This window comes from Sceloporus occidentalis, unplaced genomic scaffold (assembly GCF_023333645.1).
Source record: "Sceloporus occidentalis isolate IW3139 unplaced genomic scaffold, rSceOcc1.0.p SCAF_1, whole genome shotgun sequence".
Classification (NCBI taxonomy): Eukaryota; Metazoa; Chordata; class Lepidosauria; order Squamata; family Phrynosomatidae; genus Sceloporus; species Sceloporus occidentalis.
Genome location: NW_028316981.1, coordinates 20,613,993 through 20,686,081, shown reverse-complemented (window position 1 = coordinate 20,686,081; position 72,089 = coordinate 20,613,993). Strand labels below are relative to the sequence as shown.

Sequence of the window (72,089 nt, the reverse complement as noted above, 5' to 3'; positions counted from 1 at the left end):
GATGGCCCTGGAGGATGTGACCCACCAAGGGTTCTCTTGGCATAAAAAGTAGTTTTGCCATGGGCTGCCCCTGAAGCTGAGACAGCGTGACCTTCACAAAAGAGAAGGGGGTGGATGGGTGGGGTTGCCAATGCTCTTCTGCCAAGCAGGAATTCTGCCATGGAGGAATCTTAGCATTGGAAGGGATTCCCAAGGGTCATCTCATCTAACCCCCCTTTTTGGATACATCACTCTCTCTCATTCATAGTATTCTGAACTCTCCTTGCCAAAAATAAAATAATAAAATGTATGATTGGTTTGCTTTAGCATCACTCATGGATATTCTGAACTCTCCTTTTCAAATTAATTAATTAATTAATTAAAATGCAAAACAAAAGTAGGTTTGCCTTAACATCACCTTGAGAGTGCTGCAAAGAGAGGTTTGTCATGCCCTGCCTCTGAGGCTGAGAGAGTGTGACTCTCACAAAAGAGAAGAAGACGTGGGGTGGAATGAGGTGCAATGGGAGGGATTCCTAGCATTGGAAGGGATTCCCAAGGGTCATCTTGGCCTTCTACCATGAAGGAGTACCTAAGAGTTTAGGGATGGACTTGAGGCTGAGAGCATGTGACTTGCCCAAGGTCACCCAGTGAATTTCTATGGTGAAGTGAGAGGCTAGAGTTCTAATCCCAGCTCAGCCATGTAAATCCACAGGGTAGAAGGCCAAGATGACTTTCAACCTCACTGCTCTCCCAAAACAAATTAATACAGATGAAATCCTTAATATGGACCAAGATCCAAACAACACCACAGTCAATTATCTATGGCCAAAAGGGTTTTAAGCATGTGGGTGTTGTGGTGTGTGCTCATCCTCCCTGTCCTGTAACAATGCAAACCACTTTTGTTCATTAGGAAATTCCAAAATCTAGTTAGTGGGGTGTTTTTTTATATGACTTCATTTTTAGTCCCTGGAAGTGAGGAGACTTTTTTTATGCTTGCCCAGCCTCTTTCCATCTTGTCCTCTGTCTAGCTGGAAGGGTTTTTAGTAGCATGAGCACTGGGGAAAGTAGGGAGGAGAACTTCAGAAGCACAGACTTTCAGTAGCATGTCTGAATTAAAATGCAATAATGCCTGATCTGAGAAAGATTTCCCAGGATTCCCTAGCACTGAGCCAGGGCAGTTAAAGTGGTCTTAAACTGGATGGTTGCTGCAGTCTGTTTGGCAAAGCCTCTCTCTCATTTGGGTGAGTCCAGATGATTCAGGATCACAAACGTCAGCTTGACAGTCGTACATGTGTAGCAACCCCTCAGACAAACTCACATGCTCTGCCAATAGGAAGTGGTTGTATTCTGTCGGGGATGCTTTGATTGAGATTTCCTGCATGGCAGGGGGTTAGACGGGATGGCCCTTGTGGTCTCTTTCAACTCTACGATTCTATGATTCTATGATTCCTCCTCCTGGGCTCAGAGCCAGTGCCTTTTTTTCCGGTGAACTCTTGAATTCTGAAAGATGTGTGCAGAGGGATCTTGCAGCACTGTGATGGAGTAAAAAAGGAGCAGCACACACACTTTCTGAGATTCCATCTACTTCCTCATTTGTTTTCTCTTTGACAGATGAGTCAATTTCCCTGACTTTCTGTATCCAGTCCAAACATATTGGAATTTTATTAGTTTTCCACTTTCTGGGCAGTTGCAGTACTGATTCCCTCTGCAAGCCGCCTTTAATCTGATTTTGGGAGAAAGGTGGGATATAAATCCCTTAAATAGACAAATAATCCCAACATTTGTTACTTTCTTAGGCTGGTACTGAGCATTTTTCGGTTTGAAATCCTACTCAGCCCGACATTTTCGTAAACCCCACTGATCTTGAGATGACGTTTCAAGGCAGAGGATGTTCTGGAGGACCGTCTGGCCTAGTGGTTGAAGCATCCAACAACGACTTTGGAGGCCAGGGCTAGATTCCATGCACGGCCATGGAAACCCACTGGGTGACACCTTGGATGAATCACACTCTCTCAGCCCCAGGAAACCCCCTGATAGGTGAGCCTTAGAGTCGCCAAGGATGAGAAAGGATCTGAAGGCAAACATGACCAGGAGCCATTGAAAGTATTCGATTCTTCTCTGTGGCCCCATAGAACACACACTCGGTTTTATAAATTCTGCCACTCCATCATGCCTCTTTTCCAGTCGATCATCAACAACACCAACCTCTTTGGAGGTCTTTAAGCAGAGTCTGGATTGCCAACTGTCAGGGATGCTTTGATTGTGAATTCCTGCATGGCACAATGGGGTTGGACTGGATGGTCCTTGGGGTCTCTTCCAACTCTTTGAATCTATGTTGCTGTTTCTTGTTGTGTGCCTTCAAGTCATTTCCAAGTTATGGCAACCCTAAGGTGAGCCTATCATGGGGCATGTTTCTTCAACCCAGGGGGTTGCCATTGCTGTCCCCTGAGGTTGAGAGAGTGTGACTTGCTCAAAGTCACCATCCTGATGCTTACTTTGTTTTTTATTGTATACTATTTAGTATTGTTTTAGAGATATTTTAATCATGTAATGATTGTACGCTGCTTGGCAGGCTTTTATTCTCCCCCCCCCCCATATTTTATTTGACCGTTGCTATGTAAAGGGCCATGCAAACTTTACAGTGCTCTATAAACAAATGTTAATAAACCCAGTGGGCTTCCATGGCCGAGGCGGGCTTTGATCCTTGGTCTCCCAGAGTCCTAGTCCAATGTTCAAACCATTGCAGCCCTACTGTCTGAAATGGTTTAAACTGGTTTTGTGTGGGTGTGTTTGTGTGTGCCCTTGAGATCTTTGGCTGCAGAGCCAAGGAAGTCATATTTTAAATAACTAAAGATAAAAGAAGTGGCCTCTACCGTGACAGAAGCAACACACTTGTTGCAATCTTGCTGCATTTATATAAAGGGCAAGCTTGTCCTTAATTTGCATAATGCGCGGGCTTTCTTTTCCCTTCTGAAACTGCAATTGATGATGCCTCCTCCCAGCCAGAGGTTTTCGTTTCTATTTCGTAAAACGTGCGAGGGGCAGGAAAGGCTGCCTGGGGGGATTCTAATGGAAGATCATGTCCCTGGATGGATCCCTTTCTCCAAGGTAAGAAAGGAGTTCTCTTGATGCATTGTTTCTCACAAATACAGTAATTCATGTCTGCTTTGGACTGAATCCTATAGTACTCATTGCCTTGGAGGGAAGGATAACTGGAGGTTCATCCATGTTCCAATTTACAGTCCTAAAAAGAACTGTAAAGGAGTAAATATCATTGAAAGGATGGGGGCACAGAATTTGAGACACACAGCTGGGTGTTGTGGGGTCACTTTCTTTGGATGTTTTCATAAAGAGTCAGGACAGTTACCTGTTGGGGATGTTTGCGGTGCAGATCCTGCAAAGTGAAGGCTTTTGTGGTCAGACCTCTATGGAGCTCCTCTAACATTCCTCCATCGTGGGTGCTTCACTCTGTTTCCAATTTTTTCCCTGCTGTTGTTGTCATATACCAAAGATATAATCCATATTTGCTGTCTATTTGGTGATCCATGCCAACTAGATTTCTGGTAACATTGTAAAACTGTACATTTAGAACTTTTTGGGCTGACATATCTTAAGCTGGAGAGCCAACCTCCAGCCTAAGGTGCAGTGGTTTGAGTGTTGGACTATGACTCTGGAGACCAGAGTTTTATTCCCCGCTTGTCCCTGACACCCACTGGGTGACTTGGGTAAGTCACACTCTCTCAGCCTCAGGGGAAGGCAAGGACAAACCTCCTCTGAACCAATCTTGCTAAGAAAACCCCAGGAGAGGTTTGCCTTGGAGGTTGCCATAAGTCAGAAAGGGCATGAAGGCACACAACAACGACAAGTGTTGTACAATTCAACACTAAGCAATGGGGGGAAAGTTGAAGGCTTTAATGGTCGGCATCCATAGTTTTTTGTTGGTTTTTCGGGCTATGTGGCCATGTTCTAGAAAAGTTTATTCCTGACATTTTGCCAGCATCTGTGGCTGGCATCTTCAGAAAACCTCCTCTAGAACATGGCCACCTAGGCCAACCCCCCCCCCCCCACACACAAAAAACAAAGCTTTACTCTAGTGCCTCAACAAGCTCCCATGTCAAGGATTCCATAGCATTGAGCCATGGCAGGTAAAGTGGAGTCCAGCCAGATGTTTTCTGCAGTGCAAGTGTTGCAGTTTATATGAGAAAATTTGGTAGTCATATAGTAAGCATAGCAGCATATCTGAGCTTCTGGTAAATAAACAGGATACGTAAGTAAGGCGCGGTACACACCGCCCCAAAGGGATGGCCTGCACCTGCCCCCTTTCTGTGGCCTGGAAAAGGGTTGTCCATGGGACACCTTGGGAGCCATGAGGAGAAAGGGGCGGCCGTGACTAGTGTGGTTGCCATGGGAACAATCCGCTCCCCAAAAGGAGCTCCGTTTCAGAGCTCCTTTCCATGCTGCAGCCAGACCACTGTAAGCGGCCTTGGGGGCGCAGAAACATCCCTGTGCTGTTTGGGTGCAGCACCTGCGTGATGTCATCACTGCGTGGAGTCCGTGAAGACAGGACGCCTCCATGATGCTGCCACCGGCACATGTTAGGGTTAGGGACAGTGCGGTTGGTGGGCAGTACTGTATTGCAATGAGAGCAGCAATGCTGGTCCAGGACTACAGCTCCCAGTGGGCACTGGGGCCAGAAGTGTCACGTGATTGGTCGGCAACCAGGCAGGCTAGGGCCCGTGATTGGTCGGGGAGCTGGGGTGGGGGTGGCACTTCTGCCCCTCCCGGCCATGTGCCCAGATAATAGGGGCAAAATAAAAGCAGAGCGACCAGCCTGGCTGTCAGTCCGGAATGGAGATGATGATGATGGGAGCCTTATTGAAGGTGACGCTGGTGGAGATCTTTGCCCTAGGCGTTTCTCCCCATAGCAGTGTCTCAGGTAAGGCAGGTTCCCTGTCTCTCGATTTCAAAGGAGGCCAGGGAGACCCCGATCTCCTCCGAGCAGAAAGGATGCCTCAACTAGACTCCTCCTGAAGCCCATAGTACCCTCCTGTCCTCCTCCTCCTCCAGAGAGAAGGCTTCCCTTCAGAGGCATGTCCTGCAGTTGTTCTTCTGCGATTTACAAGCAACGCCCCTCAAATGTTTGCAACGACAGTGGGAGATCCAGAAATGAGCATCCCTAGCCGGGACTGGAACGGGAGGCTTTATTTATTTATTTATTTATTTATTTATTTGCATTCCCAGCCCATTGCTCTGAAATGCCAGGACTGCTCCACTCCTATAGACATTCCCTTGGAAAGGAGTCCCACTGAATATAGTGGGGATTGCTTTCTCTTGAGACCACAAGGGCCATCCAGTCCAACCCCATTCTGCCATGCAGGAACTCTCAGTCAAAGCATCCCCATTGACAGATGGCCATCCAGCCTCTGCCTAAAGACCTCCAAAGAAGGAGACCCCACTACACTCCGAGGAAGGAGTGTGCTCCACTGTCGGACAGCCCTTACTGTCAGAATGTTCCTCCTAATGTTGAGGTGGAATCTCTTTTCCTGGAGCTTGCATCCATTGCTTGGGTCCTAGTCTCTGAAGCAGCAGAAAACAAGCTTGTTCCCTCCTCAATATGACATCCCTTCAAATACTTAAACAGGGCTATCATATCACCTCTTAACTATCTCTTTTCCAGGTTGAACATAACGCAGCTCCTTCAGTCTTTCCCTAAGTCAGGGTGGTGTTGTGGTAAAAGAAGCTGAAGGCTCCAGTGGGGTTTAGGGGACCTTGGAGGCCATGATGACACCAGACTTGATTTGCTCCCCCCCCAGCTGCCCCTCTCCTCCTCCTCACCTGGAGACAAAACAACATTTCCCCTAAATTGGGGGAGCTGAGGCAGGATCAAAAATGACCCTGCAGGCTGCACTTTCCTCAGGTGCAGGTCAGCACAGCCCTTTCCAACCTTTCAACCCTGGAGAAACCCTCGAAACAATTTTCATATCTAATTCAAGTCAAATAATTTTTGAATAATTTCCAGGTTTTCAGGAAGCTCTGCATCACAATTGTTATATCTACAGCTTAAAAAAGGGTTTTTTTTAAAAATCGAATTCCAATTATTTGCAGACAGTAATGTCACTAGGCTTGGTGTCACCTGGTGTGGTAACTCATGGTGTCACCCCCTCTGGCATTGACCTCATTCCATATCATACCGTTTGTTGTTGTTGTTGTGTGCCTTCAAATTGTTTCAATCTATTGTAACCCAAAGTCAAACCTATGATGGAGTTTTCCTGGCAAGTTCCTTCAGAGGAGGCTTGCCTTTGTCATCTTCTGAGGATGAGAAAGTGTGAATTGCCCAACCTGATCCAGTGGGTTTACATGCCTAAGCCATGATTCAAACCCTGCCCTTCAGAATGCACACCTATCTTCCAGCCAAGCCTGGGGTTGGGAGACCTCTCTACTCTGACACTTTCTACTCACCTCCCTCAGCCTCACATACACACTGACCTTCCAGTCAGGCTGGGGATGGGGGAGACCTCCTTGCTTTCTGCTCTGACTGGGAGGGAGGGAGGTCTCTCTCTACACACACCCCTCAGCCATGTTCACACAGACACACACTCATACACACATCCCTACCTTCCAGTCATGCTGGGTGGGGATAGACATCCTTGCTCCCTGCTCTGACTGGGAGGGAGGAAGCTCACTTTTTCTCTCTCTCCTCCCCTCAGTAATGCACACACACAAAACCACAAACTCTCTTACTTTCCAACCAGACTGAGATGGTGGGGGACCTCCTTGCTCTCTGCTCTGACTGGGAGTGGGAATCATGGCTCTCCCCATCCCCTCAGCCATGCACACACACACAGCTTACTTCCAGCTAAGCTCAGGGAATGGAGCTCTCTGCTAGTGACTAGGAAGGAAGAGGGTATATCTCCATCCCCTGAGCCCCTTTCCATGCACACCCACACCATCCACCCAGATTCAGCAGGCAGAGAGAGGCTTTCCTTGCTCGCAGTAACTCTGCTGATCACTTTTGGGGAGCAGTGGTGTCACCCTCCCCCCTTAGGGTATCACCTGTTGCGGTCTGCACCCCTTAGTGATGCCACTGTTTGCAAACTCCTTGTAACCTGTCACAGAACCCTAGCTGAGAAATCCTGGGTTAGCATGTTGGTATTGGACTTGGTCATGAAACTCTCTGGGTGACCTGCCAGTCACACAGTCAGCCTGATCTACCTGAAAGGGTTGTTGTCATTGAATCATAGAATAATAGAAGAGACCCCAACGGCCATCCAGTCCATTTCTATTCTGATGTACAGGAACACATTCCCAGCAGATGGCCATTCAACCTCTATTTAAAAACCTCTAGGGAAGGAGACCCCACTTCACTTCAAGGCAGCATATTCCACTGTGGAATTGCTCTTACCATCAGTCACGCTCGGCCATGGACACCAGATTTTTATTTTAAACAGTGATTCAGACTGCTCTGATTTAAAGTAATCCACATGCTATAATGGCAATTTTTAGGAACTTTCTTGTACTTCTTTACAGCAAGCTTAATCATCACTTCTGTTTGATCTGTAAATATTACAAAAGGGATCTTTTTCAGCACTGTTTATTTTTTATATATAAATATTTATTTTACAACATTTTTGTATTGGCAATTAACAAAAAAAATGTGGGCAGTGTATAACATATTTAAAAGCCCTCATAAAACATAAACATACAAAAAAACACACCAAACACTGTCATGCTAAAGAGAGAATAAAACAAATAAGTAACAGGTTAAAGAATGTGTAATGTGATGAATATAAATGCAATTAATAAAAAACATGAACAAAATTATGTGGAATATGACAGTGGTGAAGGGGTTTGAGTGTTGGTTTACCGTATGGTCACCGTAAGTCAGAAACAACTTGGAAATAATAAAATAACAACACATGTGGAACAAACACACCCTGGTCAGATGTGTTTGGGCCTTCTGGCTCACAGTTGTGGAGCTCTCTCAGTGTAACCTGTAGACAATGTTACAAATCTTACACTGCATTTCATGTTCTTTAATTAATATCAGAGTTGCTACTTCAGTGATCAGAAGCATCATTACAAAGTGTGTATGAGAGTCTCGACTCTCTGATAAAGGGAGGTAGACAATTAAGACAGTTCAGATCCCATCTATTCTTGGAAGCTAAGGAGGTTCAGCTCTGGTTTTTACTTGGATGGGAGACTGCCAATGAATACCAGGTATTGTAGGCTATATTTCAGAGGACAGACCTGTCAAAACCACTTCTGAGTATTCTTTGCCTAAGAAACCCTGTGAAATTCATGAGGTTGCCATAGTTGACAGGGGACCTGAAGGCAAACTCATTCTCACACTGAAGACTGATGGAATCCCTTCAGTTTTCAGGCTATAATCAGATAATTTGAGAGAACTCGCATAGAAGGATGCAGAGAACTTTTAGATTTTATTTGCACTTTTCAGATGTTTTTTCTTTCTTTCTAGATACCACATTTTGTCCTTCTGCTAACATCTCCTCACCAGAAGGTTCATCCAAGGTGATTGTTGCTAATGTATCAACCTATCCCAACATGCTTGTTCTATGTAAAAATAATTGTTCTTTAGATGCGCAGGTGAAATCTGACTGTACAGACGTTCTGATCTTAAAAAAGGGAGATGCAAAGTATATGCACTTTGCATACATAGACCATTTCTATATATCAGGCAATGCTCTTGCTATCAAGAATGCTAGCAAAATGCTCACTGGATGTTACCAACTTGCCAACGACATTGATCGATCTTGTGTGCAGCAATTTTACCTTAGAATTCTGGGTAAGTGTCTGTTTATTTATTTGCCCTGTCCTCCAACCAAAACAGCTCCCAAACTGGCTTAGAAATCATTTTTTTTTTTTCACTTTCCTGCCTTCGGGTTTACAATCTAAATAAGACATGACACATTTAAAAAAAGGAATGACAGTGGGGAAGGGGATTAAGTCCAACAGGTGCTGGTTTTTCTGCTCTCCCTCAGGAGAGAGAGCAGTGGCAGTAGTGGCCAGAACCTGATGGAGCTGTGCCTGACTGCTCTTCTCTCCTTCCAAGGCCAGAGCCATGGCACTGGAGGAAGGACTTCTGATCAACTGCTAAACTGAGTTTCCCCTTCATGACTGTGGGATCAGGCCTTTGGAGTATACAAATATGATTGATGTTACCACCAGCCTAAGGGTGATCAGTTATTGAAATAGAAAGGAAGGATGGAAAAGGAGGAATAAGACCTGTTAGTAAACCACCTAGCAAGAGAGACCCACGGGAGGAAAATAATAGTGGGTGGGATGAATCACCATATGGCATATGTCTTGGCGACATCTCATCCACAGGCCACCATGAGTTGAGTTCTCTTAAGGCTGAGAGCGTGTGACTTGCCCAAGAGTTTTCTTGGAACATTTGTTCAGAGGGGATTTACCTTCACCTTCCCTAGTGCAGAGTTGTTTAAACAGGTGCTAACACATTCCGCTCTCTGTCTTTTTCAGAAGGTGGGACACAGTTTAATAAATATGGTTGTACAAAGACGGGATATCATGTCTTCCAACAATTTTGAGGTATTTTGCCATAATTTGAATTAATATGCCCTGTTTCCTGCTCCCAGATCCATGGCACTGTTCTTCAGCTAACTTTTCCTTATCAGAAGATTCTGATGAAATCATTGTTGCTAACATGTCCAGCAACTTCCATGTTTTGGATTTATATAAGAAGGATAATTTCTCCTCTGGCTGGCAACACATCCTGAGCATAACCAACAGACAACCAAACTATGTTAGAAAGGATTACAAATGCCATTTTTTGATATCAGAGGGTAGTCTTCATATTAAGAATGCAACTGAAGGGCTCACTGGAGAGTACCAACTTGTTGAGAGAGGTAATGAGTCCTGTGTGCAACAATTCTTCCTTGACGTGTCAGGTAAGATTCCTGAAATTGTTGTGTTCTGGTGTCTCAGCTATTGCAGGAGAGGGGAAGAGATGTGCTTTATCTTCTGAGATAACCTGAGCAAAATAAATGGAGCTAAAATGCTTCTCTAAAATCACTTTTAAAAACAAATAACCTTCTCAATATGTGACCCATCCCACTGAAAACAGATGAGGATCTCTATATTACTGTGTTTTGATGTTAGTGATGCCTTTTGTAGTGGTGTAAGAACCAGTATGATAAACAGTAGGGTCCTGTGTGTTTGGATACATTTCAGTTTGTGTGGCCATATGATTCTTGGAGATGTGAAAGCTAGTGCATGCTTACTTGGACCCATACTCTTTCTGTCTCTTAAAAGCAGGTTTTGGAGTGTATAAGGGGACAATGAATGATGCAGTACATCTTACCTAAAAATTATTGGGGGGAAATCGAATCATATTTTTGGGCAAGATTCAAGAGCATGTAATGGTCTTCCAGTTCCAGCAATTACTGAATGAAATGGATGATCTAGATCCATTTCAGTCTGGGTTTAGGACTGGCTATGGGAAAGACAGAGCTTTTGTCAACTTGGCAGATGACCTAGGCAGGGGGAGTGTTTCCCTGTTGGTTCTGCATGACTTCTCAATGATTTGATACAATTGACCATGGTATCCCTATCAGTCACTCTCTTCTTGGAGGGTAGACTAAGAAGGTGGGGCTGGGGGATACCTGTTTGACACCCTGGCCACTATCCTGTATTGTCCCTAGGGGCTCAGTTTTATCCCCCATGCTGATAATATTTACATAAAAGCGTTGGAAGAGGTAATCTGGAGTGTCAGCAGTATTCTGATATCACCCAACTCTATCTCTCTATCCAATTCCAAGGAAGCTGTTTCTGTACTAAACCAGTGTTTGTTGTGAGTAAAGGACTGTATGAGTGAACAAACAAAACAGAAGTGCTACTGGTCAGTCAGAAGGTAGATTAGAGAATAGGGGTTCTGTTTGGAGTCACCCTTTTCTGAAATCTCAGGTTTGCAGCTTGGGTGTGCTTTTTGACTGAGAACTGAGCCTGGATACAGGTTTCAGCTGTGGTCAGGAGTGAGTTTGCATATTTTAAAATTAGTCTGCGGTAGCTTAGTGGTTAAGATGCCAGTTCTGAGGATCAGAAGGTTGGCAGTTCGAGGCCTGAGTGCTGCATGGAGTGAGCTCCCATCACTAGTCTTAGCTGCTGCCAACCTAGCAGTATGCGAAGTATAAACACCATGTTGCCAGAGTGCCGCAACACTGCCTGCTGCCTGGGTGGGCAGGTGGCATGATGCTGGCTTGTGAGCAGCATCAGGGTATGTGTCATCTAAGCACCACACCCCATGCCATCCCCAAGCTGGCGTATTGTGCCGGTCTGCTTCACCCCAAAATCTTTTTTTAAATTACTATAATCTTGCAAGAAACACAGTGTCATAGTAAAATAAAATAAACCTGAAAGCACATAATAATAACAAAAGCAACTTTAAAAACACGTGCAAGTTGACTTTTTCTACTTCTCCATTTTAGGTTCAGAAGCTGCAGGTTATTCTACCTATTTAATAATAGTTATTTCTGCTCTGGCGCTAATACCTCTGGCATTTGGTCTGTGGTACTGTATATCTCAGATAAGGAAAAGAAGAAAAGGAAACAGATATGAATCTGCTCGTAACTCAACAAGGGTTCCAGATTCTTGAAATGAACATCTGCAAAACAAAATATGCACATGTCAAGGAAATAAAATGAATGGACACATCCAGAAGATGCAGCAGGACTCAATTCTCTAAGAATGATGAAGTAACATTTTGTCACTGTGAGGAGTGAGCTGTTTCCTTTTTCCATATGAAATCCACCAGTAGCTCAACTTTTTTCTGCCTTGACAGTTGGAAGAGACCTCAAGGGCCATCCAGCCCAACCCTTGCCATTCCTGCCATGCAGGAATTCACAATCAAAGCACCCACAACAGAAGGTCATCCAGCCTGTTTAAAAACTTCCAAAGGAGCAGACTGTACTACACTCCAAGGCATCATGTTCCATTGTCGAACAGCTGTTACCACCAGGAGTTCTTTCCTCATGCTTAGGTGGATTCTCAGTGATACTTTGGTAGGAAGGTAACAGCGTTCTGTGCAGTCATGCTGGCCACATGAGCACATCCCCCTACGGTCAGACATGACTTGACAACTTTGTCAAAGGGCAATACCTTTACCTTTTTTCAGACAGTGTTACTTCCACTGTAGCCTTAGGCTGCCCATCTTTTCCCAAAAAAGTCCTTTAAGGAAAAAAGATTATCCTTGATCTACCTCCTGGGATGCAGGGGCATCCTCCTCCTGATAACTGTGACCACTGATAAAATGTGTTTGCCTTTCTCCATGCATAATGAGAAATGCCAGTTTTTGGGGTCATTCTGGGTTCTTTGAATTTCAAATATTGCTACTATTGTTGTAATTATAACTGTACCAAAGATGTTATAAGCTTTTTTACACTAGGTCCTCAGATATGTACTACACTGTGGTATAGTGGTTACAGTGATGGAGTGAGCTTTTGGTCCCTACGTTAAGAAATTCATTAGCTCACCTTGAACCAGGGGTTCCATCTCAGGCAACTTGCTAATATTTAAGTAAAATTCAAGTTTAATAAATGATTATTTAACCAATGAAGCAATCTGTTTAGTTAAAAGCAAGTTTCTGTGTTAAATGTTGACTAAAGATGCTGTAATATAATTAAATACTAATACATGCTCTCATTAAATATTGTTGGGTTTTTTAGCTATGGATATTATATCAACCAATTGTGAGCAAGAATAAGAAAAATTGATCTGGTGGGAGTGAAGAATAGCTAACGATTAGGCTTATGTTCTGAATATTTAAGCACTTGTTCTGACTGTGAAATTCTGAATCAGGGATGGAAATCATGTGGCCCTACAGATGTGATTGGACAACTCCCAGCATCCCTCACCTTTGGCTAAGCTGGCTGGGTCTGCTGGGATTTGCAGTTCAGCCACATGTGAAGGGTTGCATGATTTCCACTCTAATATAAACCACACAGGGAAATTTGACAAAGCAGTGCGATGAAGTTGTTTGTATACAAAAAATCCCAGTTGAACCCCCAAGTTCTCTATCCAGGCATAACAGCTAATGGGAATTAAAAGGGGCTGTGGAACTGTGTCTTTAGCCCAGTTCCCTGGTTTTATGGTTCATCCAGGCACCTCACAAGGCATGTGACAGGTTTTTGCAGGATTCTGAATCATACAAGGAGCCTACATGAGTGGCTGACATTCTGTCTGCAGATTCCATTTCTGTTTATAAGGTGCTAGGAGAAGGTGCATATGATAAATGTATGGCTCCACAGTATCTTTCCAAGCAAGCTGGCTGTAATGCTTGCATAGAGTTTTATTTAAAACAGCTGTAGGCAACCTGTAGCCGTTTGGATCCTGCTGGACTGGAATTTCTATTATTTGCAGCCAGCATAGCCTATGGAGAGGGCTGATGAGAGCTGGAGTCCAATAACATGTCCAATAATATCTGGAGGGTGACAGATTGCTCACTTATGACTTAAAAGGATATGGCATGACAGGGTTGGCAAAATGTTTTGCTTGAGATCATGGAGAAGCAACCCTCATAGGAAGGGAGAGCTAAGTGAACCAAGTAGTTGGATTCTGTGTGATGAAGCACTTTCATATGTTTCTGCCAGACAAATCTGATCTCTTTCTTTGATAAAATTACCAGCTTGGTAGATGAAGGGAATGCTGTGGATATAGTATATCTTGATTTCAGTAAAGCCTTTGACAAAGTTCCCCATGATATTCTTGCAAACAAGCTTGTAAAATGTGGGCTAGACAAGGCAACTGTTACAAGGATTTGTAACTGGTTGACTGGCCGAAGCCAAAGGGTGCTCAACAATGGCTCCTTTACATGCTGGAGAGAAGTGACTAGTGGTTTCCCACAGGGCTCTTTCCTGGGCCCAGTCCTATTCAACATCTTTATCAATGACTTGGATGTCAGAATTGGGAGCATACTTATCAAATTTCCTGGTTAGGGCCAGTGTGGGAATCATGTAGACCTCTAAATATTGGACTGTATGTCCTATCAGCCCTATTCAGCATCAGAATAATGAGGGAAGCAGGAAGGTGCATTTTAGGTGTGCCCTTGAGGACCACATGCTTCCCATTCCTTGGGGAGCAACACTCACACAGTAGTGGTATTGTAGAGGTTAGATTTTGGACTAGAACTCTGGAGACCAGGGTACAATTTCCTACTCAGGCATGGAACCCTCTGGGTGACCTTGGGCAAGCCACACTCTCTCAGCCTCAGGAAAGCAAAGGCAAAACTCATCTGAATAAATCTTGCCAATAAAACCCTATGATATGTCAGAATCAATTTGAAAGTACATAACAATGAAATCTTTTCCAGGGGTAATTTCCACAAGTTTTGTCAGGAAATACATTGTTCAATCTACTTCCCATTTAGAGCAGACTCCTTAACCTGGCATTCTTTGAATGTGCAACACCCATCATTCTCCCAAAGATGGCTGTTGTAGTACAACTTGTCTAAACAATACCAGCTTGGGGAAGGATGCCTTATGTTTTTCAGTAAAATGGCTCATGTAAAATGAGGTTATTTTGAAGAGGATTAAGAATAATTTATTTTGTTTCTCAGTATTTTACTAAAAGTACTTGAGCCAGTGTGGTATAGTTTGAGCACTGGATTACAGCTATGGCTCTGGAGACCAGGGTCTGAAGCCTGCTTGGCCATGGAAACCCACTTTGCGACATTGGGCAAGTCACACGCTCTCAGCCTCAAAGGAAGGCAATGTCAAACCCTCTTGAAGAAACATGCCAGGAAAACCTCATGAGAAGGTTGCCTTAGGGTCACTATGTGTTACAAACTATTTGAAACCACATAAAAACAACTTGAAGCAGCATAGAGAACATTCATCAACATACAATTGACAATAATGAGGCAACATATAGTTTTGAAAAGTAGTTTTAAAAGTGTATGATGCTCTTTGTTTTGGATTCCACCTTACCCAGTTGCTTAAAATAAAGACTCGAGCACCTGAAGAAGGCAGAAACTGAAAGTTTTGCTTCTTAATGTAACTATAGGTTCTGTTAGTTAGCTGCTGTGATAAATAAGTACATATTTGTAGAGATTAACTGAATCCAATCAGAATCCAGAACAAACTTGTAAGTACCCCTGCCAGACATACACACATAATCTCTTCCTCTCCTCCTGATCTTTGGGTTTACAGGTGCAGCTATATATGTGTGTATGTACACAGACAGACTATATATATGTACATAGGGGAAGATTAATTGTGCATGTGTGCTGCTTAAATGTCTCTTGATCACTTTTGTGCCTAGAAGAAATGGTGAGAGATCATTTCAACCTAAACCAAGCAAGAAGGGGTAGAATTGGGGGGTGGGGAGACAGCAAAAGTAACTGAGCACTCTCTGATAAAGACCCATGCCACTAACAGAGGGACTTTTGAGACAGTGAACCTTATGAGAACAAACAAGTCAAATAGTAGAGAAAAATTACATTTCTTCCTGCTCTTGTTTTGTCCCAAGAGCAATACTATGGACTTTGGGTGTAGTAAGGCCTCTGGCTCTCGGGAACACAGCCTGAACAAAAGACTTGTCCACAAATTTCTTAAGTTTTCAAAGCTTTACTGGTTATAATACAAAATCATGAAACCAATCTCTTTTTTCTCAATAGTCCTTCTTAAATATCTTGCTCTTTCTTCTTGGTGGATTTTAGCTTTCTTCTTCTGTGGACTTATCTTTGTCAAAGGAAAATACTTTCTCCAGGTCTGACGGCTGAAATCTTCCTACACAACTGAAACTAGCTAGAAGGAGACAGTATAAGACCCTGGGATTTCCCACAATCCTTGTCTTTCTTAAAGCTGTAGATCTCTATTTCCCCTCCTAAACTAATACATAGAAAAGCTAATATAATCGCAACTAAATATATGTCTCAAGAGCATCAAAGATGCTCTGGAGGCATGACACTTATATTACATGAACTTGACCTTGAGGAATTTTAATTAGCTCAATTAATTAACTCCAGGATCTTATCTCTGTTTATACGGGTTGATGGACTAGAGAATTAGCAGAGACAGAATTCTTCCAATGAATTGTATTTTTATTTAGGGGAAATCAATCAGTCATGCAAACACACACACACACATACTCACAAGGACTAGGGATTTGCTAAGAAAGTTACCATAACATGATGGAGATTCTTAGCGGCTCAGCATAGCAGCACATGGGAGAGACTTTTCTTTTCTTTAGAACTGAAGTTGCAGTGGTTTATCGGTTGGTATTATTTTGTTTAATTTATTGTTGTTCTAATTAGTTATTGTGGTTTTAATTTAGATATGCAGTTTAATAACTTTTTAAGGGGGGAGGAAAATATATTGTTTTTATGCTGTATGTTATTTTAATGTTGTAAACCACCCGGATTGGTTCGCCACAGGGCGGTATATAAATAAAAATTTATTATATAAATTTATTATAGTAGGAGGTTCAGAGACACTAAAGTCCCTCTTTATACTCCAGACTAGCTCAGAGAACAAAGCATTTTAGGCCTGGAACAGACCACCCAAAAAGGGCAACCTGCTGGTGGCCTTTTTTCCTCCAGAGGGAATCCACAGCCGCCAAACCACATGGCTTCCCACCAGAGGGAAAAAACCTCACAAAAACTGAGTTCTTTTTCCACTGTGCCAGTTACGTCCGAGTGCACCAGTGGTGCACTTATGACATAACTGGTGTGGCATGACATGTGGATGCTATGCACCCATTACGTCATAATGGCAGCACCTGTGTACACGGGGCACCGCCATTATGGTGCCGCCAGTATGTGCTAGGGTTAGGGACCATGTCGTTCCCAACCCTAGCTACGCTGTCGCCATGCCACAAAAGGGCTGTCTGTCCCGTGCCTTAGTTCCTTAATTAGAGCTCTGAAGTGAAGGCTGTTGCTAGGCTTCAAAAGCTTAAAGGTCGCTTAGATAGAGGGGCTGTACATATGGATGGGGAAACACCACCTCTCTTTGCTGCGTAGCTTTACCACAGCAACCAAATGGTGCAGGAAGACTGTGCAGCAAAAAAGGAGCCTCCTAGAGCAGCTCCTTTTTGCGCCATCATAAGGGTTGCATCACCGCCCTTATGACGCCACTTCCTCTAAGAGACATGTGGGCACTCAGACACCCATAAGCCATCTACACGCCGCCCGTGTGGGTGGTGCCGCTCAATAATGGTGCCGCCCGCACATCATAGGGCTTGGGAGCATATGCGGTTGGTGTGTGCTACCGAGCCCTAATATCGCTGCCAGGACACCACTTCTTGGTGGTGTGTACCAGCCCATAGATAGATTTAGGGTTGTTAACTGTTGTCTCTTTGAGCCCTGCCAGAAAACATACTGGGGCCATACATCTGCTGGGGATGGTGTGGCTGGTTCCTGATTGTGACTCCTATCTTGCTGCATTGATCTGTGTTTCAATGGGATGCCTACATGATCTTTTCGCCTTGAGTCTATGGCTGCCTTGAGAGGCCTCCCTTTCTACAGTTCTGCATAGGGTCATAGGGAAAGCATGCACATGCGAGGATCATGGCACAATCATGGCCATGTATCGTAACACTTCTAAGGGTTATGATAGGACACACAGGACCTGTGTGAAACATTTTTTTTAAAAAACACCATCACACCCCATTAAGCAACACAACCAGCACAAAATATGCAATTAAATGCCATGGGCTAGAAAGAGCCATCTCGCCTAGTGCTATGTGTCTTTATTTTCATTCTATTTGTTGGCATGCATGATATTTTAATAAACAGCAACAGCTGCTAGCCTGGTACAAATAACACTTAAATTGATTTTGTGGCATGAAGCAGTGGAGCGTGCCTCTTGGCAGCCCTTCATACTCCCTACAAGGCTCATCAAATCATCTTAGCTTCCATGTTCCCACTCCTTTTCTGCACTCCTTCATCAGCAAAAGTTTGCAAACTATAACTTTGAGTACTGTTTCTCCATACAACCTGTTGTAAAGTACTTATGTTCCCCATGTTGCAATGCTTTTACCTCCAGGAACCAGCAGAGGGAGACCAATGCCCAAAGAATGCTCCGTTTCAGAGCCTTTAGGGTTTTTTAAAATGTTGTTTTGTTTAACTGACATGTTGTTTCTGTCTCATCACGCTTGTATCAGCTATATATGGCTCTATCGCCAGAAATGACTTGAAGACACACACAACAATTTTAAAACAAACACACACACACAAACACACATAAAAGACTTCAAAGAAAGAGAAGATGAGGGGGCAGAGGGTAACATTAACAAAAACAAAAAATGAAAATGCTGAACTCAGTAACTGAAATTGGCCTCTTAATTGCATTATCCTGTATTTCATTATAACTGAGCATGAATGCCATGTTGTCATTTGCCATTTGAAGAATTTTCCATACACCACTGGGCAACAGAGTGAATAGAGCCAATGTGGCAAAGTAATTTGACTGTGGGACTACGACTCTAGATCAGAATTCAATTTCCTGCTCAGCCATGGAACTCCACTGAGCGATCTTGGGTGAGTCACACATTCTCAACTACAGAAAACCATGTGATAGGTTCACCTTAGGGTTACTATAAGTCAGAAAAGATTTGAAGGCACACAACAATGAAGCAGAGTGTATGCAGGGAACAGCCACAGACTTGCTTCTCCAGGCGCTTCCTGATGGTGCAAACACATGTGTGCCACCCCTACTTCCTTGCTTCCTCTCTTTTGCAAGGCTTCTGTCTCATTCGCACAGCAAACACCCACTCAGAAGCCATTGCTTGGGAACATTTTGCAAAAAGTTCAGTAGCCTTTCTCTTTTGGTATGAAGCGCTTGCTCCTTAAAACTGTGTTAAAGGGGGGCGGAGATGAAAGGTTGCTACTACTCCTCTGACCTGATTGGCTAAGACATTCTTTAACTTTTGCTAAAGCTTTAGCATTTTTTAACTTTTGAGAACAACTGTACTGTATTCAAAGCAGACAGAAGAAGGTGGGAGAGAAGGATGGATAGACAATATCACTGAATTCAGAAGAAGACACTGGCTTATGCCAACAGAGGAGCTGGAGCCCATTTCTTGAGACATGACATCTGGTTACAGTGACACATACCTTGATTACATCCCATCTGGACTACTGTAATGTACTCTATGTTGGGCTGCCTTTGGAAACTTTTGGAAACTTTAGCTGGTACACAATACCACAGCTAGAATGCTGGCCAGGGACAGTTAAAGGGAACATAGAATTCCCTTGCTGGAACAGCTTCACAGGCTACCGATTTGTTTTTGGGCACAGTACAACATCCTGCTCATAACCTAGAAAGCCCACTATGGCTTAGGTCCAGACTATTTGAAAGGCCGTATCTCCCGATATAAACCTACCAGAGCCCTAAAATCTTCAGGAGAAGGCTTTCTCTCTGTCCTGCCACCATCACAGGGTCCCTTGGTGAGGACACAAGAGAGAGCTTCCTTGGCAGCTGCTCCTACCCTCTGGAACTCCCTTCCTTGGGAAGCTAGGCTGGCCCCCTCCCTGAGTGCCTTTCATCGGCAAACAAAAATGTTTTTTGTGGGTTTTTCAGGCTATGTGGCCATGTTCTAGCAGAGTTTCTTCCTGATGTTTCGCCAGCATCTGTGGCTGGCATCTTCAGAGAATGTTTGTCTGGAAAAGACTTGGCTATATACATTGTGTGACCTGGAAAGGCAGGAATGATATGCATGTATATATTGTTGCTAATGGCAGTCCTCAGGGTGTGAGGGTCTGCACAAGAGGATTAGTGTCTGCTTGATTAGTGCTCATTGTCTGCTGGGAAACCCCTGACCCTGGGAGATTTCTCATTTGCATTTGTTGAGTCTTTATCTTGCTATCTTTCAGGACTGGTAGCCAAACCTTGTTTACTTTAAGGGATTCCTCTTTCCTGTTGAAATTGTCCAGGTGTTTGTGGATTTCAATGGCTTCCCTGTGCATCCTGACATGGTAGTGGCTGGTATGGTCCAGAATTTCAGTATTTTAAAACAGTATTTTATGCCTAGGATGGTTTGTGGCATGCTCTGCTACTGCTGATTTTTCTGGCTGGCCCAGTCTGCAGTGACTCTCGTGTCCCTTGATTCTTGTTTGCACACTGTGTTTGGTGGTCCTTATGTAGACTTGTCCGCAGCTGCATGGTATGCGGTAAACTCCTGCAGCTGTGAGAGGATCTCTCTGGTCCTTGGCTGAGCAAAGCATTTGCTGGATTTTCTGGGTTTTCCTGGGCCTGGTAGCCCTTCTGATGTCTGAGCTGGAATAACCATTAGCCTTTAGAGCCCGGTCCAAGAGGAGTGAAGACAAGCAGCCACCCAAAGGGAAGATATTTTTACCATACATCAAAGGAGTCACAGACAGAATAGGCAAACTGGTAAGGAAGCACAACCTTCAATGGTTTACAAACCGATGAATAAAATCCAGCAAATGCTTCGCTTGGGCCCATACAGACAGGCCAAAATAAAGCTGCTTTGGGTCACTTTGGAGGTATGCTGTTTAAATGACACTCGCATCTTAAGAGGCCAGAAGCTGTGCCAAAGCTGTACTCCAGTCATTAGGACTGGAGCGTGTCTTTGGCACAGCTTCTGGCTTAGGATGCATGCATAATTTAAACAGCATACCACCAAAGTGACCTGAAGCAGCATTATTTTGGCCTGTCTGTACGGGCCAAAGGCAGCATAGAAATGAAATAAATAATAATAGAGGGAAGGCACATGTTTTCCATGCAGAAAGCCCCAAGTGCAAGCTTCAGGTAGAGTTTGGAAAGAATCCTCTTTGAAATTTCACAGAAATTGTCAACACTGGCGGGTTACACACTGTCATTAAAGTACGCGCGGAGCGCGTAGTAGGGTTAGGGAAGTGCGGTGCTTTCGCACCTCCCTAACCCTAATACGTGCTCTGCCCGTAAAAAATGATGGCGGCCGTTCCAGACGGCCTCCGCCATTTTTACATAGCGGACGCTGTGCTTCCGCATGTGTCGCGGCGGCTATGAAGGACAAAATGGCGGCCGAAGCCGCCGAACTCAGCGGCGATTTTGGCGGCAGGAGGGACCGGGGGCCGGCGGAAAGGCGCCTGCGGGCTGGATCCGGCCCGCGGGCCGGAGGTTGCCGACCCCTGTTTTAAATAATTGTTTTAGAATTATTGTTGATTGCATAATTTGACTGTAATCCCGCTTCAATCCATTGGGAGAGGCGGGACAATATAAATAAAACATTATTATTATTATTATTATTATATTATTATATGGACGAATGATGTGACTCAATACAGGCGAATCTTGATTTATATCAGGGTCATGTTGCTGGACCCTGTAATTTGAGACTGACCTCAATAGGGAGAGGCAATTCCACATAGAATCATGGGACACAAGGGATGAGCTGAAGTAGTCATAAAGTTAGTGTCAAGTTCAGCATTTAAGCCAGTCCAAAAATTCAGGCTTCAGTAGCTAAAACTTAGCAGACCTTTATTCAATTCAATGCTACAATTCCATACCAGAGACATTCATTTTCTGAACTAAACAACAAGCACAAACATTCTGAACTAAACAACACAAACTACAGTTATTTTTAAATTTGTGGGTTCTCCATTCTCATGCATTGCAATTAATAAACACATCCCCACTTCCTGTTCCTACTTTTCCCCTTTTTTATTCCCCAGCACCTCTCACAAGAATGGCACTGAGGCCTCCCCCCAGAATTATCACAGTACTTGTGATGAAATCATCATGTCTCTTCAATACTGTTTTACTACTACATATTTGTTGTTGTGTGCCTTCAAGTCATTTCAGATTTATGGTAACCCTAAAGCGAACCTATCACAGGGTTTTCTTGATGACTTTCTTCAGAGGGTGTTTGCCATTGCCATCCTCTGAGGCTGAGAGCATGAGACTTGCCCAGGGTCACCCAGGATGTTTTCCAGAATTGTCATCCAATCCTCAAACCATTACACCATGCTGGCTGTCCTCCTGCTACACAAACCACCATTTAACTTTTCCAACAAGAATATGGCAGGTCAGTTGCATGTGCATGCGCAACTCCTGACAGTTAATGCTTTGTGTGAATCAGTCCAAAGCTACAGAGTTCATTAGCAGAGAATGGTCTCCCTCACCAAATAACAAATTCCAGGATTCGGTGATGGACCCATGGAAATTACAGTGGTACTGACAAACACTATATAGTGTGGATATAGTACTGGTTATACCCATGAGCATTTAGCTTCAATGAAACAGAATGTTTCAAGAAGGTAAGAAAGAAGGAGAGATATTTAAAGAGCCTAGTTGAAGGTCTGCAAAGGAAAATGTTTAGCAGGGTTTCTATTTATGTCTGTTAAAAGGTTACTTTGGAGGCCAGGAGACTAACACAGCTACTTCTTCAAAAACATCCTTTGAGCTTTAGAAAAGCATACTTTTGCAGTTGTGCATTTCAGTGGATGGCAAGTATGACTCATCTCTGAACATAGCCTGAACAGCTACTGTGTGGTCTTGATCTCACAGGAAAAGCAATGCGGCCTTTTTCCTGGTCAAAGTGAAGTTTATGTGGTTAAAAAAAGAGGTTTCATTGCAACAAGCATGCTCAAGGGCTAGGAAGAAAAAAGGACTCTACAAACACCCTCAAAGCCTGGTGTCTGGAAGGGAATTTCAAAACCTCAGAACAACCACCAAGTAGTTCTTCTCTCATGCTCCCATGAGACATGCCCGTGAGAGTGGCAGGACTAAGAGAAGAGCTCCCCTCTCATAAAGATCACAAAACCCAGTATGGGAAGATACACTGAACTCAAAAAGCTTTTGAAGTAACTTTTTTTTAACATACATCACATCAGTGGGCTAATACGTGCCAGCTATTTAAGACACTTTGTGGCACCATCATTTCTGAGCACATTATATTAGATCCCAAGTTAGGACCTCTAGCACCCCAGATACAATAGCAGAGTGGGGAGACATCTTGGCCTGATCTTTTGGAGAATTTATGCCAGTTGCAGTTCATAATAACACTGTGCCAGTTAGACTGATAATAATAAATAATAATAAAATCTGGTCTGCTGTACAGTAGTTTCATCTGCAAATGCTCAAACATCCCAATGCTTGTCATAAAAAAAGGCTCAGACTGTGGAACCGTTTCAAATGAATGCTTTCATAGGTTTGAGAGCAACAGGTTGAACACTTGCAGATAGTGATGGGTCTGCACAAAATGCCCACTTCTGTCTCTGCTACTTCTGCTCTTCCCACCTCTCCCTGCCCATGGCCCAGAAACTTCCCTTAGGTCAGGAGCATGCATAGATGTATGCACAGATAATCCAGCAACATCCCACATGCACCTCTTCATAACCCTTTGGAGTAAAAATACAGTAGTAACAATCACTAACAATTTCCTGCATTTGCATACAATACCCGAGATCTGCTATATGAGTCAGTTGCTTCTTGGTAGGGCCAGTGTTGTAGGACTGTATGACAATTTCCGCACATTTGCTGGTTATTTGACTCCCCCCCCCCTTTAATTCATTTTTTTCCAATAGGAAAATGCTGTTGGCTACCCTGACTATTCACCAGTCTTGTATCACAGGTTAAGAGATGTATTTAATCCCTAAACTTCAACTAAGCAACCTGTAGTTGGTGGCCAGTATAATAATGGGTTCATATCCAAGAGTTTACAAATTTTCTGTGCCAGTATCAACAATCCTTGCTATTCTCACTACCTCACTAGTGAAGGAGTCGAAAATGAAAGGGGAACTTTCAGAGCAGAAGTGAATCTTTTGACCTGGTACTTAGAAAGATCTAAAGCTTTTTAAAGGGGGAACAAGCCTAAACTTATATTATTAATAATAATAATACTGTTTATTTATAGCCCGCTTTTCCAAAAAATGATCAAAGCGCGGTACAGCATATTGAAATAGTGGCATCAGTAGGGGTGTGTGGTGAATGTGGGCTGCACTCAGTGTTTGTGTTAATGTGTTTGTTTGGCTGAATGTACCACAATGTCCTAATGAGTTATGGCATGCCCCTCTTTTGCTTTTACCAACTGTCTTCCTTTGGAATTTATTTGCTTTGAGATGTGGCACCATTACTGTACAAAGGATGACAGGAACTGGACACCCCTGACTTCAGAACTTCTAGGTCCTTCTTAGCATTCATTTCTTCTTTTTAAGAAGCAAAGTTTAAAGAGTTGCTATTTTATCTTGTCAGTACCTTGGGTCATCTCCAAAAACCCATGCATCCCAAGAAGAGGCTTGTTCAAGAGTGATCTATGTTGTTGTTGTTGTTGTTGTTGTTGTTGTTGTTGTTGTTGTGTGCCTTCAAGTTGTTTCCAATATATGGCAACTCTACCATGGGATTTTCTGGGGCTGAGACTCACATAAGGTCACCCACTGGGTTTCCATGGCCAAGTGGGGAATCAAACCATGATTTCCAGAGTTGCAGTCCAACATTCATAGCAGTTCCTCAAATCTGGGGATCAAATCTGCATATTATGCAAATTACTTTGATTTGCATTTAAATCAGGTATGTTAATTGTTGCAATTTCCTTCTACTATGTTTCAAACTTGATTTCATTTTTTGCAGTTGCAACTGATCTGAGAGAACCAGTGTAGAGTGATCCGTGCGAGTTCAAATGTCCAAATGCCCAAGGCAACAAGACAATGCAAATGGCAAAGAGGCCTAGATTCTGTTCCTTGACCTGCTCTTGCCAAAGGGCTGCTACCACTTGCCATACTGAGGCTTGCTGCCAAACCAATCTACTATTCTACAGCTATGGTTCATTTTTCCACAGAGGCCACCCCTACATGACTTTCAGTTCCTCACCTCCCGATTATTTCACCTTAACAAAGCTTCCATATTCCTGTTTATTCTTCACTTCTAAGTGCCAAAATTCTCTGAAATGATGCAAATAATTATTTCTGTTCTACTACTGGCTGCCCATGCTAGAGATTCAGTGTGGCAGGTATTCAGACCTTTCAGTTTCTAGACCACATCCTTTGTTCAGCATAAATAGTGTTTCAAGTGATCACATTACTCAAGTATGGACTATTTTTCTCATTTTGGGGAAATCAAACCTTTAGCTGAGCAAGTAAAAGCGAAACAGTAATGTAAAAGCCTTAAACTTCTTCTTGTGCTGAAGAAAAGAGAATGATTTTACATTGAGTGTCCGTTGAAATTGGCATTGTTCTGAAGAACAATTGTGCAACCATCAATCAGAATGATTGGTGTGATATTCTCCTGGATCCTTTTAGGTGAGTAGAAAGCAGAAGATTATATTTTGGAAGTTCCTTCTTGGGAATCAGTGTTGGTGGACAAATATGTAGGAAAAGACTATTTCATATAAGGATTTTATAGATGGATTAGTGAGTTATTTTATGTTCTATGAAGAGCTGAAGGCCATGACAAGGAGTTAGTGTCTCAATTCTCCTTCATGGTAGTCAAAATAGTGACTGTATTTGTTGTTATTGTTGTTGTGTGCCTTCAAGTCATTTCTAACTTATGGCAACCATAAGGAGAACCTATCATGGGGTTTTCTTGGCAAGATTTCTCTAGAGGAGGCTTGCCATTTGAGGCTGAGAGCATGTGAGTTGCCTAAGGTCACCCAGTGGGTTTTATGGCTGAGCTGGTAATTGAATGCTGGTCTCCTGAGTCCTGGGTCCAATGCTCAAACCACTATACCACAGCAATCATGAATATGAAACAGTTACCTTTCCATAACTGTTTTGTGTTCACTGCCACTATTTAGTCACAATTTTGACACTATTGCCATGATGATAACTACCTTCCAAACCTACTTTGCTGGGCATCAGCTACATAGGGGGAAGGAAATTCATTCTGCCAGTGACTGGAGCACGGGAGAATGATGTTCCCATCAGGTCTGGGGCTAGGAGGTTAGGGCCAGGAGAGTTAAATATAATTATAGACAGTAGCTGATACAGGATTCTGGCCATTATGAATAGAAATAATATATATAAAAACAAATATATTATATATTGTTAACTAATGTGCTCATTAGAGAGAAAAAATGCCTCTTTAAAATAATTTGATAATTAACAGAATGAAGAGAAGTTTCCCTTGCTGGATTTACTAAATAAGTATTGGTTACATTAGAAATGTATCCAACTCTTGAGTGTATTAGGGCATTCTACCAATTCAGATGTTTTGTTTTTGTCTATTTCTTTCAGATATGTCAGCAGCAATGGCCATTTCCACAACCCACCATTCAGTCATTGCTGCTGTTCATCAAACAGCTCTGCTTCCCTGCTCCTTTCAGCCTCCAAATCCTTTCTGGGACTTCATTAGCATCAAATGGGAAATTATCACCCTTAGAAGGAATATCCCAATCCTTGTGTCCATGATGGACAATTGCAGTCAACATGGAATCTCTGATCAGTGGTGGGAAAGAGAATGTAATGTTGACACAGAGGTGGCTGATGCATATCAGCACCGGGCAGATATTCTTAGGAATGGTACCCTAATGATTCACCCTGTGAGAGTAAAGGATGCTGGGATGTACCAAGCAACCATACGAACCTTGGGTGCAAAACACCATACAACTGTAAATCTTACAGTAACTGGAGGTAAGGAACAGAAGGGAGTGATATGAATGCTCAGCTACCATATATTTCAAATATTGCTTTCTGATGTGAACTCTTGGACCAGGTGCTAATAGGTGATTTCAGTACAAGTATTAGAAGAAGGAGTTTCTTCCTTCACCACCATGTACCCTGTCGAGTGTCCCGAAAACCTGCTCTAGATGGCTGGGAAACCAACTTGGAGTTCTCATTTTTCAATGTTTGGGCAGTAGAGGTGCTGAGTGGGAGGAAAAGAAGTTTCCATTGCACTAAAAGTTGAGTGTTAGTTTGATATTGTATTGAACCTAGAAGAACTGTAGAAGTCAGGCACTAGTATGATGTTGAACTATGTCCATTTGTTGTTGTGCACCTTCAAGTCATTTCCAACTTGTGGCAATTCCATAGGTTTTCTTGACATGATTTCTTCACAGGAAGTTTGCTACTGCATTCCTTCTTAGGAGTTTATCACATGAAGGCTAAGTGCCCAATTTAAATCCTGGAAAAATCCCGCAAAAGCGGGATCGTTTTCATACACATTGAAGGCATTGAGCATTAATTTGACATTAATCCCCACAGAAAGTGGACAAAATCCCCCCCTTTTACTTTTGGGAAAGTTCCAAAAGTAAAAAATAGCTGATTTTGTCCACTTTCTGTGTGATTTAATGTCAGATTGATACTCAGTGCCCCTGACATGATCTGAAAATGATCCCTCTTTTGTGGGATTTGTCCACTTTCTGTGCAGGATGCCCCCTGATATCATCTTAAAAAGAGCTTGCTTTTGCAGGATTTTACCAATTTAAATCCCGTTTCTGCATGGGATAAACTCCGTGAGATAGACTTTAGACTTTGACTTGCCCAAGGCCATCCAGTGGGTTTTCTTGTCTGAGCAGAAATTTGAGCCCTGGCCTCTCAGACCTAGTCCAACATTCAAACCATTATGCTACACTGGCCCAATACCCATTTACTTGGTAGCAACTAGCAAATGCCAGTGAATGCATTAAAACTTCCCTTTGAGTGCAGATACATAAGACTCGTCTGGGAATTCACTGATCATTTTTTTCTACCAGATGTGGGTCAATGAAACCCATCTTGTGGATATGGAGGTTGGACTGTACAATTTAGGAAGAAGGAAGGAGCATGCCCCACTTTGTCACCTTCCTTTGTAAAAGAAAAAAGGGAGGGTGGATTGAAAAAAACAAATCCCAATTTTTATCCAGAATGCTAATATCCTGTTGGGAAGAAAAGCATAATTGTCTGCTTATTATATATATCATCCTTTCCTCCATCTCTCTCAGCCCAATTTAACAGATAACAGGAAGGACAATACAATAGACAAAGGTAAGAGGAAGGAGGACTGAAGGGGGAAGAAGAGGTAGATTTTGAGAAAGAGAATTAGCTATTCAAGACAAAGGCAGAAGATAAGGCTGTCTTTGCACAGAAAGGTGTGGAACCTACATAGCTGAAGTGTCAACACTATGGGGGTGTGGATGACATCAGGTGACATCCCAGGGTGTGTGTGTCACCTGTTGGAGTGGTACACCTGAGGGGACTTGCATAGCTACTGGACAAGCTTCCCACTTGCACAGAAGCCGCACTGGGCCCTTCAAAGGCTGCAGCACTGCCTCACCTCAGGATGTGGGGGGGGGGGGGAGACGGCGGTGATGTCTTCAAGATCTAGTGCAGCAAAAGTCACAACAGATCCTGGATGCCTTTGGTGGGGGCTGTAGTGGTCTGGGTGGATGGTGGGGAGGGCAAAACAATTTGCTCCCCCTCAGACCCATTGATATCAACCTGAGGGATGCCACTGGGAGGTTGTGGTGACTGTAGCTCCCTTCATTCCTCACCACTGATTATGCTGTCTAGGACAGATAGTAGTTGCTGTCCGATGGTGTATAAAAGACTACAAATTGCCTCCTCCCATACTTTTCTGGGAGCACAGAATGGACAAAAAGAATATACATCATTCTTCATTTACTTTTTTGGCCTGCAAGTCCAGCAATCTCTCAGCCAGCATGGCCAGTGGAAGTAACTTTTCTAAGATCCGGTCAAAATATATTTATATCTTTTTGGAGTCTTTTCCAACATGTGCATGGATGGCATGGCATTGTGGCACCACAATGACGTACACAAATTATTCATTATAACATATACAGGGAATGTGTGGAAGGGACTTTAGACATATTTTTTTAACTGAGTTTTCACCTCAACAGTCTATATTTGAGGATGATCCCTGGAAACATAACAACAACAATAACAAAACCTCAACCCAAGAACAACATTCAAAGCAGTAAAATCACACTACAACCAAGTGATTAAAAACAGTACTGAAGAGTTGAAATGAACAGTCATAAATCACTCATAAATGAACACTCTAGAGCATATGTAGAATCACAATGCTGCAGTAGCTCTGAAGTCCCAGTCATTTAGCCCCATAGTACAGTGGGTCTGCTGGAATTTGGTTCCAGGACCCTCCACGGATACTAAAATCTGTGAGTGTTCAAGTTCCATTAAATACAATGGCATAATAAAATGATGTCCTTTACATAAAATGGTAAAATCAAGGCTTGCTTTTTGGAATTTATATATTTAAAAAATATTTTCTAGCTGTGGATGGTTGAAAGAAAAACAAAAACAAAAAAGAAATGGGGTGCAACAAAAATTTGTGGTATGGAGTCTCAGTTTTGGGGTTCTGGGAAGATCTTCATCCACAAGTCTACTTTCTGTTCCCCCTTCCACAGAAAGTAGATAATACTTTCTTTTTACATGCAGGTGCAGCAGCCTTGAGAAAACTCAGCTCTGAGAATGTGATTCGAATGGTTTTGGCATGTCTTACCTTGTGCTTTCTTGGGCTGGTGGTTGCAGAGGTAAGTGCTGTATTGCAGAAGGGATTAGTTCTTCACTAAATTAGTTCTTGAAGGAAGCAACAAGTTATTTTAGCAATTTTCTTTCTTTTGCAAGAAAGTCATCAAAAGCTGTGCATCTTTCAAAGACTATTTGTAGTTTGGGAGTTATTCTGTGCAGAATTCACATGTGACATGAATTTTGAAGAAATATTTGCTGAAATATTTTCTGTCCAGAGATATTTGGCAGAAAACCTGCCAAGAAAATCCCTTAGTAGGTTCACCTCACAAAACTACAGTACTCAGTAAAATAGTTGATTTTTTTTTTTTTAGAGTTTGTGCTAGCTGAACTTCTCAAAGTCAGAATGCAATATGCTGTGATGCTGAAGCAGTAGCTTGTTGGAGTGCTTTGGGAACAGCAGGAAAATTAGTCAGTCCCACATATATGACCTTTCAAAGCATGAGGTGATTATAAGATTGTATTCTTGGCCCCTGTCCTGCGTGCTACTCACATTCTGCAGAAGCCACAGCTTGGTTAGCCATGTGAAGGGGAAGTATGTCAAAGATATGTATACATACAGAACACCTTCACTTGAGTAGCAAAGTAAACACTATTAGTAGTATTATTGATATGTCTTGAAAACTCTGCAGGTAGAGGTGAGCCAATGCAACTGACAGTGTTCTCTGTTTGTATCCTAGCATTTTTATTGTTTGGTTGGTAGCAGCAGCATCCAAGGAAAAAAGACTGAGGGCCTCCGTAGGAGATTCCCTCTTGACTCAAGTTGACCAGTCAACAATGGTCCGTCTCCTCCTTTTGCAGAATGAGAAGAACAGCAGCACACAAACTGGAAGTAGGGTAATGCCCATGATGCATTTGGCTGACTTTTCTTCATCAAACCACAGTGGACTGTTGCATAACTGAGTGCAGTTACAGTGATATAGAAGTGAATCTGGGATTTCTTGGGTATCTCAACTTGAAAAACTTTACGAATGTGGATATAATGTTGATCTCACTCATACTGGATATACATTTATTGATATTTATGGTAAACCTATTACAGGGTTATCTTGGCAAGAAAAGCAAAAGCATGCACACACACACACACACACACAAAAACACACACATAAGTTCCAGGTTCTTCTAAGAACTTTCCCCTATTAAACATCTGCTCACATTCCTTTTGCAGCAAAACATGGCATGGACTTCTGTAAACATGTTTTCTTCTGCTGCGCACCTGGTATGCATACAGGTGCAAAGAGAACATACAACTTTGAGGTGGTGATTATTTCCCCCCTGTAATTATTGCAATTGTTGTGATTGATCTGTGTTTTCCTTGTACCAAAGTCCCACAGCATTTCCCACTCCGGATGTCACATTTGAGATCAATTATAATTTCTTGCATCATACTGGGAAAGAGAACTGTTATACTGTATTTGAGATACTTAGGATTGAAGCTTGAATTTATATCAATGGTAGTGTGGCCTGAACACTCAGCTGAACCCAGTAAGAAGCTTCCAAAGGAGCTGGACTTCTTAGGTTGCAAACCTCTCCTCAAACAAGATGAATATAATACGCTTAACTGAAATTAGGTGTCTGTGGATTGTTTGTGCTCCTCTCCCCTTATGATCTTGCTACTATTATTAATTAATTTGCCCTTGGGCATAATGAGGAAAGAAAATCTAGATTTGTCAGATTTAAAAATGTATCCACCATATAATTATTACAGACTAGGAGATTATCTCATTGGTGGGGTTATACCTATAAGGACAACTGTGTATCCAGCACATGTATTCATATCTGACCCTACTCATGACTTCACACCGTAAGTGTCTACTGATATTAGCTTCTTCTTCTTCTTAGTCTTTTTGATCTGGATGCATCCTTCCAGGCTAAATTATTAATGACTTCTCAGACAGCAGGAGACTTTTGAGCTCTAATGTTTGGGGTGGGGGAGATGTTTTGCAATGTAATAGGGAAAGCACTGGTTACACTTGGAGATTTTAATGCTGTCACAAATACATCTCTTATTATATAGATTCAATTTGATCTGCAAGTTTTGAAGCTGGGAGAAAGCCAGACTCAAATTGTAGTAGATAAAGAACCCTCAGTTACATTACATCTGTCATCTTCATCATTAATGGATAAACTAATTCATGGAAATGCAGGAGGAGGATTTAATGCTACTCTCCCCCCTTTTCCTGGGACTCCAAAATCAAAATGGAAACTAATAAAAGTTTGCTTTACTAAAAACATAAAAATTAACATTATAAATTAACTATCAAATAGAATTTGAAGCAATTTAAAAGCTTGTCCATCAGTTCAATATGTCCATCAATTCAACACCTACTAATCATATAATTTTAGAGTTGGTAGGGACTGCAAGGGTCATCCCCTTGCCATGCAGGAATGCACAGCTAAAGCACTTCTGAAAGATGTCCGTCCTGTTGAAAGATATCTAAAGATGGAGGGTCCACCACCCTCTGAGGCAGTCTATTCTATTCTTACAGTGAAAAAGTGCTTCCTAATGTTTAGATATAATTTCTTTTCTTGTAATTTCACTCATGAAAGTGAAAAAAAATGTATACTGGTAATAAAGCAGAAATTCAGGGGCTTTGGCCTCTTTTTTTCTTGGGGCGTCTGAGAGAGATTTTTGAACACAGGAAACTCAACCGTATTCAAATCATAAGAAAAACTCAGAAAGATCTGACCAAGGGCTGATTTAGGCCTTTGTAATACAATGGCCAACTATATACCTACAGGAAAATTGATTTTTCAGGATATCTCTTACATTCTGAATGGACATGAACATAAATGGCTATAGTGTGTTCTTCAAGCACCATCCCATCACAGATATACATCTCACTTTAGTTAAAAGAGGACTAGAGTAGAAGTGGAACTCATACAGCCTACCAGATGCTGTCAGACTAGAAATCCAAGCATTCCTCACCCTTGGCTATGCTAATCAATGCTGCTGGATTTGGAGTCCTATAATATCTGGAAGTCTTCATAAACCCTGCCCCTGGACTAGAGCATAGTGTTTTGGTTGGATAAACCTCTATTTAATTTTCATTGCAGCTTATTGGAGAGGAACTATCAGCATGTCCTGGCCATATTGACAGCTGTTAATGAGATCAATCAAAATCCACTGCTCTTACCCAACCTTACTCTTGGCTACAACATCTATGAAAATTATTTTAGCTTAAGAATAGTCTATGAAGCCACAATAGACCTGCTGTCTACTGGGCACTGGATGATCCCTAATTTCAGGTGTGGAAGGCAAGAAAAACTCCTGGCTGTTATCCAAGGAGGGGACTTTGAAACCTTTTTTCAGATGTCAACCATCTTAGAACTCTACAAAGTCCCTCAGGTAAGGACAGCACTGGCACTTGAGTATATCTCAGTCCAAACTCTTAGCTGCTAGAATTGTAGTCTTCTCAGAAATGTGAAACCGGAATATGCTTGGGATGCTGTAGTAAAATCTGTTTCTTAATTTGGGATTTTTCTGTTATCTGCTTCAAGAGAGCTATGATCAATATGTACTTTGTAAAGTCACAAAATTTGCCTTTTGTTAGCAATACTAGCAAGATTAAGGAGAGCCACTGTGGCATAATGGTTTGCACATGACTCTGGAGACCAAAATATGAATCCCCACCCAGCCACGGAAACCAATTGGGTGACCTTAGGCACATCACACTCTCTCAGTCTCATAGGGAAGGCAAAGGCAAACCCTCTCTGATAAAAATTTTGCCAAGAAAACCCTGTGAAAGGTTTGACATAAGTTGGAAACAACTTTAAGGCACACAACAACAACAAAAAGATAAAACCCATATAAAAGAATCAAAACAATTTTTCTGTTGCATCTTTTTTCTCAAGGACCACGAAGTAATGAATGAAAAGTTTGGGAGGGGGATTGGACATGGGTGTCCCCAGGATAAAAAATTACATTTTAGAGCAACATCCCTTTAAAAAAAACTTCTTTCTATCATCATCATCATCATCATCATCATCATCATCATCATCATATTTCTGGGGAAATACCTTGCACCATTCCTCCCCTTGGCCCAGTATAGAAGAAATGACAAATATGAGGGAAAATGTGGAGAAAGGATTCCAATGAAGTAGTAATAATTATTAATAATTATTAATGATATCTACTAAATGTATTACAGCAGAATGAAAAATTGTTGTTGTTGTTGTTTATTTATATAGCTCCATAAATCTACATGGTGCTTTACAGATATCATAAAATCAACACATAATCTGCCAATGGTGTACAATCTAAAAAGTCATGACAAAAATAATATACCATGATTAGACTAACTATCCCATTAAAATACAAGAATAACTAATAAACTAAAAGACAAAAAAAAAATCTCAGTACAGAACAGAAAACTTAAAACACACATACACACAGAGAGACAAAAAACAAACAAACCAGTGCCACAGCACATTGTTATATCTCAGTTGCTCAAATCCAGTCTACAAAAGTTGCATATGATCCAAGGTCTTTCCAATTATGGAAATTTTAATATGATTTGTATGGCAAATGTACTCTTTTTAAAAACTTCTTAAGCATTTACAAAAATTCTGAGAACTGCCTGTTCATTACCTTCTTGTGCAGTAGCTTTTGCTCCTAACTAATATATTTTGATTTATTGTTCCAGTTAAAAAGCAATAAATATACAGTATATTTAAATTTTAGAAATATATCAAAGGGTGAAACTTTTGGTCTTACTTTATAACATGCTTTTCCTATGCACTCCTATACATGTGTGCTCAGAATTAAACCCTAATAAATTTAATATGACATACACCCACAACAAGTGTGTAGGAGATTGATGTTCATGGTTTTGGGAGAAAATCCCAATGAATTCAACGATTGTTAGTTCTTCTGAGTAAGTGTGAACAGGAATGCACTCTTAGACAAAAACCATTTAAGCTAGTAGTGTCTGAGAATTATTTACAACACTAAATATTGATTCCTTTTCTCACCAGCTCACTTATGGCTTTATCAATCATATTCTGAGTAGAAAATCTCATTCTTTCCCCTCCTATTGGATGAGGCCTAAAGAAAGGCCACAGTTCATGGGGATTGTAAAGTTGCTCCTGTATTTCAGGTGGACCTGGGTCAGTCTTGTTGCTCCAAGAAATGATGGTGGAGATCAATTTCTGAGAACCCTGGAGGCAATGTTTGCTGAGAGTGGGATTTGTGTAGCTTTCATATGCAGATTTCCACAAATATATTCTGATGGCATTCATGTTTCAGAACAAGAATTATTTGATTTCCTGGCACACCTTAGACAAAGGAAATCCAATGTGTTCATTTATTATGGTGATTCTGACTCGATGCTTCTGCTGCCTTTTGTGCTAGTCAAAAATGAAGAAGAGGTGTATGCCCCTCCAGGAAAAGTTTGGATCTCCACAGCTTTATGGGGCTTCACCTTAAGCACTTCTTTTTCATACTGGGATATTAAATTCTTCCATGGTGCATTGTCTTTCATCATCCAAACAGACAGGAAGTCAAAATTTCAAGATCTTTTCTTGATTCAAAGTGATGATTCCCTTGATCATGCTTGGTCAGAAACACTTGAGTGCTATGATCCTGACCACAGATTATCACAGAAGACCTGGAAAAGATGCAAAGTGAAGGAAAACTTGGAAAGCCGTCCTTCAGCTTTGCTGGAAAAAGGCATGTCTCCTGAGAGCTACAATATTTACAATGCTGTCTATGTTGTGGCACATGCCTTCCATACCATGATCACAGCCTTATCTAGCCACAGGATGAAAGCAGAAGATGGACTGGACCTTACAGATATAACACAGTTATGGCAGGTAAGAAAAAGAATCATTCTAGCTGCACTGCAGAGGGAGGGAGGGAATATCAACCTGTATGTGTATGTCCCTAACATGATGCCAGCCATTGTTTTACATGCAGAAGACTCCAAGCTGAATCCTTGGTCTGTCCAGCTAAAACAATCCAAATAAATGAATAAAGGGATCTTTGTTTTGCTCTCTGAGACTCCAGACAGAAATTTGGCTGTCTCAAAAAATATATGATTTTTTTTTTTTAAATGTTTCTTAACTGTTCAGAAACCCTGATGAGAAAGATTCTGGACTAATGGGAATTGTCACATTTTAAGATTTATTCCATGAAAAAATCATATGTAGTTGTTTAGCACAGAAAACAGAATTTCCCGGACATGAAAAAGCCTTTTCTGCATGGAAAATAATATTTCTGTGCAGTAATGCTATTCTCCATGGAGAAAAATGATGTTTCCTATGCAAAGAATGCTTAGTTGGGGACTTATTCTCTATGCTAAAAAATATTATTTTCTGTGCAGAAACTGTTGTTTTTAGTGCAAAACTGCCACATGTGATTTTAAAAATTATTTTATTATTGTTATTATTTAGAATAGGTCTTGAGCTGTGAATAGTCTTTGAAAACATCCTACAGAATCCTGGGATTTGTAGTTTTGTGAGGCACCAGCATGCTCTGTCAGAGATGACTAAAGTCTAACACTTGAGCTACTGTTCAACACTGCTTCTGAACATTACTACTTCACTTACTTCAGAACAGGGCAGATTTACTACTGTGTTTGGAAAGGCAGAAGCAATGCTTCTAAGGGCCCAAACAGATGGGTGAAATGCACACACACACACCCATGTGCGCATCTGGGCATTTTTAGAGCACAGCATCTATATGCCACACACTCTGATGATGCCTGAAGCTGGCCTGAAACCACCCAGCTGCCCAGACATTGGCAGCTTCAAGACGCTCTGAAAGCTGGGTGGTGGGGCTGCTAAAGACGGCTTTTTCCTAGCCCAAAATGGAGTGGATCTGTTCTGCTCCTTTTTGAGGTGGCTTCAACATGGATTGGGGCTGTGGTGTGTGGTTGCCATGGCCCCAATCTTTCTTGGGAAGGGGCAGCTTCAAGCCACCCCTTCCTGCTTGTCTATTTTGCCCTTAAGTCATCTGTCCCTTTTGTAAACACAGATGTTTCCCCTTCTTTCCAGCTTCACCCTTTTCTGAGAAATGTCCGCTTTAACAGTACAACCTTGGAAGAGGTGTCTTTTGATGAGGATGGGGAATTGGTGGCCAACTATGAGATTGTGAATTTAGTCACATTTCCTAATGAATCTGCCAGAAGGGTAAAAGTTGGGAAGCTAGAGAGCCAGGTTTCTTCATTTGTAGAGATAACTATTCATGAAGAGACCATTGTGTGGCCCAAGTGGTTTAAACAGGTGGGAAATGTGTTCGTATTCTACAAGCTAGTGTAATGTACAGAGTAGTTGTTAAAGTAAAATATAGGCCTGGAAGCCATCTGTTAAAATTAATGGTATATTCATTAATTGTGTCCAACCACTGTATCTTAGCCTTTCAACCCCTCATTTGCAACACGGGATAACATTGCTGGAGTGCAACCAGATATTTCTGAGAGCATGTACGAGAAGTACTGTGTAGCACCTTAGAGACCAGAACAATCTGGTTCTGGCCACTAACTTATTGAAGCATGTGCCACAATAAATTTTAGCCTTTAAGTTGCAACAACAAATATAGAGAAATCCCATCTCCACCACAATGTTTTACAGTTATCTACAGACCTACCCAGCCTGGCCAGGGCCTGTGCAAGTTGTAGCACAAAACAGATCTAAGGCTCTTAGTTACAACTATATCCTTTCGTAACTTTTCCCTGAACTCTCACACAATTTTCTCCCTGTCAGTTATTCTAGAAGACCAAGACCAAGGCTAGAAAACCTAGAAAACATCCAGGTTGCTAGATTCTGTTTTTCACCATGCCCAGTTCTTCATCAACATCTGAAAGGCCAATGATACCTCATTTCCAGAACCATGTGCCTGTCATCACAGAATCGTAGAATCATAGAGCTGGAAGAGACCTCAAGGGCCATCCAGTCCAACCTTTTGCTATGCAGGAACACACAATCAAAGCAATCCCAACAGATGTTCACCCAGCCTCTGTTTAAAAACCTCAAAAGAAGGAGATTCTACCACATTCCCATGCAGTGTATTCCACTCTTACCATTCCACTCTTACCATACTTTCAAGGGGTCTTCTATGGTTGAAAAATCTTACCATCCGGAAGTTCTTCCTAATGTTTAGGCAGGATCTCTTTTCCTGTCGTTTGAATCTGTTGCTCCATATTATATTCTTTGGAGCGGCAGAAAACAAGCGTGCTCCGTCTTCAATATGACACCCTTTCAAATATTTAAATGTAACTATCTTGTTATCTCTTAACCTTTTCTTCCCCAGGATAAACATACCCAGCTCCCTATGTTTACCCTAGAGAAGAGATGGTTAAGAGTATAGTTAATTTGCTCAAATTCCATTTCAGTGGACGAAAAGGAAAAGTCTTCAACACTTCTTTTCTTCACACTTTATAGACAAGGCCCTGTTCTGTCTGTACACCAAGCTGCCAACCAGGATACAGGAAGATAGTTCCAGAAGGTCAGCCAGTTTGCTGCTATGATTGTGCTCCATGCATGGAGGGGACCATTTCTACCCGCACAGGTAGGTGTTTCTAAAGAAACAGCAGGCAAAGAGGCAGGTGGGTGGATATGATGACAGTAGAGTGTTTACTGTGCTCTAAATATTTGTCTGAACTTCTGCATGCCAAATAGTTCAGTACCTTGGATAGCACATATAACCTTCAAACTAATGTTAAAGTTGATCCTCTGCTCCAAAGATTTCAGAGCCACCAGCTTTCTCTTCACCAAGGATATAAAGACCAGATACAGTTTAAAAAATAACTGTGCTGGGGTCTGAGAACGCAGTTTTGCACAAAGCATAGTCTTCTTTGCAAAATTCTATTCCAAAATTTTTAGATGGAGATTTTTCACTGAGAGCCAATGTGGTGCAATGGTCTGAATGATGGACTAGGACACTGGCAGACTAAGGTTTGAATCCTTGCTCAGCCATGGAAACCCAGTTGGGGTAACCTTGGGCTAGTCACATCCTCCCAGCCTCAGAAGAAGGCAAGGGCAACCTCTCCTGAACAAATTCTTCCAAGAAAATATTGTGATAGGTTAGTCTTAAGGTTGCCATAAGTCAGAAATGACTTGAAGGTGTACAACAACAATAACAAGCTTTTTATCACATATTTGAAATATAATATTTAGTTCTTCTGAATCCACATTAGGAGGCCTATTGGAGCTGCCTTGCCTTTCTCTCCCTCAAGATGGTGGATAGATGTTGAGAAACTGGAGCGTTTCCAAAGAGGGAGACTAAAATGGTGAAGGGTCTGGAAACCATGCCCTATGAGGAACGACTTAGGGAGCTGGGGATGTTTAGCCTGGAGAAGAGAAGGTTAAGAGGTGATATGATAGCCCTGTTTAAATACTTGAAGGTATGTCATATTGAAGAGGGAGAAAGCTTTTTTTCTGCTGCTCCAGAGAACAGGACCCGGAGCAATGGATGCAAGCTCCAGGAAAATAGATTCCACCTCAACATTAGGAAGAACCTCCTGACAGTAAGAGCTCCCTTGGAGTGTATTTGAGTCTCCTTCCTTAGAGGTCTTTAAACAGAGGCTGGATGGCCATCTGTCGGGGATACTTTGATTGAGAGTTCCTGCATGGTAGGGGGGGTGAGACTGGATGACCATTGAAGTCTCTTCCAACACTATGATTCTATGAAAACCTGTAAATGAATCATTAAAGAGTTGACCAGCACGCACCTATTCCTAATTTCCTGCTCAGATGCACTCCAATCTACAAAACAGATCAAAAACAGGAAGTTGGTTAGTCTGGTGATATTCTTAGAATTTTCTCCAAAACAGCTTTAGTGCTATAGTTTAGTGAAGTGGACTAACTCTCTTTAGCACTTTTTCTTAAATCTCAGTATTTCAGTCAAATAACAGATCCCAAGATTCCATAGGCTGAAGCCATGGCAGCTGAAGTGGTATCAGATTCATAAAACTGTTGATGAGATATACGTCAAGTCTCTAACTTTTGTAGAAGACACAATGAAGCAGAACACAAAGTCACTATTCTCCCCAGTGTTCCTCAATGTGTGTTTAGCCAATCAAGGAAGTCACAGCTGTGATGGCCCTCCCATTTAGAGACATATTGGTTTAGAGATGTAGATTTATATAGTGGCCCATTGATCTCTGCACTACACACACACACCTGGTAAGCAGCCATACTAAAGGACATTGCTGTTGGAGGGCTTGTAGTGACAGCCCTCACTTGTGAATGAAAAAGCATCTCATGTATGCATTATGGGGAAATAGTTCATTTTGTATTTTGTACCTGTATCTTGCATTTTGGCCCAATGGGGATTAGAAAAGGAAAGGCTAAAATGTGTAAGAGAGAGCAGAGGCAGCTGGTAGTTTCATTATCCATGGGGCAATCTCAATCTCAGATCTAAGATGTTAGAACAATTCTGTGGATAGGGTTCAGGACACTGGATAGATCCTGCAAAGTTCAGATTAAATCCTGGAGTGGGGTCACTGCTATGAGAGCTACCAGACTCAAGTATGTGTGAGGAAAAGGGCAAATGGGGAGGGAATAAATATTTCCTTTCAAAGTCACTTTGTCTTTCCAGCTGCAGTCCACCTAGCCCACTGGCTCAAAAGAGTAAGCCAGAATTGAACTCAATTAGTCAGTTCCTTAAAGTGTTTTTGAACACAGGTAACAGTTTTTCTATGTGATGTTGTTGTTGTTGTTGTTGTTGTTGTTGTTGTGTGCCTTCAAGTCATTTCTGATTTATGGGGACCCAATCATCGGGTTTTCTTTGCAAGTTTCTTCAGAGGGGTTTGCCATTGCCATCCTCTGAGGCTGAGAGAACATGACTTGCCCAAGGTCATCCAGTGGGTTTCCATAGTTGAGCCAGGATTCAAACCCTGGTCTCCACAGTCATAGTCCAACACTCAAACCACTACACCATTCTGCCTTATTATGTAATGTCAGTAATCCTTATAACAATCTTAAGCCTGTGTCAAATCAGTGTACAGTTTCCTCATGTGCAGATTAAATGTGAGCATGAGACTGAGCATAAGCAAGTTAGGTAATTTTGGACATCTTCTGTCCCAGGTGAAGCAAGGTACCTTTGCTCATCATTAAGAAATTCACTATGAAAATATGGCACTTCTCTCCCTCCCCCTCCTCATTGTATGTATTCATTTATTTATTGGATTTTTATTCCAGTTCAAATACAACAATTGTAATAAACTTATCATATCCAGAGGATACTGTGTTGTTACCCAAACCTTTGGATTTCTTCCACTAATAGCTTGCACATCTTGGCAAAATGAGTCTATTAACTGTTTTCTCCAAGGAAACTATATCTGACTCTCTGTGACTTGGCTCTTTTGCATATACTCCTGAACCAGGGACATTAGGCATGTCTTTCTTTTTAAAAGAATATTCCAGGTGGGGCCTGACCAGAACAGAATAGAGAGTTTTGCATGAACAGAAGCCAAGATGGAGGGAAAAAAATCAAGAAGGAGGGAAAAGTGTGGGGGAGAGGACAGGAGTGAAACAGTGCTAGGATGAGGGGCCAAAGAGATGTCTAACCCAGAAAAAGCTGGTACAAGCCAAACGAATACTCGGGAAGACACAAAAATAACACTACCAAAGAAAAAGAGTTGGGGAAGAGAAGAGAAGAGTGCTGTGATGGGAGTGTAACTAATAGGTTTTTAACTTGAGCAGAGCTGGTTTCTTTGACTACTTAAAGATATGAAATATTGTTAGAGTTTGCACTGTGGAATATCGGTTGAGTTTTAGCTACTGAATTTCTTTCTTTCTTTCTTTTCCAGATGGAGATCATTGTCATGTATGTTCTGAAGATCAATACTCAAACAAGGACAGAGATCAATGTCTTTACAAAACTATAGTTTTTCTGTCTTACAGAGACCCTCTGGGGATTACATTGGTTTTCTTTTCCTTGTTTTTGTGCCTGGCCACAGGTTTTGTTCTAGGAATCTTCCTGAAATACCGCAACACTCCAATAGTCAAAGCCAACAACCGTAACCTCACCTGCATCCTCCTTGCCTCTCTCCTGCTTGCCTTTCTGTCCTCATTTCTATTCATTGGCCAGCCACAAAAGGTGCTTTGCCTTCTTCGCCAAACTGTCTTTAACATCATCTTTTCAGTTGCCATCTCTTCTATTCTGGCAAAAACAATCACTGTGGTACTGGCATTCATAGCCACAAAACCAGGTAACAGAATACAGAAATGGGTGGGGAAGACATTGGCAAATGTCATTGTCTTTTCTGGCTCCATTATTCAGTTTGGCATCTGCATTATCTGGATTGGCACCTCTCCTCCCTATCCAGAACTTGACATGAATCACCAGATCGGACAGATGATCCTGCAGTGCAATGAAGGGTCTGTCACTATGTTTTATAGTGCCCTTGGCTACATGGGTTTCCTGGCCATCATTTCTTTTATTGTGGCTTTCTTAGCCAGGAAGCTACCTGGAGGGTTCAATGAAGCCAAGTTTATCACCTTCAGCATGCTGGTGTTTTGCAGTGTTTGGGTGTCCTTTGTGCCCACTTACCTGAGCACTAAAGGTAAATACATGGTGGCTGTGCAGATCTTCTCCATCTTGGCTTCCAGCACTGGGTTACTGGGTTGCATTTTTCTTCCCAAATGTTACATCATTGTACTGAAGCCTCATTTAAATACAAAAGAGCAGCTGATCATGAACAGGAAAATAAAATAATTGGCTTTCTATCCATTTTTTGTCTTGTGATATCCTTTGCGATATATATGTTGATGTCATGTAGTAGTAATAGCAACATTTGTGCTGTGGACATGATTCAGAATCATGCTGATGATGATTACTCTGAGTGTTTTGGTGCCCTTTTCAAACATTGTGAGAGGCTCAAATAAGGATGGATAACTTCGTGCTGGCCCTGCTCCTAACATCTTCATTCACACAGGGTCTGATCCCCTTACTTTGTAGCATCTGCAAATATAATGCTACTTATGTTTGAGTGAAGGTAAGCTGAAACCATGACATTCCTGTTAAATGAAGGACATTTGGATATAAGGCTAACATACAGATCAAGTCAGAACAAAATAGTGAAGAATCAGGGCAAAATGTAGCAATATTACTGTAGACTACTGTAATGTGCTGTACATGAGTCTGACCTTGAAGGTGAATCAGAAACTAATTAGTGCAATATGCAGCAAGACTACAGATTGCTGTACCATATAGACAACACATAACACTGGTCTTAAAGAAACTGCACTGGCTGCCAATTCACTTCTGGACTGTTATGTGGGTGACATTCAAAGATCTAGAAACATAGAATCCTAGAGCTTGAAGAGACTCAAGGGTCATGCAGTCCAACTGCCTGCCATGCTGGAATACACAATCAAAGCATTCCCAACAGATGGCCATCCAGCCTCGGTTTAAAAACCTCCAAAGAAGGAGACTCTACCACTCTCTGAGGGAGTCTATTCCACTCTCAAACAGCTCTTATTGTCAGGATGTTCTTCCTAATGTTGAGGTGGAATCTCTTTTCCTGTAGTTTGTACTCATTCCTTTGTCGCTGGAGCAGAAAACAAGCTTGCTCCTTTTTTCATATCACATTCTTTCAAATATTTAAAGATAGCTACCATGTCAACTCTTAACCTTTTCTTCTCCAGGATAAACATGCCCACCTCTCTAAGCCATTCTGGCTTGGAATCCTGATGCTCAAAGGTATGCTTCTTCTTTTATAAACTGGTCCAAGGACTGAAAGCTGCTGAAGAGGTCATCTCCTGGATTCCAATATGATCTGAGAGAACATAGGAGAGGGCCTTTTTGGTCATGGCACTGCCCTTGTGGAATGCCCTTGAAGGCCCAGTTGGTGCGCTATCTATCTATCTATCTATCTATCTATCTATCTATCTATCTAATCTATCTTCTCTATCTATCTATCTATTGGTGCTAGGTCAGGATATAACTTTATGTTAAAACCATTGGGGTCCAGTTTATGTTTTTACAATATGCATGGTTTAAATTCTTCTAGTCTTTTAAAGATCTTTTAACTCCTTAGAATTATTTAATATGTTTTATCTTATTTAAATGTATCTTATTTTATCATATTTAAACTATTTACTGACTTTAATTTGAAAATGTTTAAATTGTTCATTACCCTGAGAGCTCAAGATAATTGGGCAGGACAAAAACATTTTAATTAAACCAACAAATAAACAATGCCAACTTAAAATTATTTATATTAAAGATGCTATGTTCTTTGTTGTTTTTGCTTCAACAGACATGGTATTCTATACAGGTTATCCAGAATAATCTAAGTTCAATTGTATTTTCCCCAAAGGTTCCTGAGATCTGAAACAGGTGCACCTAGAGGAAAGAGGCAGATTAGAGAAAGTAAGGCAGGTTACAGACCACCTATTTGAGGCGGGCTGTACCCGCCCCTTTCCCCGGTGTATCGGGGCCTCAGCTGCTAGAACAGCAGCTGCTGAGGCCCCGATCCGCCGCTTTTCAGGCTGCGGGGAAGCGGCAAAACGCCACTTCCCCGCAGCCTGAAAAGGGGTGTCCTTGGGGCTTCAAGCCCCAAGGACACCCCGCGGCAGCGGGGGGGGGGGAGAAAGGGGCCACTTGGCCCCTTTCTCCCTTGCTTCACTGGGCGCAGCCGTCTGAAGGCTGCGCCCAGTGATGCAAAGCGGCACCGCAAACCAGGCGCCGTGACGTCCTCATGGCAGTGGCCGTCTGGAACGACCGCCGTCATTTTTTACAAGCGGAGTGCGTATTAGGGTTAGGGAGGTGCAGAAGCACAGCACCTCCCTAACCCTAGTACGCGCTCTGTGCGTACTTTCATGGCGGTGTGTAACCCGCCTAAGATGATCTGACAGACAGATAGAAGCTTATTGAAGTAAGGTAAGGCTTGCTCTGAAACATATAGCCTTATCTTTTTATTAAACAAACTTGTCAGGCAAATGAAAAGATGAGTGTGTTTTTTTCCTCCCTCTGCATTGTTGTAAAAGCATGGGAGAGCATTGTAAAAGTATCATTTTTGCCAAATTGATTATTTCAGCTTGGTAAATGGGACACTTTTACGACACTTTTACGACCCTCTCCCACGGTTTTACAACTGGAAAAGAACGAAAGAGAACGATGTCATGCAGAGGGAGAAAAACACACACACATCTTTTTGTTTGCCTGCAAAGTTTATTTAATAATGTGATAAGCCTCATAGATTTCTGGAAATTAGTTTCAAAGAATGAGGACATGCAGTACTTTCTGAAGGACCAAATCCAGATTTCCTTGTCTGGGATGTATCTGAGCTCTTTACTCAGACATGAACTGCTAAGTTAAATAAGCCTTTGTTGTTAACCGCCATCAAGTCAACTTTGACTTAATGGTAACCCCATGAAGGAGAGATCTCTAAGTCAACCTGTCATCAACAGGCCTCTCCGGGTCTAGCTGATTCAGGACTGTGGCCTCCTTGGTAGAATCTATCCATCTAGAATGTGGTCTTCCTTTTTTCCTGCTACCCTCTACCTTACCAATCATTATTGTCTTTTCTAGAAAGTCATGCCTTTTCATATGTGCAAAGTATGAGTCTCAGATTAGTTATCTTGGCTTCTAAGGAGACTTTAGGCTTCATTTGTTCTAGGACTCAATGGTTTATCTTTTTAACAGTCCATGGTATCTGTAGAACTCTTCTCCAGCACCATATTTCAATTGAGTTGATTTTCTTCCTATCAGCTTTCCTTACTGTCCCACTTTCACAACCATGCATGGAAATGGGAAATACAATGGCATGAACAATCCTAACTTTAGCATTCAATGATATAGCTTTACACTTCAGGATCTTGTTTTATTCCTTCACAGCTGCTCTTCAAGTCCTAGTTTTCGTCTGGTTGGTTGCTCACAGCCTCCATTCTGATTAATGACTGAGCTACAGTATAGAAAGCCTTGAATTATTTCAAAGTGTCTGCTTTAAAGTTTAGTAAATTATCTGTGGTCATAGACTATTAAATAGTATGTTTAGCTCTTCCAGCTCTCCAAGAGCTCCATCTGCTGGGGACACTGAGCCATGATGCCTGGATTATAGACAGTTTATGAGCAGGAGCACTGAGCACCAGGACTAAGGCTGCATCTGCACTGCAGTTTGGCACCACTTTAATTACCATGGCTCAGTGCTATGGAATTCTCCGGTTTGTAGTTTTATGAAGTATTTAGTATCTCTGTCAGAGATCTCTGGTGGCACAACAAACCACCGCCAAAAAAGCAAAAGACACAGCTGAAGGAATGAGTTTAGGCTGGTAGACAAAGGGTGGGGGACACCACCACACAAAGTGATCAGCGAGACTGAAAGGTACCCTGAAAAGAAGTTTCATGCAATCCTCATCCCCACCATGGTCCTAAAGGCCACTGGTCCCCCTTGTATTTCTTGAACACCAGTACTTAGACAAAAGGCCCCTCTGTTGCATCCTGTTTCCTCACAGCCCCCTGCCACCCCCTTTTCCCTCAACCCCCAATAGCTTTTTCTACCACACCTGGGGGGGGGGGGGCAATACAGCTAAAGAAGGTAGGAGACACCACCATATAAAGTGATCAACAAGACTGTGTGGTGGTTTTAAGGTCTCTGAAAAAGAGAAGTTTCATGCAACCCTCATTCCCACTATAGTCCTAAAGGGCACTGGTTCCCTGCATCTTCCTTGTATGCACATACTTGGACTGATGGTGTTGGTTATCACAAGGTGTTGGTTATCACCTTTAAAACCCTACATGGCTTGGGCCCAACTTACTTTGGGATAGAAATAAAAGTTTTATTATTTTATTTATTTATTTATTATGATGCTCCCCCCCCCCCCCCCCGCCACCCTCTTTTTCTTCATCGTCCCTATGGATCTTTCCACCATCCCCAAGAAGGTGGTACTGCCAGGGAATCACTGCTCTAGGCTACTCTTAAGAACTTATCACTCAGGCAAATAATCCAGCATCAGGCCAACAGGATGCAGCTGGGACACATGACGCAGGCGGGAATTACTGCACTGTAAATCGCCGCTGATTCTGCCAGGAGACAATATCGAGGGTCCCAGTGATGCTCAGCTGGCCCGCTCTTAAAATCAAAAGCTCCCCGAATTTTAAAACTGGCAGGCTGAGCATGGCTGGGACCAGTGATGCTGTTGCCTGGTGAAATCAGCAGTGACTTACAGTGTGGTAATTCCCACCTTCATCACGTGTCCCAACTGCATCCCATTGGGCTGATGTCGGGTTATTTTCCTGAGTGATAAGCTCCTTAGAAAGCTCTACAATAGGTATTCCACACCAAGAGAATGATGGGAGGCAACAGATAAAGGGTAGACCATTACATATTTATCCCCACCACCCCAGTACACTGAAGATGGGCTGGGGAACAGGACTGTGGGAAAGGGGAAGTTTGATAGCATGAGGGACACATGGTCAGATAGTGTCCCAGAATAGTCCTTTGTACCCTATCTAAAACAAGATACATGCAGAAACTGCATTTAAAGGCATCATCATCATCATCATCATCATCATCATCATCATCATCATCATTTATATCCCGCTCTTTTCCCAGAACTGGGATTCACAGAGGGTCACAACATATATGAACAGCACAATTCAGTGCAATGCACCTATGGGGCTATACAGACTGTCCCAAAAGGGCAGTCTGTAGCTGTCCCTTTACTGGCCAGATTGGGGCTGTGGCAACCTCACGCCACCGCCCCAATCTGGCTGCTGGAAAGTGCAAAAATGGCTCCTTTTGTGCCTTCCAAGGGGCACCATAGCTCTTTGGTGCTGCATCATGTGGTTGCAGTACCAGGGCATCATGATGGTGCATGCCATGTAGACCGGCACCGTGGGGGCAGGGCTAGGGCACCCAGCATGTGGAGGCTGTGCCCTAACTCTGCCCACAGGCCAGCACAAAGTGCCAGTCTGTATCGGGCCTAAGATAGTAAAAGAATGTCAGCCAGTGGCTCATAGCAAGACATGAGAAAGTCTGGATGGACTTTTGCAAACATGTTTTCTCCTGCTTTGCCTCTTTACATGGGGCTGCAAAGAGAATATACACCTTGAAGGTGATAATTATCTTTCCTCTATAATTATTGGAATCACTGTGTTGAATTGTGTTTCTTCTACCAAAATCCCCTAACATTTCTACTCAAGGGTTCATTTTTGAGATCAACAGTAATTTCTTGCTTCAAAATGGGAAAGAGAATTATATATGATTTATATACAAATAAAGGTCCAAGGCTACTAAAGATCAGTATTTAGGGTGCAGAGAGTCCAACTGCCTGACTGAAAATGCTGAAATGCTGAAAATGCTCAGATCCTCATCTGTGAATTTAGTCCTAGTATGAGACTTCCAGGGGAGATGGACTTCTTAACTGCCTAATTTTTTTGCTGTTGAGCCAATTGGTGGTCATACTGAAAGACCTCTCCTGCCCAAATGATCCCATTGCTACTGTTACTTCATTTGCCCTTTGGGGTAGGGACAGAAGAAAATACAGATTTCTCTCATCCAAAAATGCTACCACCATATGATTATTACAGATCAGGAGATTATCTCATTACTGGAGTTGTACCTATGAGGACAGCTATGTTCCCTACACACACCTTTCAGTATGACCCTGTTGATGAATTATTACTGTAAGTACTTCTTGCTCTTTTATGCTTTCCTTTCTGTCAGATAATCCTGATCTGGCCAGTTCCACTCAGTGTCTTGAGTGTTTTGAATTACTTTTCTGAAGACAACATTTCTAGTGTACATATATGTACACTTATTCCTAGTATGCAGATATTTCCAAGACCCACAGGTGCACAATACCTTTTATTAGGATCAACTGTGAATTCACAAGACACATGGGCTTTTGAGTTTGAATTCACAGAATGTGCAAGCCAGGGCTCTGTACTAGGCCCAAAATGGATATTGTAGATTTGATGAGACCATTACTCATCTATCACTTAGGTGAAACAGATAGATTCCATTGACAAGCATCCAGGGGAAGTATAAAGGAATTATAGTACTTGTGTAAAGAAAGTACAGGAGATTAAATTTTAGCTGCAAATATATTGTGTACATTACCTAGTGAGTGCATGTGCACAGTTAGCTCTCTTATATCCTGAGGTCAACACATATTAGTAGAAATATTATCTGTTCTAAAACTAAACTAAAGGGAATGTGGAGTGAAATACTGAAACATAAAAAATTAAAAAGGGAGACAACTGACCTGAAATATCAGGGTGGGAGGTCTAACAGCTCACTCAGTGTTTGATTCAACAGTATCTACATTTGGCATGCAAACTGTAGACTTGGGGGGCTTGAAATAGATAAAGACCTTCTGATATTCTTTGCAAATATCATGTCTATAATCTCTTTACTGGTAAAAATTTTAAAAAATTCCTAGACAACTTCACAAAGGAATAATGTCCACCCCACTATAGCTAGAAGGTATCTCTCAGTACCGTAGCTGGATTTAACAGGAAGGAAGGCCTGTGCTGTCTTGCTTCATCTGGTGGCACCTCTTGAGCACAGAACAGTTGACAACATATGATTGTTGGAAAAGTGGAATTTGAAGCACAGTTCTTACATATCTTACATAAAAATGCTTATAAGTGTACTGTCCAAGGGGGCAGCCCATTAGAATGTATTTTACACATTTAGATGAAAGGTCCATCACTGTAGTTTATCTGGTGACACAGCCTACCTTTGTGCCCTTGCAGCAGCCTGACTGAAGCATTTCTGAGTCATTGGGAATCAGGACACTAGGAGATTATGTTTGTTATGAAGAACAAGCAGCTGGAGAGGCTAAATCTCCAGCACCTCAGAAACACTTTGGCCAGGACACGGCCAGGCTGTAAAAGCATGTACTGTGGGCTATGTTTGATCATATAGAACCATAAACATGAATCCCCAGCAGTTATAAGATCATAGGTCCAGCTTAGGTTCTCATAACTGCTAAACATGATGCAAGTCACAGTGTGTTTGTGTAGACATTTATCTTGAGTTTAATTTTCAATACAGGCTATTGAAGAGGAACTACCAGCACATCTTGGCCATTTTGCTTGCCGTTAATGAGATCAATCAAAATCCACAGCTCTTACCCAATATCACCTTAGGTTATAATCTCTATGAAAACTGTTTCAGCACAAGGGTAGTCTATGAAGCCACAATAGACATGCTTTCTACTGGGCACTGGATGGTCCCTAATTTCAGGTGTGGACAGCAGGAAAAGCTCCTGGCTGTTATCCAAGGAGGAGACTTTGAAACCTTTTTTCAGATGGCAACTGTCTTAGAAATCTACAAAGTCCCTCAGGTAAGGACAGTGATGACAACCAGACAATGCAAATCTCAGGCCTTCCTGTTAACATCTGGATTCAAAGCCTTCTCAAAAATATGAAACTGGTGATTTTAGGGGAGTCTGAAGAGTAGGTAAAACCTATCTCCTTCCTTTGCTGATTTCCCATTGTTGGAAAAGAAAGCTGTGGTGAACATTTGTTCTGAATATAACTTCCCAGTGTTAGCTTTCTGTATCTGTGGATACCACTACAAAGATTAAAGTTGATATAAAACACGTTTGAAGTGAAATCAAAAATATTTGCCTACTCTTCCCCCAACAAAATAAAAGACAACTGGAAGTTCTTGAAAAATTTTCAACTTTTTTCACTATATTCTATTAACTTTATTTTGATGTTTTTGGGAATTTTCAATTCATTTTTTCAAGCCTAGTCCCTAAAAATATCAAGTGCATCTTTCTCGTATTATTTCTTTATTTTTGTTTGCAGGCAAATATTTTCCATAAACCCACTTAAAATTTAACCAAAGTAATATAAATATATTTTACAACAATACACACACACACACACAGTATCATACAATTATGCAATAATGTCTCTAGTTGTACTCTTGTACAAATAAGTTTTTTTTAAATTGTTTTTGATGTGTTTTGTCTTGGGAGCTGCCTTGGCTCCCTTTTTGGGGAAAAGGTGGCATAAAAATGAAATAAATAAATAAAATAAACAAGAAATAAGAAATAAAGAATATATCATGTTAAACTTCAGAATCATTCCAAAGTGTACAGTTGTGTATCATAACATTTAACTAACATATACTTCATCCCCTCACCTCCTTCTGTGCATTTTATTTACTTTCATTTATTTACTTTATTTTTATGCCACCTTTCTCCCTGGCTGGGACCTATGCATGTCTAACAAGAAATAAATCCCATTTATTTAAAAGGGGCTTATTTCCAGGAAAGTGATTACAGAAGTTATGCCAATCTACTTCAGATCAAGACCCATTCAATACTAAAACTGGGATCCTTCTATGCTGGCATAGAAGGCACACAACACATAAACAGTTCCCTCTGTGTACCTAATAGTGCAATGGCCAGTCTCTTACATTTGTCCAGATTCTATGTCCAGTTCTTCCCCTGCCCTCCACGGTCATGTCATCCTCTTTTTGGCCCATGGAGTGCACTGGGAAGCTTCTGATCAAATGCTGGCACAGATTATGCTGCCTCTGGGGTCATAGCCTCCATCCTTCCTTTCTAAAAGGCACTAGTTCTGCATAACTGAGCTGGCAAAGCTGTGTACTTTGTCAGCTTTACACAGGATCTTGACCAATGAGATTAACGTCTCAGTAAACATGTACAGCAAGGGGACAGGGACCAATCATTCTTGATCCTGCATCACATCACATCACATCCAGTTGCCATTTTGAGAGGAATTGCAGAAGTAAATTTGGGAATCTAGTGAGCTCTTTCCATCCATTATGAAGCCAAGCCCTCCCTCCAGTCCATCTGCCTTGGTCCAGGCCTTGGAGGTAGAGAGGAACTGCTGGACCTCATCCCCTTCCCCACCACTATTCCCTTCTCCTTTTTTGTGGTGTCTTTTTAGATTGTAAGCCTGAGGGCAGGGAACCGTCTCATTAAAAAGACTGTATGTACAGAGCTGTGTAAATTTACAGTGCTTTATAAATAAAGGTTAATAATAATAATAATAATAATAATAATAATAATAATAATAATTAATCCATGGAAGTTTGGTTCTGGGAAGGGGGCACCGATGGGAAAAAATGTGGGAACTCAAGCCTGTATTAGTCAATGGGCAGTGAAGTGTATGCCTGTGTCAGTGCAGCTGTGGGTGCACACTACCATTGGCTAACATGCCTATGGGAAACAATCCTCCTACCCTGATACACAGAATTATAGTGCTAAGCATAAGCCATTTTCAGCTAGTAGTATATTCATCTGTTTCTTTCGTTTTTAGCTCACTTATGGCTTTGTCAACCATGTTCTGTATGAGAGAACACAGTTCCCCTTCTCCTACTGGATGAGCCCCAAGGAAACCCCACAGTACCTGGGGCTAGTTAAGATGCTGCTCCATTTCAAATGGGTATGGGTTGGCCTTGTTGCTCCAAATACTGATGGTGGAGATCAGTTTCTGAGAACCATGGAAGAAATGGTCTCTAAGAGTGGGGTTTGTGTAGCCTTCACATACAGTTTCCCACTAATATTTGTTGATGGCATTCCTGTTTTGGAAAACGAATTGGTTAACTTAGTGGCACATCTCACAGAAGAGAAAGTCAATGTGCTCATTTACTATGGGGATTCTGACTCAATGATTCTGCTTCATGTTGTTCTTTCTAGTATTGAAAAGTTAATCTATGCCCCTCCAGGGAAAGTGTGGATCTCTACAGCTTTGTGGGGCTTCACTTTAAGCACATCTTTTTCATACTGGGATATCATGTTCTTCCATGGTGCTTTGTCATTCGTCATCCAAACAGACAGGAGATCAAAATTTCAAGACCTTCTCCTGATCCAAGATAGGGATACCTTTGAACATGTCTGGTCTGAAATATTTGACTGCTATGATTCCAACCACAGATTCTCAAGGAAGATATGGAAAAGATGTACAATGAGGGGAAATCTGGAAGATCTTCCCCCAGATTGGCTTAAGAAAGGCATGTCTTCTGAGAGCTACAATATTTACAATGCTGTCTATGTTGTGGTACATGCCTTTCATGCCATGATAACATCCTTCTCTGGCCACATGATGAAAGCAAAAGATAGACTGGACCTTACAGGTAGAGCACAGTCATGGGAGGTAAGAAAAATAACCATTATAGCAGACTTTATGACTATTGTTCTTTTTATTTACTGCTGCTTCTGCCCCAGTTGTGACAAACAATAGCACAGTGGAAGACAGGGGTTTTGCAAAAGGCTCCAAAATCATGGGAAAGACAATGAAAAAGACTATCTGAGTCCTGGGAGGAAAGACAAATCTTCATCTATTTTATAAAGGTATCTTCTTCCTCCTCCTCCTTGTTTTTATTTATATCATGCTTTCCCCTCAAAATTGAAAAACAAAGTTGCATACAAATTAAAAAAACATCATAATTAAAAATATACAAAGGTCAGCATACTGACACCTGGCCCTGAAACTTTGGACAACCACTCCCAGCAGATTCATATAGCATTGGGAATAGGGCAATGGCTAAGGAGTCAAACAGGAATCCCCCTGCACCAACCGATGAGAATGCCAGGAAAGAGGGGAACCACAGTAGAACAGTGCCTCCAAGCCCCATTACAGAATGGCAACTCAAAAGGATACTGTGGTCAATAGTATCGAAAGCTGCTGAGAGGTCCAGTGGAACCAACAGAGATACACTTCCACTGTCTAGTTCCCTGTGCAGGTCGTTCACCAAAGTCGTTCTGTTTCATTGCCAAAAAAATGGAACTTTGCCAAAAAATGGAAGGTTGAAGACTGGCCTATAGTTATCTAATCTTGAGGGGTCCAGGGAAGGTTATTTTTCATAAGAGGTCTTACCATAGCCTACTTCAATGTGCTGGGACCTTGCCTTGCTGTAAAGAGGCATTTATCACTTCCCTTACTCACTCAGCCAGTCCTCCTCTGGCCTGTTTAATAAACCAAGAAGGGCAAGGGTCTAGAATATATGTGATGGCTATCAGTTCTCCAAGGATCCTGTCCACATCCTTAGGCTGCACAAATTGAAAAGTATCCATCAATACTGGACAAGGGAGCCAAAATTGGATACAGCAAGACTGTATCAACTCTGATGTCTAAGTCAGAGTGAATCTGTGAGATTTTAACTGCAAAACAACTAGCTGTTCAGTAGTGTACGTTCTCTGAACCAGAATGTAACCAATCTGTGCCCACTCAAAACAACTGTACTGAACAGTTCTGTGCAGCTATAATGTTTTTAGATGTTTTATTGCCCCACTGTAAGCCTTTAGATAGATTTTGGACTGTTTTCGGTTGTAGTCACACTGAGTTTTCTGCCCCTGTCACTCTAGTCTCTGTCTCATTCTTTTCATTGCTGTCAGCTCCATAGAAAAACTAGGGAGTGGTTTAGTTCCACTCCATGAGATGGGATGCTTAGGAATGATCTTGTCAACAACCTGGTCATTTTGCCATACCAGGGTTTTGACAGGATCCCCTGCCAAGGTAGCAGAAAGCTCCCCCAATGTTTGTATTTTAGACTGTTTTAGCTGTATTATTTTAATATATGTTGAAAGCCACTTTGGGTCCTACAGAGGACAAAAGCAGGATATAAAATAATAAATAAATGTGACTTCACTGTTTTTATTCACATACACAAATAAATTTTTTTTTAAAAAAATCTCCCTATTGGATGAGCATTTCTTTATGGTTGTGTTTTTGTTTGTTTATTTGTTTTATTTTGTCCTTGTTTTGTTTTGTCATTTCAGGATTTTGCGGGGTAACTAATTGGTGTGGGGAGGACCCAAAACCCCAACACTGGATTTTGTACAACAAAGCCACAATAGTTGAGGAGGAGGGCTGCAGGAGTGCGTGTTTTACACAGAAAATGTTTCTTACATAAAAGCTTTTTAGCCAAAAAAAGTTTTAAAATGTGAAAAACTGTCAAAATGTACATTTGTTTGTGTAATTATGTTGAGATATTTAGAAAATCCTTTCTTGTTGAGAATAAGAAATATTACAAAGATCGATCCCTAGAAGACAGACAGCTTTTGCTACTTATAACAGCTGGTAGAGGGCTAGAGAAATGATTCTTATGACCTAGATTATGAAGCGCCTTCAGTCCCTAAGCTATGTTTGGCTACTGGAGCTGTACTTGTTTAAATCTGTTTAAGGGCTAAATGTGTTTAAATTGGTTAAATCTGGTTTTAAAAAATCTGTTACATCTAGTTAAGTGTATCTGTTCAAACCTGTCTTCCCAAGATGGTACGGTACAACTAGCCCATTAAGACTTGTCAACTTGCCCTGAGAAAACTAAACAATGAAAGGTTGGTTTTGCAGTCTTGCCCAAAAAACCCCAACCAGAGGGATGTTTCTCTGCTGTCTCTTTTCATGTTCCATGTTGTTGTCCATTTATCATTCCAACCAGTCTCCTTTAGGGTCTGGCATTGCCCCATCTCTCTCCATGAGTTGCAAAGGCCTGGTTTCTTCAGGCATTACAAATTCAGTAGAATTATTGTCTTAAGTACTAAGGAATCTTTAATGTCTCAAAAGCATTGGTAAGACAGAAACAAGGCTTCTGAATCATCTTTTCATTTTACAAATATTGGCATTTCCATCTCTTTCTAGCTTCACCCTTTTCTGAGAAATGTCCACTTTAACAGTGCTGCCATGGGCGAGGTGTATTTTGACAGTGATGGGGAGCTGGTGGCTGACTATGATGTTGTGAACCTGGTTATGTTTCCAAATGAATCTGCTAGAAGAGTGAAAGTGGGGAAGCTACAAAGAGAGACTTCATCAGGTGTGGAGATGACTATTCATGAAGAAGCCATCACTTGGCCCAAATGGTTTAACAAGGTGAGAAAAATATTTTACAAACTGGTATAAAATAGAAGTTGCATGTCTCAACAATGATCCTGGAGACCTCCAGTTCAAATTATCAGTTCCCATCCCTGCTGCTGTACCTGCATCAGCAAAGATAATGTATTTCATTTTTTTAACAAATTCATTTTTTATAGAGAAAAGATAATGCTCTCAAATATTATTTCATTCCTTGATGCCTTTTAGACAATACCCCGTTCTGTCTGTATGCCAAGCTGCCTGCCTGGATATAGGAAGATGGTCCCAGAAGGACAGCCAGTTTGCTGCTATGTTTGTACCCAATGCACAGATGGGACCATTTCTGTCCACCAAGGTAGGTGGCTTTAAAGAAATAGCAGACACTGGGGAAGGAAGAGCAGATATATGGTGATAATCATTGTGTTGTGTTTCTTAAAGACATTTGGCATGAAGGAGGCTCAGCTTTGTAAAATTCAGATCCAGAAATTAAAATAAACATTTTTCACCATGTGGTTTTAATAAATAATATTGTTCTTGTGAATCTGGAATAGTCCTGAGCAGGCTCCTCCTGTAGACTATTTCTTTGGCTGGCCTTCCCTAAACTGACACCCTTAAATTACATATTGGATTACAGTGGGTCCTTGGTGTATGTCAGGGTTTGGTTCCAGAATCTCCCGTGACTACCAAAATCTGTCCTATTAAATACAATGGCATAGTAAAATAGTGTGTCTTATATAAAATGGCAAGATCAAGGCTTGCTTTTTGGAATTAATATATTTATTAACATTTTCAAGCTGTTGATGTCTGAATCAGTGGATTAAAAAATATGTGGATATGGAGGACCAACTGTATTATACTCATACCCACAAGTCTCCAGGGTGCTTTGATGAAGAGTTAATTTTGCTTTGCGTCCTCCATTTTGTCTCATCCCTAATTTAGACATGGCTATTGCTTAATGATATATTTTGGCCTTTTTAGATCAAGAGCAATCAATTCTCTGATGACTATTTCCTTTAACAAGTAACTTTTTTCACTGTGTTCCTGACTCGGTTCATGTTACTTATGAACTGAAATAAATAAGAAGCATGGTATTGAGGAAAACTACCTATAATGGTATTAGATAAATAAAGAAATAAATGTTGGTAATCAATATATTGATAGGAAACAATCTGAGCAACTGAAATATCTGTTTCTTTCACAGATGCAGATCACTGTCAACAGTGTTCTGAAGATCAGTATTCAAATATCAGCAAAGATAAATGCATCTCTAAGATAATTGACTTCCTATCTTTTGGTGAACTTCTGGGGATTATATTAGTCTTCTTTTCCCTGTTCTTGTGTCTAGCTACAGGTTTTGTTCTAGGAATCTTTCTTAAGCACCGTGACACTCCAATAGTCAAAGCCAACAACTGCAACCTCACCTACATCCTCCTTGTCTCCATCTTGCTTGCCTGTCTGTCCTCATTTCTGTTCATTGGTGAGCCCCAAAAAGTGACTTGCCTTCTCCGCCAAACTGCCTTTAACATTATCTTCTCTATTGCTATCTGCTCTGTTCTGGCAAAAACAATCACTGTGGTACTGGCATTTGTAGCCACAAAACCAGGGAACAGAATACAGAAATGGGTGGGGAAGAATCTGGGAAATGCCATTGTCTTTTTTGGCTCCATTATTCAGTTTGGCATCTGCATTGTCTGGATTGGCACCTCTCCTCCCTACCCAGAATTTAGCATGAATTCCAAGATCAGGCAAATTATCCTACAGTGCAACGAGGGGTCTTCCATCATGTTCTACTGTGCCCTGGGTTACATTGGCCTTCTGGCTATTATTTCCTTTATTGTGGCTTTCTTAGCTAGGAAGCTGCCTGGAGGGTTCAATGAAGCCAAGTTCATCACCTTCAGCATGCTGGTCTTTTGTAGTGTTTGGGTGTCCTTCGTGCCCACCTACCTGAGCACAAAAGGTAAATACATGGTAGCTGTGCAAGTCTTTTCCATTGTGGCTTCCAGTGCTGGGTTACTGGGTTGCATCTTCTTTCCCAAATGTTATATCATTGTACTGAAGCCTTATTTAAATACAAAGGAACACCTTATGGCGAACAGGAAGAAAACATAGCTGATTATAAATGTGTTCTTTTCTACTCTGAAATTATTTGTACAGTGTATCTGAAATAGTAACATAAACATGCTCCATGGATATGATTCATGCCCATGATAATCATCATGATTCCTCTCTGAGATGTTAGATGCCATAAAAGCCCTATTCACACATTGTGAAGAATGCAAACAAGCTAAAATTGGAATGGAGGTGTATATAGTGATCCCAGTCCTAGCATTCCTATGCACATCAGATTCCACCTTCTTATTTCCTGATATCTTATGGAATAGCCAGCTATGAAATGTGGTCATGTAGAACATCTTCCCAGGTCTTGTTGCAGAGCATGGTGTGCATCTACACTGTATTAATAAGGCATTTGCTATGATATGATAATAGTACAATAAATGAACAACTTCTGTTTAAGAGGAATGACTCTTCAAAATTATTGCAAAATATGGACACTGTAAGATATCACTCCTACCTGGATTCTGATGAAGTTGCGAGCACCACAGAGATACAGGGTTCACTTAACTACACACTGCCCATGTTAATTCTCATGTCACTATATTAATATAAGTATGAAGTCTGGAACTATAAGGTTATTTTAGAAAGATCTCCATCAGCATGTGACCCATCCCAGAGACAGGAGGGTGAAGGGCTTTATCTTCCTCTCCTTTCCATGTGCCACCATCTGGTGATCTCCAATACTAATATAACTATGAAATCTGGAACTATAAGGTCATTTTTAAAAGATCTTCATCAGCATGTGACTTGAAGAGGTAATGCTGTTAGTTTACTCTATCAGTGCATCTTGGATTATGGAAAATATGCTAAGTGATGATTGGAAAATATTATCTGTCCATTGTTACTAATGAAAATCTTTTTGAAATAACTTCATAATCCTGGGGGGTATTTATTTTACTACTACAGCTTTTCAGCTAAATTACATTTACAGCCCTTCATACATGTTTACAGCTATTCATAAAAGATTTGTGGAAGGTTACTACTACATCCTTTCAGCATTTACAGTCCTTCATGCAAGCTCTTAGAGCTACTTATTTCTATTATTAAAAGATATACATTTCTTAAATAAAATTAAAGATTATTTTTGCTACAGGACACCAGGTTTAAAGACTTATGGACAATACTTTCCAGATGACATTTGTCTGTAGCATAGATTTTAATCCTTATTTTTACTGTTAATTGTTTGTTATCTTTGCATTATTCTATAAATGACATTCAGACTCACCATATAATTGTATCCAAATCCACAAAACAGTGATACATTTATCTTTATCGGGCCAAGCAAAATGCATAAAATACATGATGCAAGCTTTTGTAGCTTCACTGGCCTCTTCATTAGGTGAAAGTGTTAAAAATCATACGGGAGAAATATGATGCCCTATAAAACAATGCAATGTTTAATGTTCAAAATATGATGCTGCTGCAATGGGACATCTTGCATGGTGCCCTGTTGTGCATCATTGCAATTCCATAGCATAGTTCGGTATCATGTGGGTGAAATAGCTCTATCATCAAAAAGTTGTGCATTGTAGCCTCTAGTGCAGGATCTTGGCTAACATTTTTATTAGGCCTACTAAATTATTACAAAATAGTGTACAAATGTACATTAGTAGTATAGAAGTGCCCTGCAGGGACTTTTATATTTAAAAAATCTCATTACAGGACTATCAACAATTGAAGTTGATAGTTCTTAAAACACCAGGAACAGGTGCAAATGCAACTATCACAATCATAAAACACAAAGGATCACAGAACAAAGTACTACATTCCTTCTACACAATACCAGAATGCCAAGATGAACAGGGCAATTTTCAAAATGGTGGCAGCTGAATGGAAAGGATGACCCACATTTTTTTTTGGCCAAAGTATGCTTCCAAAGGAGTCAGGGTTGGCCCAAGACATGTTGCCATCTGTCCACCTAAGTTAAAGTTTGCATTGTGTAGTATCCAAAGCCAAACAAGTTATTTTAGTTTACAAGGCAGAAAACCTCAAGTTCAATGATAACACTGGGCAGAATGCTACATGTGCTACTTATTTACATAACTTCTGTAGTTTCATAGCTGAGTAGCATCTGTCAGTCTGACCTCCTACCTCCACCAACCTACTTTACCAGGCATCAGGTACATGGAGAAAAGGGGTCAGTTCTGCTGGCAATTGAGATGTGGGCAGATGGTATTTTTTCCCCACAATCCTGCTAGCCAGCAAGACTGCAACAAGGAAATGTGATGAGACCCTGCTTCTGATCGTCACAGCTTTGCTGGCTGTCAGTACAACAACACTCTGCATTGAAAGAGTTAATGCCTGAGAGTGGGTATCAGTAATAGAGTAAGATATTTTGAGTACCTATCCTGATCCGCTCTGTGAAATAAACCGATACTCTTAGGGATGTTTCCACTCCTCTCATAACTCTTTCAGTTCTTTTCTAGAATGCAGCTCGATTAGAATAGCTCTCTGAGTGACTTTCCTGACTATCAATGGAGTTCCTATAATAAAGACTCTGATTGTTTTCTAAGCCATTGGTGTCTTTCCTCCTTAAATCAGGATTGCTAACTGCTACATGCACTAATTCTAGAAGGAAATACCCTAATCACCAACAGAATGGACCTTCTTCTCTCTCTGTAGCTGATATCAGGTAAAATAGGTTTTGGGGAGCATTTATGATCATGGCAATAGTGCCACAATTGGGATTACATAAGGACTGCATGCCTACTACAGGTGCGTAATTCCAGGTTATGCACCCATAATTCTGATCCTAAATTTCCATCTATGTGAATAACTAATAATCTATTTGTTCTTGTTAACTGCCTTCAAGTCAATCTCGACTCATGATGGCAACCCTATGGATGAGACATCTCCAAGACACTCTGTCCTCCACTGTTCTGCTTAATTCCTGCAACCCCATAAAAGCCGTGACCTTCTTAATAGAGTCCATCATCTGGCATGTAGCCTTCCCTTTTTCCTACTTCTCTCAACCTTTCCTAGCATTATTGTCTTTTCCAATGACTCATCCCTTCTCATGTGTATCCGAAATACGACAGCATCAATTTGGTCATTTTGGCTTCCTGGGAGGTTTCTGGCTTGATCTTCTCCAGGACCCATTTGTTTGTCCTCTTCGCTGTCCATGGGATCTTCAGCAAATGAATGGATTTTCTTCCTATCTTCTTTCTTAACTGTCCAGCTCTCACAACCCTACATGGTAATAGGGAATACAATGGCTTGTATGATTCTAATTATTACACTTAGTTGCAAATCCTTGCATTTCAGAATCTTTTCTAGTTCTTTCATAGCTGTTATTCCCATTCTTAATCTTCTTCTGATTTCCTGACTGCAGTCCCCATTTCTATCAATGTTTGATTCTAGGTATGGGAATTATTTTACTATTTCTATTTCTTCATTGTCTAGGTGGTCATTATTTTTGTTTTCTTTATGTTCAACATTAAGCCTGCCTTTGCACTTTCTTCTTTGATCTTCCTTAGTAGGTGTTCCAGGTCTGTAAGGTTTTCTGCTAGTATTATGATGTCATCTGCATATCTTAGATTGCTGATATTCCTTCCTCCTATTTTCACTTCTCCTTCTTCTGTGTCCAAGCCTGCTTTTCTTATAATATGTTCTGCATATGTCAAACAGATAGGGTGAAAGGATGCAGCCTTGTCTGACTCCTTTGACAACTGGGAGCCATTCTGTTTCTCCGTATTCTGTTCTGATAGTAGCCTCTTGTCTTGACTATCAGATATGTTGCCACTCCCATGTCTTTAAGGATATTCCATAGCTTTTCATGATCTATGCAGTCAAAGCCTTTGGTATAGTCTACAAAGCACATGCTGATTTTCTTTTGGGATTCCCTGGTGAGCTCCATTAGCCATCGTATGTTTGCAATGTAGTTCCTAGTGCCTATTTGAGCCTCTGGGATTTCTCTCTATATGTATGGTTGGCGCCTATGTTGCAGAATTTTGAGCATGATTTTGCTTGGCTGGGAGATCAGTGCTATGGTTTTATAGTTGCTGCAGTCTCTTGTGTTTCCCTTTTTGTGAATGGGGATATATATATATTGATCACTTCCAATCTGTCCATTGCCCACATTACATTGCCCACAGCCAAAATCTCCTGCCTAAGGCAGCAGCTTCCTTCTGTCCAGTTGTAGAACCAGCCTTGAAAAGAGGGACATCCATTCAGAAATGCACACCTCCACTGATAATCTTTAACATTGGGCACCTTCAGTGAATTACAGCACAGATGGTTAGCTCAGAAAAACTGTGTGTCACATTAGCCCTTCCTCTTTAGTTTCTCTTCCTCTTTTAAAAAAATATTTATGTATTTCTCCTAGCTTTAAGGAATTAGCAGTTCCTACTTTGGAAGGCAGGCATTGTTGCTTATCCCTCAAATAAACCACATGAATAGTTGTTGAAAATGGATAATGAAAAGAGATACACAGCAGAGCCTCCAAAAAGAGCCTTACCTAGTATTCCACCTCCTGCACAGGTCAAAGGTACTGAACTAATATTTTATGTTTCATTCCTCTTTGTCAAATAGTATTGTTATACAGTGGGCCCTTGTTATCCACTGCGGTTTGGTTCCAAGATCCCCCATGGATAACAAAATCTATGGATGGTCAAGTCCCATTAAATATAAAGACATAGTGAAATAATATCTTATTTTTATATAAGGTGTGCCTGATATAAAATGGAAAATCAAGGTTTGTTATCAGGAATTTATACTTTTAAAAATATTTTCAAACTGTGGATGCTTGAATCCATGGATAAAAAATCTGGATAAGGAGGGCTGACTGTAATGGAGTACATTTTTATTTCTGGTAAATGTTGGTACAGTGAAAAGCTGATATATAATAGCCTTAGCTATCCTGGCACCTTCCAGATATGCTAAACAATATGACTATTGTTCCCAGCCAGTCTGGCCATTAGATGATGGGATTTGTAGTTCAACTAATCTGGAGAGTGCCAGGTTGGAAGGATGCTGTAGACCAGTGGTCCCCATATTACATCCTTTAAGAGATTTTGGACTTCAGCTCCCAGAAGCCTCAGCCATGTTGGCCAATAGTCTGAGATTCTGGGAGCTGAAGTCCCTTAAAGAGCACAGTTTGGGGACACTGCTGTAGACAATCAGATAGGTTTTGTCAGTGACTAAAAGAAGCAAAAGAGTTGTGTCTCTTCCTTTCTTGTTTAATAACTGAAGGAATTTTGAAACTTATTGGAAATTCTTTTTAGGACTGTCCATGAAACCTACTATAGAATCCACTAGTAGTGTATTTTTCTTGCTCCAAAGGGATGGCACCCTTGCAATGCTGGACTGCTTTGCCTCAACAGAATCTGTGGCTGGGTTGAAAGGATTCCTTGCCTTTGATTTACATATAGCACTGGTCCAATGGATATACGGGCTTTTTATTGTACCTGTGGAAAATACTGTGTCCCTTTGGAAAATGAAGGTTGATGATGCAAGAGAAGGGGGAAAACCCACAGATGTGTATAAGTATACTAGCATACCTGCTTGAACAAATGTATTATTCTGAGTATTGCTTCCCACCAAAATCTGCAAGAAGGGGGGAAAACAGGAAAGGTGCTCTGTTTATGGTAGAAGATCCCACCAGAGGAAACATGTGTGGAGATGATTATGTTTGATTTGTATAAGTATAGCACTATAGCAAAGGACTGTTGTTAATGGTCATGAAGTTGACTTCAATTTATGGTGACCCTATAAATGAGAGTCCAGGTTGCCCTATCATCAACAGCTCTGCTCAGGTCTTGCAGACTCAAGGCCATGGTTTGATTGTCCATCTGGAATGTGATCTTTTCCTACTGCTTTCAATTTTCTATTTTCCCTGTTTTCTTGTTTGACTAAGTCTTTTTATGATATACTTTCCTTTAAACAATTTCCCCCATGAAATATTATATCTTGAATAATGATATCCAAACATTGTTTCAGTTGTCACAGTCAATTTTCTGGCAATTCTCTAGACCAGCTGAAACATTTTATTCCACTGAGTGGTCTTCTTTTAAATTATGAGACATATTAGAACAATCTATTCACTTTTTTCTCCTTCTTTCTTTTAAAAACTTTTTAAGAATGCTAGAGTAATGAAATAGCAGCTTTTACACTATAGCAGTCACTCTAAAAAGAACTTTCAGAGAAGTAAACATTTGCCCTTCAAAACACTCAGCAAACTGTGTCCCTGTTGTTGTTGTTTTTAAAGAAGAGTCCTAGTATAGATCCAAGAAATTGCAACCCCAAGAAAGAATGGCCCAAGTGGACAAGGAGTTGATAACATCTAGAAAAAAACAAGGAGCTATATAAGGAGAACACACACTTCTTTAGAGCAATCTGGAAAAAGCTACATACCTTACTTTCACATCTCCATTTTATTTCTTTTATTTTGGGGTGCCTCGACGTATTATGCTAAATTGAATTGCTTAAATGTACCTTTAATTACTTATACAGTTTTATTTTATCAGAACTAGAGTGGTGTAGTGGTTTGAGTGTCAAACTATGACACTGGCAGACCAGGGTTCAAATCTGTTTGGCCATGGACACGCGATGGCTAACCTTGGGCAAGTCATATTCTCTTGGCCTCAGAGGAAAACAATCTTGCTAAGAAACCCCTGTGATAAGTTTGCCTTATAGTCCTCATATGTCAGAAATGACCAGACGGCACACAACAACAATTTTCTTTTAAAATTACTTTTAAGCAATTTGCAAGCAGCTTCTTGCTGGCATCTCAGATAAAATCACTGGGATTCCCTCTGATGTAGATATCCACAGTTCAGGTGAATGCAACCTCGCCCTTGCTCCAGGTTACCCACTGAGTTTCCTTGGCTAAGCAGGGATTTGAAATCAAGTTTCCTGGAGTCCTAGTTCAGTACTCAAGCCACTATACCACACTTACTCTGAGATTTGTAATGCCATCTGAGATCACAATTTTCACATTCTTAAACTATAATTCTCCCTAGGTCCTCCATCTCTTCTAGGGCCTGGAATTGCTTTTGGCATGTTACTGGCAGCAAGTATTGGTCTGAAGTGCATTGTTATCTTTCTGATTCTTTCAGGTAATTTTTTTGCATTAACATGGAATCTGAAACCTCATAGTAGGAGACATCAAAGACAACACCCATACTCCGTGTTGCAACCCAGCTGCCTACATATCATCCACAGCTTGCACACAGGGGGCGGATAGTATACTCAAAACAGAGGAAGCCATTTTGAGAGGACTAGAAATGTCATTCTGGGCTGTAACTGACTGAGAAGGGAGCCTTAAAGACTGTGGCCAAAATCCTATACTCTTTCCAAATGGTATAAATGTATGCCAGTGTAGTTATGCTGGGTCAAAGAGATGCACCACTGTTTGCATCATGCCATTGAGCACACCCATTTTGCAGTGGTGGTTTAGCTTCCCACCTACCACGTCAATGCCATACATGTATTTGCAGAACAAGGGACAGATTCTGGGTTTTGCTTTTTATTTATTTATTTGTTTGTTTGTTTATTTTGGCCTGAGTGAAATTATTTGGCCTGGGTGAAATTATGAATGTTTTTGTCTCAGCCTGGAAAAAAAATGTTTTTGTCTCAGCATCCCCAGCCAGCTTGGCCACAGGCCATTCTGGCTGGCAGATTCCTGTACCTGTAGTCTCAAACACTAGTTTTTTCCAGGAGCAACTATTTCCATTCCATGGCATTTGGCCCCAACGATCATGTTCCCTTTGTCTCTGCTATCCCCACACCTGTGTGTGTGTGTGTGTGTGTGTGTGTGTGTCTGTCTGTCTGTCTGTCTGTCTGTCTGTGTCTGTGTGTGTGTTTAGTGTGCACGTGTGTGTGTATATGTGTATACCAGCAAACACAGGTTAGCTTTTCCTGAAGAAATGGGCTACAGTCTATGAAACTGATGTACACTGACAAATCCCACCCATACCAAGGTTTCACCTAGTTCTCAATATCAGTAAACTGGATAACTACCTATTCTAATCCCATGTTATTCTCTCAGCTTCTCAGGTCTCTCCTGTGGAAAACAATGAACAAAAAGAGATCCAGGCTTGCCTGCAAAAATGTATTCCTTGCAGATCAGCCAAAAACCACATAACAGGTAACTCTTAGCTTTTTCCCATCATGAAACATCATCCAACTGTCATCTCCTCTAGGACAGAACAGTTCATACAAACTGGATCTCTTTAATGACATCTAACTCAAGCCCTATTGATTGCATCAGTGGTTCCCAATCTTTTCTATGCCTCAGACTCCTAGTAAATATTTGATTAATGTTCACACCCCCAGAAACATTAAATATTAAATGTTAAACATTGAGTTAGATGTATCACATTTGAAGATGAAGATGGTCTAATTTCTAATTTTGAACCCCAAATTGAATCAAGTACAGTACTGCAGGTGAACAAACTGAAAAATTAAACAGATTAAAATATATGATTATAACTTTGTGCATAAAATGCAAATCTACACTGAGCAATTACATTCAAATTTATTTTGAACAAAATCAGTGATGACTCATGACTTGTCACTACATCCTTAAAGACCCAGAGTCAGTAAGAGTCCAAGAACAAAACTGACCCCCCCCCCAAAAAAAAAAACCTGTCCATTTTCACTGCTGTTTAAGGCCAGCCTGTCATAGTCTAACCAAGAACCAAAGGGAATTATTTAGCTCAACAATGGCTGTGTTATTTCAGCCTTGGAACCAGTCTGTATGTCTATGGAGGGAAGAAGCAGAGAACCAAAGTGGCAAATTTGCTAGGAATTATACTTTATTAAAAGGGATTAACACACACTGTATTAACATGCTCACACAAGCACTCAAGAAGCTGGGAAATAAAGGCATTAGTGTGGAATAGAACTAAGGCTTTTCTAACAAAGGACCTTATCACATGGGCCCTGGCGAACGGGCCTGGCACGGAATGGAAGGGGGCGGGAAGGAAACAGAATGGGGATATCACTCATCTTACCACACAGAGGAATGCTGCCGATGCCACCAGAAGTCCCCGTTCCATTCTCCATCCGTTCCACAGAGGCCGATTTTCAAGAACTGTTTTGAACAGTTCTTGAAAATCAGCTTCTGTGGGATGGATGGGGAACAGAACAGAACAGGGACTTCCAGCAGCATTGGTGGCGTTCTCCTGTGTGGTAAGATGTGTGATATCCCCATTCTGCTCCCTTCCTGCCCCCTTCCATTCCACGCCAAGCTTGCTTCCCAGGGCCTGTGCAATAAGCTCAAGATACATTACTTGTCAGGATGTTGCTCCTCTTAATGCTATTTTGGGAATGGGTTGTGGGACTCAGTCTCTCCGGGCACTGCAAGTTGGTGAGTGAGAGAGGGGTCTAGCAAAGAACTGACCAACAGAATTTCTGCCTGCAAACCAGCTAGTCTGATGAGTAGAGAAAAGTTGGGAGATTATATATATATATATATATATATATATATATATATATATATATGAGAAAAGAGTAGCCTAGGGCAAAGTCCAATGGTTTGAATCTCTGAGATAGGGGCATGATGGCCATTAGGCATAGGAACTTCTGGGGTGCAAACTGGGATGTAAATGGACAGATTCCTGCATTAGATAGTCCGCAGGGTCTGGCAGACCAAGAGAAATATTACACCAGAAAGGTATATTGTTCCTTGATTGGCTTTTCCTCACTTCCCCTGGCATGTGTAGGTGAGTCACATCCCCCTGGTGACTGCTAAGTTGGCTGACATGACCTTTACATTAAATTTACATTTCTAGAGTAGCCTTTTGATCCAGCTAACCCCAGGTTTAGATACTTTGATTACAAAAGCGCACATCAGATTTCTGTGCCTAATGAATATTCAAGTGCTGGATATGGAAAGTCTAAGAGCAGTCTTCCCTGTACATGAACAGGCATATTAAAGGGGCTTGAAAAAATACTGATAATTCTAAGGAGTCAGTTTCAAATTTGTTCAACCAGCCTGAATAGACTCAGAATGGGAAAAGCATTAACAATTCCAGGTATATAAAATTTCTAGCCCAGACTATCAAAAATCTGGATTTTTTTTTTTGCTAGCCCTGAGCAATAATGATTTATCCCACAGAAATGACATAAAGACAAATTAGATTTATTTCCATATGCTCAGCAACTGAATATTCTATATAGCAGATTATTTATCTTTGTCACACACATACATAGATTTAGTTTTGAAAAAAACTTCCAAAAAAGGGTATAAGATAAACTCAAAAAATACGTCCAGCTAAATGCACAAAATGGAATCAAACACCATACCACAATGTGACACAGCCCAAACTTTGTTAAAGTCACAGGAGCCAGAAAAAATAAGCAGGCTATGAGCAAAATAGTCACACAATGATGAAATAGTACTACTACAACAGAGATGGGAATTGTGCAGGCCTCCAGATGTTAAATTGCAGTTCCCACCATTCTTCACCACTGGCATTGCAGGCTGGGTCTAATGGAGATGCATTCCAATGACTTCTGGAAGTCCACAGTGCTAGCCTTGGGATGTGAAAAATGGATGACTAGCTTTTCCTTACAGAATTTTCTCAGCACCCCTTTCCTCTCCTGTGTGATTCTGCTGGTGTTTCCTTCCTGTGTTTCCTTGGCACCTTCCCCAACAGTGCCTTCTTCTACCTCATCAGTGTCAACTAGCTCCTCACTGCTGTGGTATGCTTCTCCACTATGTTGAGATCTCTTTGTCAAGGTGGAGAGAGCCCAAAGCAGAACGCGAGGTGGCAGCAAGAATCTGCCACCACCACCCAGCAACTGGTTAGGCTGGAAAGGGAAGCAATGGTAGAAGGAAGAGAAGGAGGCCATGGCACCACTGCTGCCCTCATCACCATCACTTCCCTTTCCTGGCCAGCAAGAAGTACCACCAGACTCAACTGGGGCTACCAGGTGGCAGGAGCACCCTACCATCACCAGCAGCCACGGTGGGCAGAGGGCTAAACTAGTTGTCACCCTCCCAGAGGCATCACCTATTGTGATCTGCACACACCCCTCCCCCCACACACCCCCTCCTAGTGATACCCCTGCAAAACCCATTAGCCATGATGGTGAACATTTTGAAATGAAGAAGCTATTTAAAATGTGCCTTTATAAGCAATCAGACAATGACTGGAATGCTGCTGGTTAGTCTCAATCTGTTCTTTAACACAAATTAACATCTAGGCAACTCTAACTGATTCAGTGATTTTACTCTCATTGGGAAAAAATAATAGAAAGTACAGCCATGGAACAACATATATGGTATTTATTTTATTTTATTTTTGATAGACATAGGGGTTTTTTGTTCTCCCCCCCACCCCTGCTGACAATATGCACTGCAAGGGTAAGCAGATCTTCTTTTATGTAATCTCTCAGTTCCTCTCCCTTCCATCAAACGCAATGTAGGAAAGTTTTTGGTTCCTCAGTGGCTCTTTTCTGCGGGCAGGGCCTCTATACTCACATACCCATGGTGGTTTCCTAACCTCCTTGCAGACAGAGGAGGATGTGTGTGTTTTTCAGTCTGACTTGACAGCATAATTTGGCTTTTGTGGCTCACACCACGTAAAACAATTTGTCAAATAGGCTTACCACATCAGTCTAGTGATATCTGCCTAGAATAATGATGAAAGGCATTCTGGTTACAAAAAGAGCAATTTCTTTTTTAATAGGACATCAACAGGCAGATATATAAGCATTGGCCTGTATCCAGGTATGTTGCTGAACAACCACAAGCCCCTTGTTGTCTCAAGTACCCTAGGAGAGGCTGGGGGGTCCTAGGAACACAAGCCTTCTTCCACCCTAACCCATTCCTGTAGAGTTTCTGAGGTCCCCGCTTCCTGCTTTTGCTGAGTAGAATGAGACATCTAGAGAGCACTTATCTTAATAAACAGCCACTACCCATTGATTTGAATCCCACTTGCATATCAACACAAAATGGGACATTGCTGGGATTCCATTTACACACACACACACACACACACACACACACACCTTGGTGAGGGGTAAGACATAGCAAAGGCATGTGAAATGAATGCGAGAGTGTAATACTTTATTCTAAGTACGAAATCGCCATAGCTAAAGGATGCCTTTTTACTGGAAAGAACATATTTCCTTCAAGCACATTTTAGAGTTACAAGCAGAACAGAAGGGGGTGCAAAGGGAGCAGAAAGATTGGGACTAATGTGAAGTCAAAGGCTTTCATGGCTGGCATCAATAGTTTTTTGTGGATTTTTCAGGCTATGTGGCCATGTTCTAGAAGAGTTTATTCCTGACATTTTGCCAGCATCTGTGGCTGGCATCTTGGGGCCAACGGTTTTAAAGGAAATGGAGTCTCAAGAAATTCAGGATGGAATTCTGGGTTGAGAGAGTTATGATGATGCTCCAGAAAAAGATGACTTAACTATATTTGAATAAATGTAGATTGGTATGCCATACTTAATAAAAATAAGACATCCACTGAAAGTAAGCCATAGTGTGTCTTCTTGAGAATAAATAAATATAAGACAGTGTCTTATTTTCAGGGAAACACGGTAGGAGTCAGGACTCTTTTGAGTAGCTTTCTCAGGTCAGACAGGAACCCCTTTTCTTGAGTTCTCTCCCTTGTGGTGACTTGTGACTTTTAATAACCTGTGCTGAGAAAGATCTTGAAATTTCACGCTTCAGCCCAGCTGGTCATCTCACTGGGCAATTGCTTCTGTGAAACTGACACCTATTCAAATGTGACAATCTCGTCAGATCATTTAACTCTTTGTTACTTGGGAAGAACTCTACTGTGCTGCTCAGAGGAAAATCCCATTATCACAACTCCCCAGAATGAAGAGAATGGAGATATTCAAGGGAAGGAGGGAAGGAGAAGACATCCCATGAAAAGGGGGGAAAGCTATTGTATTAAAATGTGTTAGAAGATCAAGTATTTGTATGAAAGTATTGTGTGGAATGAATGGAATCCTTTATCACCTTTGAGGCTGAAACACACTAACATAGCTATATCTCTTAATATTATTTTTCTGTTACATGCCTTCAAGTTGAATCCAGTCTATGGTGATCCTATCCCAGGCTTTCTTGACAAGATTTATTCAGAGAAGGTTTACTTTTGCCTTCTACTGAGGTTGTGAGAGTGTGACTTGCCCAAGGTTACCCAATGGGTTCTCATGGCTGAGTGAGGATTTGAACCCTGATCTTCTAAACTCTTAGTATACCACCCAAACCGCTATACCATGCAGGCTCTCTTTGAATATTACTTACCTAGATAGGATTGCTCTAAACTGTTGGGAACATGCAAAATTATGGGGAACTTTCTCTCCATTATCTATGCCACCTCATATGCCAAGTAATCCACTACACAAGGAGGGTCATTTGTTCTGCACTGTTCCTTTTCTGTAGAAATAAAGTTTGACTAGTTTTCCTTGAGTCTACCTGATTTAATAAGTAATAAAGTCACTGGAAAATAAGCTTTCACTTAACACCACAATGGCTGTTTTATGTTCACACAGTAGTCAAAATGAAATGTTAACAATATTAGTAATATGAAAGGTTTCAGTCAGAGTTTCAGAAGTATGAAATTTGGAGCAGAAAGCAGAAACAAATGTTTCTGAGGCTTACTTTTTAACACTGACTCTTAATAATTGCACTTTTACACAGCTGATAATAGTTGTTCAGCATATTGCATACTTTTGGATGCTCCTATACCTTTAATAATTTTGTAGAAGAGGGAATTTCAGCACATGTTGCTTGTTATGTGACAAGCAACATCTTAAATTCTTTCATGCAACAATTAAAAGTAAAGGAGCCTTCACCAGTTCTCAGACAACTCCAGTATTCTTCATTGCAGTAATTGTAATTACATTTTATATATTAAAAATGTGATTTGGTTTGTAGACTCTACGACTTCCCCAACAACAGTTAAGCAATATTACAGAATATTGTAATATTGGATCAACATCCTATAATGGCAATGACATCCATAAATATAATTCCTTAGTCCTAAGAAAAAGTAGGAACATCATAGAATAGACTCTGATTCTTTTTCACTTTTTTTTTTTTTTTTGCAGCAAAACTGACCTTAGACCCAAACACTGCCCACCCACACCTTTATGTGTCTGATGATCTGAAGAGTGTGAAATGGGGAGATAGGAAACAAAATGTGACTAGTAGTCAGGTGAGATTTGACATTCTGCCCAGTGTGCTGAGCCATGAAAGCTTTACTTCTGGAAAAATCTGCTGGGAAGTTGAGGTCCTACAAGGAGGAAACTGGTGGGCTGTGGGAGTTATTAGGGAATCTGTAATTAGACATGGGGCAATTTACTTTGCACCACAAGCAGGATACTGGGCTGTCCAGTGCATTGATGGACAGTATGAGGCAATCACCGACCCTAAGAGGACAAACTTGACCTTGTGCCAACTGCTCACTAGGATCCGAGTTTCTATGGACTATGCGGAAGGGTAGATAGCATTTTTTGATGGCAATACAGATGTCGAGATCTTTACTTTTCCCCAAATAACATTTTATGGAGAGAAGATCTATGCTTTTCTCTTGGTCTATCAGTCAAATGCTGAGCTCATGCTCCATCCCTGAAACTGAGGGATATCATGTTGGTTACACAGACCTGCTCTTTGCTTTGCTTCTTGTTCATTGACAATATCCCTGAATATTCCTTGGACTCTCCTTATTGAAAAGCTAATTTTGAAGTTCTTCAAAAGTCATGCTGACTATAAAATGAAAGCCAAAATCCTTGCTCTGTATATCTTTGTTAGGCCAATACACACACCACCATCACCTGGGATAAAATTGTGTACAAACTATGGGCAGGACTACTCATGTTGTGTTGCAAAACCATGGGGGAAAAGATATTGCAAAGTGTTGGGCATTTAGGTAAATACTGTATGTAAATTGTATCTGTGTTAATG

At 41.3% G+C, this 72,089-nt stretch overlaps 3 protein-coding genes and 2 pseudogenes across 3 annotated transcripts; all 5 read left to right on the top strand.

The window, feature by feature from the left end:
• Nucleotides 1-4,827: 4,827 nt before the first annotated feature.
• Nucleotides 4,828-12,564, top strand: LOC149321083 (uncharacterized). Its single transcript, XM_089507813.1, has 4 exons — nt 4,828-4,915; nt 8,456-8,782; nt 9,594-9,905; nt 11,442-12,564. Exons 1-4 carry the CDS (start codon nt 4,828-4,830, stop codon nt 11,606-11,608), a joined length of 894 nt encoding a protein of 297 aa, XP_089363939.1. The 3' UTR covers nt 11,609-12,564.
• A 12,591-nt stretch (nt 12,565-25,155) lies between these two features.
• LOC149321082 (uncharacterized) lies at nt 25,156-30,278 on the top strand (annotated as a pseudogene).
• Nucleotides 30,279-30,975: 697 nt separating this feature from the next.
• Nucleotides 30,976-42,032, top strand: LOC149321081 (vomeronasal type-2 receptor 26-like). Its single transcript, XM_089507083.1, has 6 exons — nt 30,976-31,175; nt 32,429-32,720; nt 34,349-35,185; nt 36,368-36,595; nt 37,754-37,880; nt 41,125-42,032. The coding sequence occupies exons 1-6, from the start codon at nt 30,976-30,978 to the stop codon at nt 42,030-42,032; spliced, it is 2,592 nt and encodes an 863-aa protein (XP_089363209.1).
• Nucleotides 42,033-47,748: 5,716 nt separating this feature from the next.
• On the top strand, nt 47,749-57,209 carry LOC149321080 (vomeronasal type-2 receptor 26-like). The gene is made up of 6 exons (XM_089506610.1): nt 47,749-47,948; nt 49,324-49,615; nt 51,570-52,406; nt 54,891-55,118; nt 55,329-55,455; nt 56,302-57,209. Exons 1-6 carry the CDS (start codon nt 47,749-47,751, stop codon nt 57,207-57,209), a joined length of 2,592 nt encoding a protein of 863 aa, XP_089362736.1.
• Nucleotides 57,210-61,622: 4,413 nt separating this feature from the next.
• LOC149321079 (butyrophilin subfamily 2 member A2-like) lies at nt 61,623-71,757 on the top strand (annotated as a pseudogene).
• The last annotated feature ends 332 nt before the right edge of the window (nt 71,758-72,089 follow it).

Excerpts from the sequence above, each read along its gene's own strand:
- LOC149321083 (XM_089507813.1), top strand. The coding sequence starts at position 4,828 with ATGGAGATGATGATGATGGGAGCCTTATTGAAGGTGACGCTGGTGGAG. Across the intron at positions 8,783-9,593 it reads ATTTTACCTTAGAATTCTGG|ATCCATGGCACTGTTCTTCA; the intron begins GTAAGTGTCTGT and ends TCCTGCTCCCAG. Across the intron at positions 9,906-11,441 it reads ATTCTTCCTTGACGTGTCAG|GTTCAGAAGCTGCAGGTTAT; the intron begins GTAAGATTCCTG and ends TCTCCATTTTAG.
- LOC149321081 (XM_089507083.1), top strand. The coding sequence starts at position 30,976 with ATGATCTTGCTACTATTATTAATTAATTTGCCCTTGGGCATAATGAGG. Across the intron at positions 31,176-32,428 it reads CCTACTCATGACTTCACACC|CTTATTGGAGAGGAACTATC; the intron begins GTAAGTGTCTAC and ends TTTTCATTGCAG. Across the intron at positions 32,721-34,348 it reads AACTCTACAAAGTCCCTCAG|CTCACTTATGGCTTTATCAA; the intron begins GTAAGGACAGCA and ends TTTTCTCACCAG.
- LOC149321080 (XM_089506610.1), top strand. The coding sequence starts at position 47,749 with ATGATCCCATTGCTACTGTTACTTCATTTGCCCTTTGGGGTAGGGACA. Across the intron at positions 47,949-49,323 it reads CCTGTTGATGAATTATTACT|GCTATTGAAGAGGAACTACC; the intron begins GTAAGTACTTCT and ends TTTTCAATACAG. Across the intron at positions 55,119-55,328 it reads GGCCCAAATGGTTTAACAAG|ACAATACCCCGTTCTGTCTG; the intron begins GTGAGAAAAATA and ends GATGCCTTTTAG.